At 47.4% G+C, this 72,089-nt stretch overlaps 1 protein-coding gene across 5 annotated transcripts; it reads right to left on the reverse strand.

The window, feature by feature from the left end:
• Window positions 1-30,121: 30,121 nt before the first annotated feature.
• On the reverse strand, window positions 30,122-43,079 carry LOC123159217 (uncharacterized). 5 transcript variants are annotated; one of them, XR_006479571.1, is made up of 7 exons: window positions 42,637-43,079; window positions 41,951-42,421; window positions 41,701-41,872; window positions 40,959-41,014; window positions 32,842-40,148; window positions 30,596-30,647; window positions 30,122-30,493 (listed from the first exon to the last, which is right to left on the reverse strand). XR_006479571.1 is itself a non-coding variant. In XM_044577047.1 (3 exons), exons 1-2 carry the CDS (start codon window positions 32,894-32,896, stop codon window positions 30,638-30,640), a joined length of 534 nt encoding a protein of 177 aa, XP_044432982.1. In that variant the 5' UTR covers window positions 32,897-33,499; the 3' UTR covers window positions 30,122-30,493; window positions 30,596-30,637. The 5 variants fall into 5 exon arrangements, 1 of the variants encoding a protein (XP_044432982.1); XR_006479573.1 differs by lacking the exon at window positions 32,842-40,148 and having other exon boundaries at window positions 40,959-41,009; window positions 42,637-43,065; XR_006479572.1 differs by lacking the exon at window positions 32,842-40,148 and having other exon boundaries at window positions 42,637-43,064.
• Window positions 43,080-72,089: the final 29,010 nt, after the last annotated feature.

Below are 72,089 nucleotides of genomic sequence, written 5' to 3' on the forward strand. Positions count from 1 at the left end.
GTACTTTTGTGCTTCAGTTAACTCAACCATCCGTGGAGCCGTCGACCAGGCAGAACAAGCGGAGGAAGCTAGTCCCTAGCAAGTACTTCCCCACCAAGCTCCCCTGATCCACCGGCGAAGATGTTGTCATGGATGCCGATCCTGCAGCAGGACAGCCGACTCCGGCAGGACCTCAGGTCATGGCCGTGGAGATGGCCGCTCCCGTGGCAGAAGAGATGCCTTTGGTCCTTGTCGTCGAGCCACAGGCTCCGGCATGGGCGCAACACACCGCCCGATTCCTTCAAAAGGGAGAGCTTCCTGAGGAGCAGGAAGAGGCAGAAAGAGTAGCCCGCCGGTCTGCTCTGTACCAATTCGTTGATAACGTATTGTACAAAAAAAGACCGAATGGGGTGAAATTGAAGTGCATCTCCCAGGAGGAAGGACTAAAGCTGTTGGCAGAGATACATGGAGGCATATGTGGCTCCCACATAGGGTCGAGGGCCCTTGACGGCAAGGCCTTCTGGCAAGGTTTCTTTTGGCCCATCGCCCTCCAGGATGCGATGGCACTAGTAACCAAGTGTGAAGCATGCCAGTTCCATTTGAAGAAGCTCCATCAACCAGATCAAGCCCTGCAAACTATTCCTCTCTCCTGGCCCTTCTCGGTCTGGGAGCTCAACATATTGGGCCCCTTCCCTCGTGCTGTCGGGGGCTTTGAGTACTTGTATGTCGCAATCGACAAGTTCACAAAGTGGCCAGAGGTGGAAGCAGTGAGGAAGGTGACGGCGCAGTCAACCATCAAGTTCTTCAAGGGACTAGTGTTCCGTTTTCGGGTGCCCAACAGGATCATCACCGACAATGGCACATAGTTCACAGGCCATGCCTTCATGCAATACATTGAGGATCTCGGCAGCAGGGTCTGTTTTGCTTCCGTGGCACATCCATGGAGCAATGGCCAAGCGGAGAGATCAAATGCTGAAGTCTTGCGAGGCTTAAGAACGAAGACTTTTGACAAGCTGCGCAAAAGTGGAAGACGCTGGATTGATGAGTTGCCGGCAGTTCTTTGGTCGATTAGAACGACGCCAAATCAAGCCACCGGCCAGACACCCTTTGCCCTGGTTTACGGGGCAGAAGCAGTTCTCCCCACGGAACTCATATACGGGTTACCTCGAGTGCTCTCTTATGATGAGCTTGAGCAAGAGCGACTGCGACAAGATGACGCAACGCTCCTTGAGGAAGATCGTCTCCGGGCGGCTGTGAGAGCAGCACGCTACCAGCAAGCCTTGTGCCGCTACCATAGCCGCAAGGTTCATGCCCGGAGCTTTGAGGAAGGCGACCTTGTTCTTCGGCATGTTCAGTCGACCAAGAATTCCAACAAGTTGACACCAAACTGGGAAGGCCCTTATCGGGTAACACGAGTCACCAGGCCCGGCGCAGTCCGGCTGGAGACTGAAGATGCCATTCCAGTGAGCAACTCCTAGAACATCGAGCATCTCTGCAAGTTTTACCCATAAGGCGCGGCTGCCGGGCCTCCTGGCAAGCCACCCTTTTGTACAAGCCTTGCCGGCAAGGCATGTAACCCTTTCTACAAAGCTAGGCGCAGACCCTTGAGTCTCCTCCTTGGTTAGGGTTGATAGTGCTTAGTGGCGGCTAACCCCTAGCTTAGAGGTCGAGTGCGCATCTCTCTGTTCTTCTCTGTCTTCTTTGGTTCACAGGACACATAAATATCCCTACCGAGCTATTTTGGACGAAAGGGGATGGACCGGCGTCCGAGCCCCGGCAAGCCAAGGTTGCCGGGGGCTGCGAAGACAACGATCCATCCGCGGCAAGACGAAGTTGCCAGGGGCTGTAGACCTAGATAAGTTCTCTATCCTCTATCATGCATTTCGTTATGGACTGGGATACATGAAACCCCATTCTATCTCTGAGCTACCGTGCTCCCCTCTTTTCGGCACCCAAGGATTATCCCCTGGGTCCGAATTTGGTCGTAGCCGCGGCAGCGGGGAAGAGGAACGAGGATCCTAAGCCCACCTCATCCCTGCCTCTGCCAAGGGCGTGAGAAAGGTCGAGCGAAGTGGGGAGACGACAAGGCCTGTTGCCGGGCAAAAAAAGTTTATCTTAAAGATAACGAGGATTCACTCCTTGTCGTGGGTTCTGCCTGCGAACGAAAAACCCGGCAAACATCCCTTTTTCATTAAAAAAACATCCCGTACAGGTACAGTTCATACGAAATGAAAAACATGAGCAAGGGGATTACAAGTTATAAAGATTAACAAAGGCCCGAGGGTTTACAAGACTAAAAAGATAAGGTGCCCGTAATCCCTTTCTTGTCCCTCTCCTCAGGAAATGGAACAAGAAAGCAGAAGGGCAAAAGGGGTGCCTAGGCGAGCTACGAGTGGCAGAGGACACCAAGAGAACATCTCGGTGGCTGTCCAAGGGCTGGATGGTGATGGCGGCGCCGGAGGAAGAGCTCGAAGGCGAGGCGGCAGGACGTCAATACGCGACGAAGGCGTCGATGCCCGCATACTCTGACTTGACAGCCTTGCCGCTCGCCCTCTTCCTCTTCCACGCCTCCCCACGCCAGCCGCCAAGGAGGCGACCCCGAGAAGTTCAAGGAGCCGGCGACATAGATGATGGGGTCGCCGGTGCCACCCGGAGTGGCGCCCGACACCTAGTCGGACCCGTCATCCTGCCGCCCGCTACCCTCGTCGTTGCTGCCACTGTCCTCCTCATTACCCTCGCTCGAGGAGGAATCGTCATTGTCAGAGGAGCTCTCCATGCAGCACCTCACGCGAGTCCCGAAGTGCCCGAAGATCTTGACGGAGAGGAGGCCACCCTCCATTAGTTTGAAATGGAGAGTGAGCCCCTCCGTCAAGCTATGGAGGCAAGCGAAGGTCTTCCACGCTCGGTGGAGAAATATGACGTGAGGGGCGGAGAACTCGACGTTGGCCCATGTGCCACTGTTCCCACAACCCCTCATATGCAGCCGCAACGCCTGTGGCGGATCCAGCTCCATCTCCTGAGCAATTGCAATCGGAAGGCGAAGGCGACGGCGCGATGGCTGGCGGAGCCTGACGAAGAATTCGCAAGGGTTGTCCCCGACGTGTCCCTCCATTGGAGGAGGGGCTGCTGACGGAGGCGAGGCTAATCTGCCGCCCCATTCTCCTCTCCCTCGAGCACCACGACGTCCTCGACCTCGCCCCCTCCCCCTTCTTCTAGCGGCCGGTGATATCTACTACACAACCTTCTTCTTGTAGACGTTATTGGGCCTGCAAGTGCACAGGTTTGTAGGACAGTAGCAAATTTCCCTCAAGTGGATGACCTAAGGTTTATCAATCCGTAGGAGGCATAGGATGAAGATGGTCTCTCTCAAACAACCCTACAACCATATAACAAAGAGTCTCTTGTGTCCCCAACACACCCAATACAATGGTAATTTGTATAGGTGCACTAGTTCGGCGAAGAGATGGTGATACAAGTGCAAAATAGATAGTAGATAAAGGTTTTTGTAATCTGAAATTATAAAAACAGCAAGGTAACAAGTGGTAAAAGTGAGCGTAAAAGGTATTGCAATGGTAGGAAACAAGGCCTAGGGTTCATACTTTCACTAGTGCAAGTTCTCTCAACAATAATAACATAGATAGATCATATAACAATCCCTCAACATGCAACAAAGAGTCACTCCAAAGCCACTAATAGCGGAGAACAAACGTAGAGATTATGGTAGGGTACGAAACCACCTCAAAGTTATTCTTTCGGATCGATCTATAAAAGAGTTCGTACTAGAATAACACCTTAAGACACAAATCAACCAAAACCCTAATGTCACCTAGATACTCCATTGTCACCTCAAGTATCCGTGGGCATGATTATACGATATGCATCACACAATCTCAGATTCATCTATTCAACCAACACAAAGTACTTCAAAGAGTGCCCCAAAGTTTCTACCGGAGAGTCAAGAATGTGTGCCAACCCCTATGCATAGGTTCATGGGCGGAACCCGCAAGTTGGTCACCAAAACATACATCAAGAGGCACATGATATCCCATTGTCACCACAGATAAGCACGGCAAGACATACATCAAGTGTTCTCATAAAAGACTCTATCCGATAAGATAACTTCAAAGGGGAAAACTCAATTCATCACAAGAGAGTAGAGGGGGAGAAACATCAAGATCGTGCCATAGAGGGAACACGAGAGAGAACACGAGAGAGAGAGAGAGAGAGAGAGAGAGAGAGAGAGAGAGATCAAACACATAGCTACTGCTACATACCCTCAGCCCCGAGGGTGAACTACTCCCTCCTCGTCATGGATAGCGTCGAGATGATGAAGATGGCCACTGGTGAAGGATCCCCCCCCCCTTCGGCAGGGTGCCGGGAAGGGCTCCCAAGAGGTTTTTGGTGGCTACAGAGGCTTGCGGCGGCGGAGCTCCCGATCTATCTTCTTCGTGGATTTTTTAGGGTACGTGGGACTATATAGGCGAAAGAAGTCGGTCGGGGGGTGCTCGAGGGGTCCACGAGACAAGAGGGCGCGCCCCTGTAAGGGGGGCGCGCCCTCCTATCTCGTGGGCTCCTCGAGGATCTTGTGACTTGATCTCCAAGCCTCCAGGATGATATTCTTCCAAAAAATCACGATGCCGAAGGTTTTATTCCGTTTGGACTCCGTTTGATATTCCTTTTCTTCGAAATACTGAAACAGGCAATAAAACAGCAATATGGGCTGGGCCTCCAGTTAATAGGTTAGTCCTAAAAGTAATATAAAAGTGTATAATAAAGCCCATAATCATTCAAAACAGGTAATATAATAGCATGGAACAAATAAAAATTATAGATACGTTGGAGACGTATCAGCCGGCTCCGCCACTGCGAGCTCTTGGGGAGGAGCGATGCGCTGTCTGGCCAAAACCCTCGCCGCCACCGATGAAGCGTCGCCACGCCCCCTCGCCATGGCAGAAGAAAGGAGGAAGCAGGAATGGGGAGAGGCAGACGGCAGAGGGTTGAGAGGCACCATTCCTCCCGCTCCCCTCTTTATAAAGGGGCGGGGGCGAGGCTCGGCCGCCCCCTCTCAGCCAATCCGGCCCGTTGAAGTGACAGCAAGCGGGGCGGTCGACCGTCCTCCCCGCTCCATTGAAGGCGCGTGGGAATCGACCCACGCACGCGCATGACTTCTCACGTCCCGTGCGCCTATCATTCGCCCTGCGTCGTGCATGCAGCGATCGTGGCACGAGGGATAGGCGCAGTGGGACGCGTGGAGCGACGGTTCCCAAGCGAGGGCAGTAAATGAGCAGCGGTCCTGCGGTCTCGAAGAGGCACGCGAGCCGCCTCATTACTGTCCACCACGGGATGACGCCAGCATGCTTCCGTCATGGCGCGCACGGCCCCCACATCGCACGTTCAATGTTGGTCGTGGAGAAGCGCAGCGGACGGAGCAGTTACCGCGGTAAAAATCCGCCGTAACTGCCCGCGCACGGTTCTAGGCCTGGCCTAACAACGTGTTGCGCTTATGTATGGCCCAGGCCCGGGGGCTCCTGTCGGTGTACAAAAGTAGGGGCTCTGCTTTTCACCCCTTTACTTGTGCACGGGCAGTCAGAGCCACCCGCCATGGCCACGCATAACAGGGCAGGGAAGGGAAGCCGGAGAGAAGCCGAAGGCACAAGACAAACAAAGCAATGACAAGGACCAAGGCCACAGAGATCGGATGGACGAAGCAGGTTTCCCCGCCAAGGACCCTTGCCGGGGCAGCCTCAGAGGCCCCGGCAAGACCCTTACCGGGGAGCTCGTCCCCAACAGCCGAGCGAGACACCTTTGAGCCCACCAACGCTAGACAAACGCATTGGGACAGGGCTCGGGAGGCACCTCCGTGGTGGCATGCAGATCTTTGTGAAGACAAAGAATAGTCAAGATCAAATGAGGATAGGAAGGCAACAATCCTCACCAAGACCCCCGGCCAGATCCTTGCCGGGGACGACAACACGCCGCGGCAAGACCCTTGCCGGGCCACCCGGCAAGACCCTTCCTGGGCCACCCGACAAGACCCTCGCCAAGCGCGCCAGCAGGACCACTGCCAGGCCCACGCTAGCCAAGTCTCCGCCGCTGTTCGCATGCAGCTGCCGACCCAACCAGCTGGGCAGGCACCTGCGTGGCAACATGCAGCCCTTCGTGGAGGCCCCACCACCACGCCACCTCAGTTGCCTGCCTGCCTACATGGCACCGCATGCACCGCTGGCCAGGGCGCGTGTCGAAGCGAAGAGGAGCGGCGACGGATGGGATGGGCCTCGCTCCCGTCCCCGATAAAGTGAGGGACACCTAAGCCTCACAATAAATGCGCTTTGTCCTGTAATACCAGTGATAAGCTCACAATGCTGTAGCACTTTCCACCTCCTGTGTGCCACTGTGGCAGCCCCTTTCGCCTACAAAAGGAGGCCCATGGCACACTGGAGAAGGATTCGGCTCTCTCGAACCTAGCAGCACCTAGAGCTAGTTCAAGAGCTCCAGAACACTAAATATATCCACCAAAGCAGGATCGTAGGGTTTTACGCATCTTTGCGGCCCGAACCTGGGTAAATCCCCTTTGTGCTATCTGCTAGTCCTGCTCTTCTCATGATCCCCACACCCCACAACTGTAGTAGGGATTCGAGTGATCCCATAGGTGTCGTTTCCCACCGACACTCTTGCTGACTGCAGAGGTCTTGTGATCTTGGGGCTCAACTTTCTGAGTTGAACAAGAATCAAATCAGCCTCAATCTTGATCTTGAACTGGCGAAGAAGAACCTCAAGACTGCTCAAGAAGAAACAACCATCATGGGAGGTAACCGAACGACACCTGTCTGCCTCGTGGCTTGCGCTTTTCGGTGTTTTTTCTTTCTGTCTCTTTGAACCGAGTGACTTCACATGAACAGATGTGCGTAGTGAAAACCGTCAGCTTCAAGCTTGTCTGAAGAGTGTTGTTTCTTTAGAGAAAATGAAGGAAGCTCTGGAGAAGAAGGATCTGGATCTTGCTGCTGCTCAGAAGGATGCGCGAGAGAAGACAACGCTTGCGGACAAGAAGCTGGCTTCAGTCGGTAAGTTGGAAGAGGAGAACTCGAAGCTGAAGACTGCCATCTCTGAAGCCAATCGGGAAGTTGAGCAACTGAAGAAGGACAAGGAGAATCTGACCAATGAAGTCGGAAGCCTTAAAGCCAAGACGGGTGAGCTGGAGTTCTATATGGGACAACTTGCTGCAAAACTGGTCCTGAAGCTCGAAGGTATCATCATTCGACTGGTTAGTTGTCGTCGATTGGAATGTCTTGTTATATTGTTGACTCACTATTTTTCCTGATTGTGCAGAACTTTGCCAGGACTTTGAGGCTGAGACTGGGCAGGTCGAGACGGGTCTCGACCCCATCAATTGTCCTGTGAAAGATGACGTTGCGATGAACTTGCTGCAGTTGGAATCACTCATGGACAGTGTTGTCGCTTATCTGGCTCGACTGAAGGCGGCGATCACTCGGGTTGATGCTGAACTCTGGCCCCAGGTGGAACTTTCACAAGATCTCGAGTCGCTGATGACTCGACTGAATCAGATCCCTGGCCAAGTGGAGGGATGGAAGAAGTCATCTACTCGTTGTGGCACTGACGTTGCCCTGTCAATGGTTCGAGTGCACTTCAAAGACGCCAGATAAGACAAGCTAGCGGCCCTCAAGGTTGCGAATACTAAGAAGCACTCCTTCGAGTCCTTCATGGACACCTTTCTTGAGGCTGCCACTCATATTGCAGACAGCATTGATCTAGACAGTTTTTGCGATCCAACCAACCCTTCCCCTAACGAGTGACCGAAAAACATTATGCACCACCTTTATTTGCCCCAGTATGCCGAGTGATAGTGTAATCGTTAAACTCTTTCGGGCCTAATGCCTGAGAAATTTAATCCGTGGTCTGGAACTTTTGGATTTATCTGAACTTGGTTTATCTTTGAATATGTTGTGTTTATCTTCGAGTGGAACCTGTTCTTCACTCGGATTAGTTCTTGTACTTTTGATGCAGTTCTGAGGAAGAGGTCAGAGTCGACCTGTACCTCATCGTCCTTGCGGATCGGGTTGGAGTAGCCGTTGGATGAGCCTTTGGCAGCATTGATCAGCTCATCAGCATGGCACTCAGCAATGTTCTTGACGTTCCTGAAAGCGGTTCGCCTTGGCATCAGCATTGGATGAGCCCTTGGCAGCATTGATCAGCTCATTAGCAAGGCACTCAACAATGGTCTTGACGTTCCTGAAAGCAGTTCGCCTTGGCATCAGCTATTGGATGAGCCCTTGGCAGCATTGATCAGCTCATCAGCGAGGCATTCAGCAATGATCTTGACATTCCCGAAAGTGGTTCTCCTTGGCGACAAGCTCAATCTCATCCTTCTTCTTGATGGCGCAGCTCTGAGGAGGGGGTCATGGTCGACCTGCACCTCGTTGTCCTTGTGGATCGGGATGGAGCGTATGGCTAAGTCCCCGAGTGAGAAGATCGGTTTTCACTCGGAATGTATTTTCAAACTTAGGCGAGTACTGGATTGCAGCTAAGCCCCCGAGTGGGAGGATTGCTCACCACTCGGTAGGATTTTTCAAACTTAGGCGAGTACTGGACTACAGCTAAGCCCCAGAGTGGGAGGATTGCTCACCACTCGGTAGGATTTTTCAAACTTAGGCGAGTACTAGACTGCAGCTAAGCCCCCGAGTGGGAGGATTGCTCACCACTCTGTAGGATTTTTCAAACTTAGGCGAGTACTGGATTGCAGCTAAGCCCCTCGAGTGGGAGGATTGCTCAACACTCGGTAGGATTTTTCAAACTTAGGCGAGTACTGGACTGCAGCTAAGCCCCCGAGTGGGATGATTGCTCACCACTTGGTAGGATTTTTCAAACTTAGGCGAGTACTGGACTGCAGCTAAGCCCCCGAGTGGGAGGATTGCTCACCACTCAGTAGGATTTTTCAAACTTAGGCGAGTACTGGAGTGCAGCTAAACCCGCGAGTGGGAGGATTGCTCACCACTCGGTAGGATTTTTCAAACTTAGGCGAGTACTGGACTGCAGCTAAGCCCCCGAGTGGGAGGATTGCTCACCACTCGGTAGGATTTTTCAAACTTAGGCGAGTACTGGACTGCAGCTAAGCCCCCGAGCGGGAGGATTGCTCACCACTCGGTAGGATTTTTCAAACTTAGGCGAGTACTGGACTGCAGCTAAGCCCCTGAGTGGGAGGATTGCTCACCACTCAGTAGGATTTTTCAAACTTAGGCGAAACGGATTCACAGCTAAGCCTCCGAGTGAGAGGCTTGCTCACCACTCGGTATGATTTTTTAACTTGGGCGAAATGGATTCGCAGCTAAGCCTCCGAGTGAGAGGCTTTCTCACCACTCGGTAGGATTTTTTCAACTTAGGCAAAACGGATTCACAGCTAAGGCACCCACTGGGGGATTTACAACATGTAAAAAAGGAACAACAATCATTCGAGAGACTGTAAAATCATGTCTTTGATAATCAAACTAGAAGGTATTTCTTATTGCATCTCAATAGTCTGAATGCTTAAGAGTAAAAGGGGCGGAGCAGCTCCGCTTTCCAAGCGCGTGGCTCGTCTTTATTGTGCTCGACGTTGAAAAGATGGTATGCTCCATTGTGGAGCAGTTTGGTGACGACGAAGGGGCCTTCCCAAGCAGGAGCGAGCTTGTGTGGTTTATGCTGGTCCACCCGAAGAACCAAGTCTCCCTCTTGAAATGCCCGACCCCTCACGTTTCTAGAGTGGAATCAACGCAGGTCTTGCTGATAAATGGTCGACCGGATCAAGGCCATCTCTCTTTCTTCTTCCAGGAGATCAACTGCATCTTGCCTAGCCTATTCTGCTTCATCTTCTGAGAAAAGTTCGACTCGGGGTGCATTGTGAAGCAAATCACTCGGGAGTACAGCTTCAGCTCCGTAGACTAAGAAGAATGGAGTTCAGCCAGTCGATCGATTAGGAGTTGTCCTCAATCCCCAAAGTACTGATGGAAATTCATCGACCCAGTCGCCTGCTGCATGCTTGAGGTCACACATCAATCGGGGTTTCAGTCCTTTGAGAATCAATCCATTTGCTCTTTCAGCCCGTCCATTCGACTGAGGATGGGCGACTGAAGCGTAGTCGACCCTAGTGCCTTGGGAAGCACAAAAGGATCTGAACTCATCAGAATCGAACTTTGACCCATTATTGCTGATGATGCTGTGTGGAACACCATATCTAAATGTTAATTCTCTGATGAAACTAACAGTTGTACTCGCTTCAAGGTTTTTAATGGGCTTGGCTTCAATCCATTTGGTAAACTTGTTGACTGCTATGAGCACATGGGTAAATCCACTCCTGCCAGTCCTCAAAGGTTCAACCATATCTAATCCCCAGACAGCAAAAGGCCAGACGAGTGGAATAGTCTTCAGAGCTGACGCGGGTTTATGGGACATGTTGGAGTAAAACTGACAACCTTCACATTTGTCTACTATTTCTTTCGCCATCTCGTTGGCATGTGGCCAGTAAAATCCGGCTCGGTATGCTTTGGCCATGATGGTCCAAGAGGACGCATGGTGACCACAGGTCCCCGAGTGAATATCATTGAGGATCATTCGGCCTTCTTCTGGCGTGATGCATTTCTGGCAGACTCCAGTTACACTTTCTCTGAACAACTGTCCTTTTATCACAGTAAAGGCTTTGGATCGTCGGACGATCTGTCGAGCCTCTTCTTCATCCTCTGGAAGTTCTTTCCTAAGAATGTATGCAATGTATGGCACTGTCCAGTCGGGAGTGACGACCAAAACCTCCATGATCAAGTCGACCACGGCTGGGACTTCGACTTCAGTCGGATCCGTGTCACTCTTAGGTTGTGGGGGCTCTTCAGTGAAAGGATGTTCCTGAACTAATGGTGAGTGAATATGTTCCAGAAACACATTGCTGGGAATGGTCTCTCTCTTGGATCCTATCTTTGCCAATTCATCTGCAGCTTGAATTTTTCAGTCGGGGTATATGGTGAAGCTCCAACCCCTCAAACTTCTTTTCTAACTTCCTTACTCCGTTGCAATAACCAGTCATAGCCGGGCTCCTGACATCCCACTCTTTCATCACTTGATTAACCACCAAATCTGAGTCACCGTAGACCATGAGGTGATAGACGCCAAGTGAAATGGCCATACGCAACCCGTATAAAAGTGCTTCATATTCAGCTTCATTGTTGGAGGAACCAAAATGAATCTGGAGAACATAGATGAGCTTGTCTCCATGGGGGGATACCAATACTACCCCAGCATCAGAACCATTCAGCATCTTGGAGCCATCGAAGAACATGGTCCAATGCTCCGAGTGAACTTGAGTCGGCAGTTGCTGCTCAATCCACTCGGCAAGGAAATCTGCAATTGCTTGGGACTTGATTGCTTTCTTTGCTTCAAACTGGATATCCAATGGAAGGAGTTCAATCACCCATTTTGCCACTCGACCAGTTGCATCTCTGTTGTTCAAAATTTTAGATAATGTTGCATCGCTGACGACTGTAATGGAGTGATCAAAGAAATAGTGTGCAACCTTCTTCATGGTCATGTAGATTCCATAAACAAACTTATTATAATGCGGATATCACTGCTTGGATGGAGTTAAAACTTCAGAAAGATAATACACTGGGCGCTGAACTTTATAGGATTTTCCTTCTTCTTCCCACTCGACCGTGAGTACTGTACTGATAACTTGTCCAGTGGCTGCAATGTAAAGCTGTAAAGGCTCTTTGCTGATTGGTGCAGCAAGCACCGGCTGGGTGGAAAGCAGGGCGTTAAGCACTGCAAACGCTGCGTTAGCTTCATCAGTCCACTCGAATTTATCAGATTTCTTCATCAATTGGTAAAGAGGTAATGCCTTTTCACTAAGACGAGAAATGAATCGACTCAAGGCGTCCAAACAACTAGTAAGCTTCTGAACGTCATGCACACGCATAGGGCGTTTCATTCGGAGGATGGCACCAACTTTCTCTGGGTTTGCGTCGATCCCCCATTCAGAAACAAGGAAACCGAGTAGCTTTCCACCTGGGACCCTGAATGTGCACTTCGACGGATTAAGCTTGATATCATACCTTCTTAAGTTGGCAAAGGTTTCTGCGAGGTCGGTCAGCAGGTCGGAACCCTTACGCGACTTGACCACAATGTCATCCATATATGCTTCCACATTCCGACTGATTTGAGTGAGCAGGCACTTTTGAATCATCCTCATAAATGTGGCGCCAGCATTTTTGAGACCGAATGGCATGGTGACGTAGCAAAAGCACCCGAATGGAGTGATGAAAGCCATTTTTATTTCATCGGGACCATACAGTCGGATCTGATGATACCCGGAATATGCATCTAGAAAAGACAAGCGCTCACACCCCGCAGTCGAGTCGACAATTTGATCGATGCGGGGGAGAGGGAAATGATCTTTTGGGCAGGCCCGATTGATATGCTTGAAATCGATGCACACACGAAGTGAATCATCCTTCTTAGGGACCATGACTACATTGTAAGCCACTCAGAGTGGTAGATTTCACGGATGAACTCCGCTGCTAGGAGCCGAGCCACTTCCTCGCCAATTGCTTTTCTCTTCTGCACGGCGGACCGTCGAAGATGCTTTTTCATGGGTTTTGCCTTCGGATCAACACGCAAACGGTGCTCAGCCAGTCCCCTGGGTACACCCGGCATGTCATAAGGTTTCCATGCAAAGATGTCCTAGTTCTCACGGAGGAACTGGATGAGCGCTTCTTCCTATTTGCTATCGAGTGTTGTTGAGATATGAGTCGGTGCAGCATTGGGATCGGTCGGGTGAATATGAATCGGCTTTGTTTCTCCAGATGACTGAAATGCAGAATCTGTAGCAGGCTTCTTGGCTCGTAACAAATCACTCGGATCTGCATTTTTCTGATACTCTTGTAATTGAACTGCTGCCATTTGTGCATCGGCGATTTTAGAACCCTTCTGGAAGCATTCCTCTGCCTTCTGCCAATTGCCAGTGATTGTGATCACTCCCCTGGGGCCAGGCATCTTCAGCTTGAGGTACACGTAACATGGCTGAGCCATAAAACATGCATACGCAGGGCTACCCAGAATAGCATGATAAGCACTCTGGAAATCCACTACTTCAAATGTCAACTTTTCCTTACGGTAATTCTTGGAATCACCGAAAACCACGTCAAGGGTGATCTTGCTAAGTGATTCGGCTTTCTTTCCAAGGATAACGCCATGAAAACTCATATTGCTTTCGCTAAGCTTGGACATCGGAATGCCCATCCCTTTTAAGGTTTCAGCATAAATGATATTCAAGCCACTACCAACATCCATTAGCACTTTGGTCAGTCGGGTGCATTCGACAACTGGGTTGACCACCAACACTTGCCTCCCACGAGTGGCTATACACGTCGGGTGATCAGACTAGACGAATGTGATGGTTGTTTGTGACCATTTCAGGTATGTGGTCGTCGTTGCTGGGGCAATCATATTTACCTCTCTGTTGATAACTTTCAATTGACTTTTGCTCTCAACATCAGCAAAAATCACCAAGGTGGAATTGACCTTAGGATAACCATCATCTTCATCTTCGTCCTCGTCCTTGTCTGACTCCTTTTCCTTCTCACTGGGTTGTTTCTCTCGGAATTGCTGGATGAGGAGTGGACATTGTCGAGTGGTGTGCTTAGGATAAATCAGATTACCCTCTTCATCCTTCTTCGTATGAATGTGACATGGTAAATCCAACACATGATTCCCCGCTTGATCTTTTACCTTCTTAGGGGTCCAGGGCCCCTTAGGTTTCCCTTTAAACTTTCCTTGAACTACTGCCGCAATTTCACCAGGCGCTGCAGGTTCAGCCTTACGTTTCTGTTTCCGATTGGAATTTCCTCCACCGGCGTCCTGGCCGACTAGTTTACTATTTCCACTGTGGAGTTGATCCTCTTCTTCCCCGTTAGCATACTGGGTGGCTATTTACATCATCCGAGTCAGGGACATATCTCTAGTCCGACTGAACTTCAGGACCAGCTCTCGGTATTTAACGCCTTCCTTGAAGGCACACACTGCTTGGTGCTCAGATACATTTCCACTGTGTGATGCAAAGTGGTCCACCTCTGAATGTAATCCCTTAGAGTCTCATTCGGTTTCTGCACACAATGCTGCAATTCTGTTAATCCTATTGGCTGCTTGCAAGTACCCTCAAAAGTTCTGACAAATACTCGGGCAAGCTCCTCCCAACTGAATATACTTCTCGGGGCTAACTGAGTCAACCACAGTCTGGCTGACCCTTCCAACATCAGAGGAAGATGCTTCGTGGCCACTTCATCATTTCTGCCACCAATCTGCACATCCACTCGGTAATCCTCAAGCCAAGTTTCAGGCTTGGACTCTCTAGTGAACTTGCTGACTCTAGTCGCCAACCTGAAGTTGGGAGGAATCACTGCAACCGTGATGGCTCTGCTGAAACATTCTGCGCCCGAAACATGAACTCTGCTTCCAGTCAGATGATCTCTATCAAGGTCCTCCCTCTGCGCTCTGTTCCGGTCGACTAGACTTTGAACAAGAATAGATCTCGCATCAAAGCCTGGCTCTCTTGGGTCGACCGGTACTCTGCGCTTGCCACTGTGAAGGCGTCTGTCATCGTATTGCCGAGGCACATATGACCCACTCCTCGGAGGAGGTGTGGGAAGTCGACGACGGTCGTCATGGTCGAGTCGGTGATCATACTGTCCATGGTTCCTATACTGATCCTGTTGATGCCCACGACCTTCACGCCACAGGGGCGATCTTGGGCTGTGGGCCGACTGAACTGTATCCGCCACCACAGACCTACTATGAATCCTATTCCGCGACTGAGACACCACTGTGTTCCGTTCTCCTACTGCCCAGAGTAAGGCCTGGATCTGCATCAAACCTCTGCCAGCCTCTGACTAGGAAGGCTGAATTGACTCTGCTATACGGGCCGCAGTTGTGAGATTTTGAATCGGAGTGCGGTATACCTCAAGTTGAGGCGGAAAAAGCTGTCATCGACTAGACTTGGGGATCCGCTCCCGAGCACGCTCATCGAGTGTGTGCTGAAGGTTCTCCAGTCGAGTGCGATCAGCCAAATTGGCCAGGCGCACCTCTTTCAAGGCCCGAGCCTCGGGGGTTTCCCCAACGATGGGCGTGTGGAGTGCATCCATGTTGCGGTGACGAAGTTCTTCTCTCTGCTGTGAACAGAGAGGTTCGGGACAGTACTCCTCGTGAACGCGTGACGGATCGCCCCCACCATCACCGCCGTCATCACGGCGGAAGCCAAGCGGACTACACGATCCGTCGACCATCAAAACTTTAGCTACAGGGTCGCTGCTATCGCACTCGGATGCGGTCCCAATGGAGCCAGTCGATAGGTCGAACAGGCCGTAGAGAGTTTTGTCGGGCTCGATTGCCGTGACTTGATGGGTGGCCAAATGATGAGCCACCGCATGTTTCACCCATCGCAGAAGCCGCAACCGACCAGATCACTTGCCACGACGAACAGCAGGGAGAGAAGACACCACGGGAGCCGACCGATACTGGGTCGACGGCTGCCGGAGAAGGACGCCGCGTGCGCACGCGCGAAAGTGCGTCGCCCCTCAGATGGGTGATACGTCCATTTTGCGTCATGCTTTTATATCAATATTTATTGCATTATGGGCTGTTATTACATATTATATATCAATACTTATGGCTATTCTCTCTTATTTTACAAGGTTTACCATGAAGAGGGGGAATGCCGGCAGCTGGAATTCTGGCTGGAAAAGGAGCAAACGTTGGAAACCTATTCTGCACAACTCCAAATATCCTGAAACTCCATGAAACAACCTTTTGGAATTAATAAGAATTTCTGAGTGAAAGAAATAGGCCAGGGGGCCCACACCTTGTCCAGGAGATAGGGGGCGCACCCCCCTATAGGGCGCCCCTATCTCCTGGGCCCCTGGTGGGCCTCCGGCATCCATCCTCTGCTATATCATCACATTTACGCTGGAAAAAATTGTGGGCAAGTTTACGGGACGAAACTCTGCCGCCACGAGGCGGAACCTTGGCGGAATCAATCTAGGGCTCTGGCGGAGCTGTTCTGCCAGGGACACTTCCCTCCGAGAGGGGGAAATCATCACCAACGTCATCACCAACGATCCTCTCATCGGGAGGGGGTCAATCTCCATCAACATCTTCACCAGCACCATCTCCTCTCAAAACCCTAGTTCATCTCTTGTATCCAATCTTGTATCAAAACCACAAATTGGTATATGTGGGTTGCTAGTACTGTTGATTACTCCTTGTAGTTGATACTAATTGGTTTACTTGGTGGAAGATCATATGTTCAGATCCTTTATGCATATTATTACTCCCCTGATTATGAACATGAATATGCTTTGTGAGTAGTTACGTTTGTTCCTGAGGACATGGGAGAAGTCTTGCTATTAGTAGTCATGTGAATTTGGTATTGGTTCGATATTTTGATGAGATGTATGTTGTCTTTTCCTCTAGTGGTGTTATGTGAACGTTGACTACATGACACTTCACCATTATTTGGGCCTAGAGGAAGGCATGGGGAAGTAATAAGTAGATGATGGGATGCTAGAGTGACAGAAGCTTAAACCCTAGTTTATGCGTTGCTTCGTTAGGGGCTGATATGGATCCATATGTTTAATGATGTGGTTAGGTTTACCTTAATACTTCTTTTGTAGTTGCGGATGCTTGCAATAGGGGTTAATCATAAGTGGGATGCTTGTCCAAGTTAGGGTAGACCCAAGTTCCGGTCCACCCACATATCAAATTATCAAAGTACCGAACGCGAATCATTTGAGCGTGATGAAAACTAGCTTGACGATAATTCCCAATGTGTCCTCGGGAGCTCCTTTCTCATTATTAGAAATTGTACAGGCTTATCCTTTTCTACATAAAGGATTGGGCCATGTTGCTGCACTTTATTTACTTGTTGCTCGTTACTATTTATGTTATCACAAAACTATCTATTACCTACAATTTCAGTGCTTGCAGAGAAAACCTTACTGAAAACCGTTTATCATTTCCTTCTGCTCCTCATTGGGTTCGACACTCTTACTTATCGAAAGGACTATGATAGATCCCCTACACTTGTGGGTCATCAAGACTCTTTTCTGGCGCCATTGCCGGGGAGTAGCGCTTTTGGTGAGTGGAACTTGGTAAGGAAACATTTATATAGTGTGCTGAAATTTTCTGTTACTTCTCACTATGGAAACTAATCCTTTGAGAGGCTTGTTTGGGGTATCTTCACCCCAACCAGAAGAGCAAAGAGTTGCTCCTCAACCTACTAAACTTGATGAAAGTATTTACTTTGAGATTCCTTCGGGTATGATAGAGAAACTTCTAGCTAATCCATTTGGAGGAGATGGAACATTGCATCCCGATTTACACCTTATCTTTGTGGATGAAGTTTGTGGATTATTTAAGCTTGCAAGTATTCCCGATGATGTTGTCAAAAGGAAGGTCTTCCCTTTATATTTGAAGGGAGATACAATGACATGGAATAGGCTATGTGATGATACAAGATCTTGGAATTATAAGCGATTGAAGTAGGAATTTCACCAGAAGTTCTATCCTATGCATCTTGTTCATCGTGATCGTAATTACATATATAATTTCTGGCCTCGCGATGGAGAAAGCATCGCTCAAGCTTGGGGGAGGCTTAAGTCAATGTTATATTCATGCCCCAATCATGAGCTCTCTCGGGAAATGATTATTCAGAATTTCTATGCTCGGCTTTCTCTTGATAATCGCAACCTGCTCGATACTTCCTGTGCTGGTCCTTATATGCTGAAGACTATTGATTTCAAATGGGACTTATTGGAAAGAATTAAACGCAACTCTGAAGATTGGGGTTCCAATGATGGTAAGGAGTCAGGTATGACACCTAAGTTTGATTGTGTTAAATTATTTATGGATACCGATGTTTTTCGTGGATTTAGCGCTAAGTATGGACTTGACTCTAAGATAGTAGCTACTTTTGTGAATCTTTTGCTACTCACGTTGATCTCCCTAAGGAGAAGTGGTTTAAATATAATTCTCCTGTTGAAGTGAAAGTAGTTGCACCTATTACATTCGAAGAAAAGACTATTACCTATAGTGATCATATTGTTCCTACTGCTTATGTTGAGAAACCTCCTTTCCTTGTTAGGATAAAGGATCATGCTAAAGCTTCGACTGTTGTTCGTAAGAGTAATACTAGGACTTATACACCTCCTGAGCAAATTAATGTTGAACCTAGTATTGCTATGGTTAAAGATCTCTTGGATGAGGACTTAGATGGCATGTTATTTCTTTCTTGGGTGAGACTGCTAATATTGCAAAACCTGATACTAAGACACATAGACCTGTCGTAGGCACGCCTGTTATTTCTGTTAAAATAGGAGATCATTGTTACCATGGCTTATGTGATATGGGTGCCAGCGCTAGTGCGATACCTTATGATCTTTATAAAGAAATTATGCACAACATTGCACCCGTTGAACTAGAAGACATTGATGTTACTATTAAGCTTGCTAATAGGGATACCATTAAACCTATTGGGATTGTTAGAGATGTTGAAGTTTTGTTTGGGAAGGTTAAATACCCTGCTGATTTTCTTGTTCTTGCTACCCCACAAGATGCCTTTTGTCCCATTATTTTTGGCAGGCCCTTCTTGAATACTGCTAGTGCCAAGATTAATTGTGAAAGGAATTTTGTTACTGTTGGCATAGATGGTATGTCTCATGAGTTTAATTTTGCTAAGTTTAGTAGACAACCTTGTGAAAGGGAACCACCTAGTAAGGATGAGATTATTGGTCTTGCTTCCATTGTTGTTCCTCCAACTGATCCTTTAGAACAATATTTGCTAGACCATGAAAACGATATGTTTATGAAGGAAAGGGAAGAAATAGATGAAGTGTCCTTAAATAGGAACCTATGCTGAAACATAACCTTCCCGTTGAAATTCTTGGGGATCCCCCTCCACCCAAGGGTGATCCCATGTTTGAACTTAAACCATTACCTGATAATCTTAAGTATGCTTATCTTGATGAAAAAGAAATATATCCTGTTATTATTAGTGCTAACCTTTCAGAGAAAGAAGAAGAAATATTATTGAAAACTCTGAAGAAGCACCGTGCAGCTATTGGATATACTCTGGATGATCTTAAGGGCATTAGTCCCACATTATGTCAACACAAGATTTCAGTGGAGAAAGATGCCAAACCAGTTAGAGATCCTCAAAGACGATTAAATCCCAAGATGAAGGAAGTGGTAAGAAAGGAGATACTAAAGCTCCTTGAGGCAGGTATTATTTATCCCGTTGCTGATAGTGAATGGGTAAGCCCTGTCCATTGTGTCCCTAAAAAGGGAGGTATTACCGTCGTTCCTAATGATAAGGATGAATTGATCCCGCAAAGAATTATTACAGGTTATAGGATGGTAATTGATTTCCGTAAGTTGAATAAAGCTACTAAGAAAGATCATTACCCTTTACCTTTTATTGATCAAATGCTAGAAAGGCTATCCAAACACACACATTTTTGCTCTCTAGATGGTTATTCTGGTTTCTCTCAAATACCTGTGTCAGCGAAGGATCAATCTAAAACTACATTTACTTGCCCTTTTGGTACTTTTGCTTATAGACATATGCCTTTTGGTTTATGTAATGCACCTGCTACCTTTAAAAGATGCATGATGGCTATATTCTTTGATTTTTGTGAAAAGATTTGTGATGTATTCATGGATGACTTCTTCGTCTATGGATCCTCCTTTGATGATTGTTTGAGCAACCTTGATCGAGTTTTGCAGAGATGCGAAGACACTTGTCTCGTCCTAAATTGGGAAAAGTATCACTTTATGGTTAATGAAGGCATTGTCTTGGGGCACAAGATCTCCGAGAGAGGTATTGAAGTTGATAAAGCCAAAGTTGATGCTATTGAAAAGATGCCATGTCCCAAGGACATAAAAGGTATAAGAAGTTTCCTTGGTCATGCCGGTTTTTATAGGAGGTTCATTAAGGACTTTTCTAAAATCTCTAGGCCTCTGACTAATTTATTGCATAAAGATATCCCTTTTGTCTTTGATGATGATTGTGTAGAAGCTTTTGAAACAGTTAAGAAAGCTTTGATCACTGCACCTATTGTTCAGCCACCTGATTGGAATTTACCTTTTGAAATTATGTGTGATGCTAGTGATTATGATGTAGGTGATGTTCTTGGGCAAAGAGTTGATAAGAAATTGAATGTTATCCAGTATGCCAGTAAGACTCTTGATACTGCTCAGAAAAATTACGCTACTACTGAAAAAGAGTTCTTATCAGTTGTGTTTGCATGTGATAAGTTTAGACCTTATATTGTTGATTCCAAAGTTACTATTCACACTGATCATGTTGCTATTAAATATCTTATGGAAAAGAAAGATGCTAAGCCTCGACTTATTAGATGGGTTCTCTTGCTCCAAGAATTTTACTTGCATATTATTGATAGAAAAGGAGCTGAGAATCCCGCTGCAGATAATTTGTCTAGGTTAGAGAATGTTCTTGATAACCCACTGCCTATTAATGATAGCTTCCCTGATGAACAATTAGCGGTCGTCAATGCTTCTCGTACTGCTCCTTGGTATGCTGATTATGCTAATTACATTGTTGCTAAATTTATACCGCCTAGTTTCACATACCAGCAAAAGAAAAAGTTCTTTTATGATTTAAGACATTACTTCTGGGATGATCCACACCTTTATAAAGAAGGAGTAGATGGTGCTATTAGACGTTGTGTGCCTGAGCATGAACAGGAACAAATTCTACGTAAGTGTCACTCTGAATCTTATGGAGGACACCACGCTGGAGATAGAACTGCACACAAGGTACTAAAATCTGGTTTTTATTGGCCTACTCTTTTCAAACATGCTCGTAAGTTTGTCTTATCCTATGATGAATGTCATAGAATAGGTAACATTAGTAGACGACAAGAAATGCCTATGAATTACTCTTTTGTTATTGAACCGTTTGATGTTTGGGGCTTTGATTACATGGGAACTTTTCCTGCCTCTAATGGTTATACACATATCTTAGTTGCTGTTGATTACGTTACTAAGTGGATAGAAGCTATTCCAACTAGTAGTGCTGATCATAACACTTCTATTAAAATGCTTAAAGAAGTTATTTTTCTGAGGTTTGGAGTCCCTAGATATCTTATGACTGATGGTGGTTCACATTTTATTCATGGTGCTTTCCGTAAGATGCTTGCTAAGTACGATGTCAATCATATAATAGCATCTCCTTATCATCCGCAGTCTAGTGGTCAAGTAGAGTTGAGCAATAGAGAGCTCAAATTAATTTTGCAAAAGACTATGAATAGATCTAGAAAGAATTGGTCCAAAAAACTTGATGATGCATTATGGGCCTATAGAACTGCATTCAAAAATCCTATGGGTATGTCTCCTTATAAGATGGTTTATGGAAAAGCGTGTCATTTACCTCTTGAACTTGAACATAAGGCATATTGGGCTATTAAAGAGCTCAATTATGACTTCAAACTTGCCAGTGAGAAGAGGTTATTTGATATTAGCTCACTTGATGAATGGAGAACCCAAGCACATGAGAATGCCAAGCTTTTCAAAGAAAAAGTCAAATGCTGGCATAATAAGAGGATACAAAAGCGTGAGTTTAACGTAGGAGATTATGTGTTATTATTTAACTCTCGCTTAAGATTTTTTGCAGGAAAACTTCTCTCAAAATGGGAAGGTCCCTACGTTATCGAGGAGGTCTACTGTTCTGGTGCTATAAAAATCAACAACTTCGAAGGCACGAATCCGAGGGTGGTAAACGGTCAAAGAATTAAACACTATATTTCAGGTAATCCTATCAATGTTGAAACTAATATTATTGAAACTGTAACCCCTGAGGAATACATAAGGGACACTTTCCAGAACGTTCCAGACACCGAAAAGGCATAGGTATGTGGTACGGTAAGTAAACCGACTCCAAAACAACTCCAATAGCAATTTTTATTAGTTTTGGATTATTTAAGAATTTTAGTAAGAAAGAAGTAGTCCAAGAGGGACACGAGGCTCCCACGAGAGTGGAGGGCGCGCCCCCTGTCTTGTGGGCACCTCGTGTGCCTCCCGGACCCTGTTTTCTTTCACGTTATGTATTTTGGTCGGTTAAAATTCATTATATATACTCCCGAAGGTTTTGACCACCGTATCATGCAAATATCCTATGTTTCGTTTCGAGCTGTTTCGGTTTCAGGTTTAGAGCACCATGACTTCACCCTCCTCCAACAATGAAGACAAGTATGCTTGTCTTTTGAAGATAGAGCTGAAAAGAGAAGAACCAGAAGATATCAACAAGGATGAAGGGATCAAGGAAGCCATGGAGGTTCAAGCTCCGGCGGTGAAAGAAGAAGATATCCCTCAAACTTTACCTAACCTCTTTACTCCAACAGAGATTGAAACTTTCAAGATGATTGAGTTAGCCCGCATACAGGACAAGTATCTCACACAGGAGAATATTCTGTTGAAGGATCATATTGCTGGGCTTAAGGGCATTATCCGCAAGTTGGAGGAACTTTTACGCTCAATGGGCGATTATCCACCATCATCATCACCACCTCCATCACCTTCGAGGACATAATCACATGGGTATGGGCACTCCCCTTGGCAACTGCCAAGCTTGGGGGAGGTGCCCCAGTATCGTATCACCATCACACTCCTATCTTTACCGCTTTATTTAGTTTGATCCTTTTAGTACTATCTTGATCTAGTAGTTTGAAGTCTTGATATCAAGTAGTTTGAGTTTTGCTTTGTGATCTCTTTATGTAATCAAGTCCGTGTGCTATCTATAATAAAGTTTAGTGTTGAGTCAAGGGCTTTTCTATGTGATATGATCTTGAGAAAGTAGAAAGAATAAAAGAGTTCATATTGATCTTATGGATAGTAATAACTTCACATATAGAAAGTATGAGGCATAAAAATTGTTGAGAGTCGATGAACGTAGCCTTGGTCATCATTGCAATTAATAGAAAGTGAAAAGGAAAGAGGGGCTCACATATAGATATATTATCTTAGACATCTTTTATGATTGTGAAGCACCCACTAAGTATGACATGCTAAAAGAGTTGATGTTGGACAAGGAAGACAGCGTAATGGTTTATGTTTTCTGACATCTCAGTTAGAGTATATTGTCATTGACCTTCCAAATATGTTGAGCTTGCCTTTCCCCCCTCATGCTAGCCAAATTCCTAGCACCAAGTAGAAATACTACTTGTGCTTCCAAATATCCTTAAACCCAGTTTTGCCATAAGAGTCCACTATACCTACCTATGGATTGAGTAAGATCCTTCAAGTAAGTTGTCATCGGTACAAGCAATAAAAATTGCTCTCTAAATATGTATGACTTATTAGTGCAGAGAAAATAATCTTTGTACGAACTTGTTGTGGAAGTAATAAAAGCGACAGACTGCATAATAAAGGTCCACATACAAGGGCCAATATAAAGTGATGTTCGTTTGCATTAAGATTTTATGCATCAACCCTAAACGAGCATGACAACCTCTACTTCCCTCTGCGAAGGTCCTATCTTTTACTTTATGTTTTTACTTTATGCTTGAGTCAAGGTGATCCTCACCTTTCCCTTTTTATTTTATCCTTTGGAAAGCTCCTCGTGTTTGAAAGATCATGATATATATATCCAATTGGATGTAAGTTAGAATGGGCTATTATTGTTGACATAACCTAAAGGTGAATGCGTGGGGAGGCAACACAATAAGCCCCTATCTTTCTCAGTATCCGGCTGAAACTCTATAACCACAAGTACTGCATGAGTGTTAGCAATTATAGGAGACTACAAGATGGTTGAGTATGTGAGCTTGTTGAAAAGCTCTATTATTGACTCTTTCTGAGGTTACGATAAATTGCAATTGCTTCAATGACTCAGATTATAGTTTATTAGTCCCCAATGAAGTTTTTGAACCATACTTGATATTGTGAATTCCTTGTTACTTGAGCATAGGAAATCATATGACAAAATTTATATATGTTGCTGTTATTAGATTAATCATGATGCCCTCATGTCTGTATTTTATTTTTATCGACACCTCTATCTGTAAACATGCAGACATCTTTTTCGATTTTGGCTTCTGATGTTAGGGGATGATATGGATCCAGATGTTTAATGTTGTGGTTAGGTTTACCGTAATACTTATTTTGTAGTTGCGGATGCTTGCAATAGGGGTTAATCATAAGTGGGATGCTTGTCCAAGTTAGGGCAGTACCCAAGTTCCGGTCCACCCACATATCAAATTATCAAAGTACCGAACGCGAATCATTTGAGCGTGATGAAAACTAGCTTGACGATAATTCCCAATGTGTCCTCGGGAGCTCATTTCTCATTATTAGAAATTGTCCAGGCTTATCCTTTGCTACATAGAGGATTGGGCCACCTTGCTGCACTTTATTTACTTTATTTACTTGTTGCTTGTTACTATTTATCTTATCATAAAACTATCTATTACCTACAATTTCAGTGCTTGCAGAGAAAACCTTACTGAAAACCGCTTATCATTTCCTTCTGCTCCTCATTAGGTTCGACACTCTTACTTATCGAAAGGACTACGCTAGATCCCCTACACTTGTGGGTCATCAACGGGGAGCGCCTCGATGTCTAGGGGAGATTCCTGAAGCTAGGCGGAGTCGTCGGGCGACGAAGACGAGCGTACTGAGACGGATCTCGTGGCCCTCAGCCAATCCACCGCCGGAAACCATGATGATGGGGATCAGAAAAATCGCAACTTCACCAACAAGTCGCTAAGACACCTGCCCCAAGGTGGGCGCCAACTGTCGTGGTCCTAAGACTGGTAGTAGAATAGGGGGTAGGTATGGAGAGGCAAGATCTCAGCTATGGTGGAGTTGTACACACAAGATTTACGAGTTCAGGCCCTTCATAGTGGAAGTAAATGCCCTACGTCTCGGTGCCCGGAGGCGGTCGATTGTATTATATGCGTGTGGTGTTACAGGGGGTGCAAACCCTTGTGCCAGAGGAGGGGGGTGGCTTATATAGAGTGCGCCAGGACCCCAACCATCCTCCATTACAAGGGGTTCAATGTACATAAATATGGGGCGTTACTGATAACGCCATCCATAAGTGCTATTAATGACCTTAAAGACTACGGGGTGAACATCTGACCGTTGCAGTGCTGAGTGACTCCTGGTCTTCAGTAGGTCGAGTGGTTTCTTGTATGGTCGAGTGACATCAGGAAGGAGGGGTACCCGAGTGATATGATTTGTCGAGTGGATTGCACTCGACACCTTTGACTGGGGATTCTTTGTTGTCTCTTGGACTTCTTTGCTTCTAGGGTAGTGACCTTGGGTAGGGTGTATAGGTCAGGTCTATGACCCTACCCTGGGTCTGTATCCTCATCAAGTACCGCCTCTGGTGCAACGCCGTGTATGCATCTGATGAGAATTTGATGGTGATGCGGTAGCGATGGCCGTCAGCGACATGGAAGCAGATCTAGGAGGGTAGACGGTGGAGGCGGGGAAACATCCCGCCGCGATGGACAAGAGGGTCGTAGGAGCAGTGTTGGCAAGGTGGACGACGACCAAGATGAAGTGAGAGGTCGGGATGCAAGGATCCTGGTCCGAAGCAGTGGGGGAGAGAGGTCGATCTCTTGTAATGGACGACGACGTCGGGGTATCAGCTTCGGCATGGTGGTGGAGGACGGCGGTGGATGGGGTGGCGGACGGAGGAGGCTGGGGTGGAGAGGATGTTATGGTGCCCGCAAAGCACGAATGGGGAAATGGAGGGAGAGAGGAAGGAGGAACCATGCCTTCAGGGTGCGCTTGTCTCAAATTCGAGGAAATTTACAAACTTAGCCCCCGTCTAAAATTTCCTACATCACAGCAATAATAGTCGGTTGGGGATAGGACGGTAATCTCGCATACACCAAATACTTGCCGCTGGAGATTTTGGCCGAGGAGAGTTGTTTTGGCGCCCACCGTGTATGAATCCGGGTGAGAGGGACCTATTGCACAGCTACCCCTATCAAGACCTATTGAAATCGAGCTGACATATGTTGCGTGTCAGGGACAGGCGGTAATTTCCATCTCCCATATTTTGGTTTCGGGCGGTTACTGCGAGCTTGGCCGCTTCATTCAATTTTTTGAGAAAAAGCTTGCACGTTTACCGTGCCAACTCAATTCCAGTCTATTTTGTATTCTATTTTTGTTCGGGCATGATCCATTTTTGATTGAAATAAAATTCTATATACATCATTGTTTATATATACTTTCGAAAACACAACAAAGATTTCTGCTCCTTTATATATATATATATATATATATATATATATATATATATATATATATATAGGAAAATGGGTTGGTACACCTAGGAGTACATACTCCTAGGCCACGTGTAGCCTTTTATTCCCACCGATGTGTTTTGACTCTCACTAACAAAACCTGTTTAGCGCTTAATATGTTAGTTAGTTATTTAAATATATATGGTACTGTCGTAGGAAGAGAAGAGATCACATAGCGTTTGAAAAGTTGTTCCATATTAATAGGGATAAGCCACGTGCAATTGTTGGCTGCATATTACGATATTTGTTTCTTCTTCTTCCATTAAAGCATTCACGTTACAAACAAGACTTGATGAGCACATTGATCTGGACTAGGAGACAAGAAGTGACCGGCGGCGGCTCGATAGGGGAGACAGGATGCAGCTGGCGATGACTCGACGCGTGGCAGTTAGAAGATGGAGGCGGATGCATCTGGCGGCCATTCGCCGATGGAGACGAGAAGCCGCCGAGGTATGGACCTGGATCATGATGCACGATGGAGCGCCTCGCATGCATGTTATTCATATCGGCATGTATCATGGCAAGGCATGGCATGTCTGACGATTAATTCCTACACAAGAATGCATAATGTGATTACTTGCATCCCTTGTACTACCTCCCTCTCAGTTTGCAAGTCCTACGCGTATACCTCGGTTGCCAATTTGATCACCCTAATATAAACTATGTAACATAAAAATTATATCTTTTGAAAATAGAACATCTGAAGTTTATATTGATATATTTTTTGTAATATATGACTTGTATTAAGTTGGTCAAATTGACGATCTAGGGGTACGCGCACGCCCTGTAAACCGAAAAAGAGGGAGTAGTACTAATTAATTTATACTATTCGTGATGGATCTAGATGACGTCCGCTCCAATGCTCCACATGACTACGTTGAAGCTTCACCTCATCTGAACCAGATTGGCGAGTCATCTTCACAGGCCAACGTGAAACTCTAATCAAGATCGACGGATGCTACCCAAAATACTTATGATTCAAAACACTCCGCGGTCTACGCCACCGTGGAACTCCGGCCAAGATTGATCGATGTCGCATGTGATACACATACATAGCTTTAAGTGTTGTATTTGAGTGGGAAAATGGCAGCATTCATAATGAATTATACTTTTTTATTTTGTTCTACTTCTTTTAGAATTAAATTATACTTGTTTTTAGGTTACTATGTACACTCCATCGCTAAAATAGTGTATATACCTCATTTAAAAGATATGGTATATACTCCATTGTAATGAATATACTCATCATAAATTTGTATGTACTCATCAGAGAAAATAAGGCATACACTGCATTGAAAAGATGTGGTATATATTCCAACAAAAAAAATTGTATGTACTCCATGCCAAAAAATATACCCATGACCAAAAAATGATATATACTCCATCACAAAATATATGGTACATACTCCAACCCATAATATATGGTATATCCATCACAAGTTCACAAGGAAGTGGTATATACTTCATCCCAAAAATGTGGTATATGTGTGCTCCCTCAAGAAATAGTATATACTTCATAAAAATTAGTATATATGTATGACATACTATATGAAATAAACAATGCATGCAAGCTCAGCAAATTCGTATACTTCGAACGTACTTATACTACTTCCTTTCAAGTCGAAGATATATTCTTCTATGGACTATATGAATGGCTTCTGAAGAAAACTTGGAGTATATGAATGGAACACACGTGTAGACAAAGGTAGCTGGGTTTTTTTTCGTGAAAAAGGATATCTGGTTTTTGATCCCTTAATTCTAGGATGAAGCACATGCATGCACGCTCGAAGAAAGTAGTTCCGTGGACCCTAAAAAATTGGCTACAGTTAATTTCTACCAATCGGCCGGTGTGCTACTTATCCACGGGAATATCCAATTAAAAAAACTGTTAATAGGTGGGAGTATGTACACCCGGGAGTATAAAAGAGGTGTCCTATATATATATATATATATATATATATATATATATATATATATATATATATATATATACTCCCTCCGTTCCTAAATATAAGGTGTATTAGTTTTTTAAAAAGTCAACTGTTATCTATGTTTGACCAAGTTTACAGCAAAATATATGAAGATTTATAATACTAAATATATAAAATGTAAAAATATAGTTCATGATGAATCTAGTGATAATGATTTGGTATTCTAGATATTGATATTTTTGTCTATAAACTTGGTCAAACTTAGAGAAGTTTGACTTTTTGAAAAAATAATACACCTTATATTGAGGAACGGAGGGAGTATATATATATATATACGGTCTATTCTGCTAATATTAGCAGAATAACTACTCTGCACACCACTTCCGCACTGCACGCTGAACGCACGTGCACTGCATCTTCTGGACGACGAGCAATGCAATAGAGACTAGTGAACTTCTCGTCGGAAAAAACTAAACGCGTTATTTTTTCGGTACTGTTTTCGCTCTAATTTTTTAACCGTTTATCGGAATGAGGCGTGTAATATACCATTGAAAAGCTATGGATTAGGCGCAACTTCGACATGTTGAACACTTTTCGAGATTCCACACGGTTTAAGAGCAGTTTTGAAAATGGTGCGGCGGATGACGAGTGGCAGCGAGCGTTTTTTCGTGTTGTTTTCTAAACCTCTTGTCGGAATGAAGCAAATGATACGCCGTTGGATAGATATCATCGAGGCGCATCTTTTTCATATATAAATCTTTCTCTAATTCATTACGGTTTAAGAGCAGTTTCAAATTTACTAAATCGTGGAACTCTGTTTTTCAAATTTTTTGAAATTTTCGGTACTGTTTTTGCTCCACTTTTCTAACCGTTTGTCGGAACGAGACGTATGATACGCCGTTGGAAAGCTACGGACAAGGCGCAACTTTGATATGTTGAAATGGTTTTGAGATTCCTTACAGTTTTTAGTTAATTTTGAAAATCATGCGACTGACTTCGAGAGACAGTGGCTGTTTTTTCGTGAAATTTTTACAAACGGCTGGTCAGAATGATTCAAATCATACGCCGTTGGAAAGATATCGACGAGACGCAACTTTTTCATGTAGAACACTCTCTCTAATTCCTTACGGTTTAAGAGCAGTTTCGATTTTACCGAAAAGCGAACACTGTTCTTCGCGAGACCAAAATCGTCGTATGTACTGCATCGGACAGAAGAACGCATTGCTTTAGACAAAATACCGCACTGCATCAGATGGGCAAGTGCACTGCATGGTTTCTTTTTGTTTAAACATATTTTTCGTCGGACGAGGAAAGAAGAACACACTGCTTCAGACGAAATACCGCACTTCATTAGATGGGTAAGTGCACTGCATGATTTCTTTTTGTTTAGACGTGTTTTTTCTCGGACGGGAAAGAAGCACGCACTGATTTAGACAAGTATTTTTATCTCGGAAGGGGAAAGAAGAACGCACTGCTTCAGACGAAATACCGCACTTCATTAGATGGGCAAGTGCACTGAATGATTTTTTTTGTGGGACGTAAATTTTCGCAAACAAGGTGTAGTGCACTTCATGTCGAACGTTGGTGAACCGCAATACTATGAAAAGTGAACCTCGAGACTACCGTAAACGGGTCGTGTCACTACCGAAAGTGAACCGCTTGAGTTTTTACTAAACTCATTTTACGTGCGTAGACCGAGCGAATGGACCGCAGGGACTGAACAAGTGAAGTACATATAATGAAAAGCGATCTTCTTTGAGATATATATTTTTCCTATTTACCAAGCAAACCACGGAGGAGTATTATAACAAACTGCATGAGACAACAAAGTGAGCTTCAAAGCCACATCTATCTGATAAAGACACTCTGTTTCTTCCTTATTGAATGCGGTGAACCACAAGACTCCTCGAAGTGGGCTGCATCAACCTTTTATTTTTTTCATGAAAATGAACATATCCAACATGACAAACGAACTGCACTAGACCGGATTTAAACAAAAACAAAAGAGTGTTAAAACAATTCAGGAAGTGAACTACCTAAAAAGATGACCCCCATGGAGGAGCGAACCTCTCCAACATACACAGTGAACCCCTCATAAAAACGACCACGTGTGCATAGTCCAAGGGAACTGCCCGTGCACACGCGAGTTCACCGGAAAACCGTCGACGCCATGGGCCAAATTGCACGTCCCGTTGGTCAAGCTGCACTCCTACGTGCGCAAAACTGCATGGTGGGCAGGGCAACCTGAAGTCAGGTGGTTTCATGGAGGAATTACCATAGCCATAGGTAGGAAACGGTGAAAAATTTATAGGGGAGTGAGATCACCTAGTCACCCAAGACTGATGAGCACTAGCCCAGGAATCCTTTTCATCGGTTTCTGCAAAACAAACAGAAATCAAAGACAAAGAAGCACAAATCTAGCGGTCAGCTCGGATTGGAACAAAAGGTATATCATACATAAATTCTTCGGCTGGCGCACACAAGGAAGCCAAATTCTGAATCGACAAGGCAAGTTGACCAAGTAAACTACACTTTGTCTCGAAATAATAAACTGAACTTCACGAGCACCTTACTTTTTTAACAAGTTTCTCTAACAGCTTTTTTGGGAACTTCAATCATATTTGTTTGTGAACTTCAGTCCACTTTCAGGCTGCAGGTGGGACAATACATGGGAGTCCCACCTCCAACCCACCTGATCCCACTATGTTTAGTGGGAGTAACTCGACACCCCATCAAAACATGCATAAATTATATGGGCTCAAGTGGGATCCCATTTAGCAAATGGAAGATTGAAACATAATACTCCAGTACGCACTAGTTTAGCATCCATCTGCCGAGTCCACATTACAGTGTCACCCTTACTCCTCTGTTCTCTGTAATTTTGCTTCTTTCGTTTTAGTTAGCACTGCACGAGCCCACTATAGTGTGTGTGCGCGCTGTGCAACGGTGCAAGTCAGCATCGACGACCGCAGTGCAAGCATATGTAGTCCGGTGACTAGCTCTCCCTTTCCATTGGTGTTGAAAATAGAAGTAGAGAAGAAAATATTGCAGCATGTTTAGAGCTGCCAGAAACACACGACTCCTCTGTTCTTCATGTGTGTGAGAGTTGAGACCTGACATTGCCCAGCACTTCGGACCTGCAGTCGCCTCCACGGCCAGGCGACCGACCATGGAGCACCACATGACGTTCCTCTTGGCGGCCATAACCAATCAGCAGACCTGCCTGCAGCCCGACATCCGCCAGATCTTGCTTCCATGGCCAAGAAGCTGCCCACTAATCCTTGCGGCCTGGTGCCAGGAAGAAGAAACAGGGGTGCAGCAGCGGCGACGGCCATCAATCGGCGGCAGCGGCGGGAGCATGCTGTGGCACCGTGCTCTACTGTGCAGTTGGCTAGCTTAATAGGGCAAGATGGGATCCCAACGGGCTAAGTGGGATAGCCCGATTAACTTTTTCCCTATCCAATGGGATTCCACTAAAGCAAATTAAGTGGGATGGACTAGTTAGTCCCACTTGAATCCACTTCCATCTGCAGTCTGAGTCCACTTGGTCTAGATAGTGAGGTGCTTGCGCACGTCGCTTGTGTGAAGTGAGCAGGTCGTGTGGGAGGCGAAATTGGTGAACACCACCGGCAGTCTAACTGCATTGGAGCACCAAGCGGTGAGCTACATCACCATACGAACCGCACTGCACGCATGCGATGGGGGAAGCAAACGACACGCAGATGAGCTCCGCACCACAGGGGTGCATCGCGTGAACTGCACAGGGGGTCTACTGTTGACATTGTCGCTGCCATCGGGGCCAGGGAGGACCCGCTGCTGTATACCAGGGGGGCTGCTGCGCCCGTTGGTGGCGAGGTAAGGTCCGAGGCTGGCAGGGAGGCACGTGTGGAGGGTTGGGAAGCGTCGGCGTGTGGCCGAGCTAGGTGCCGGCCCGAGCTCGAGTAAGAGGAGATGAGGAGGCTATCGGTGACACCCTGCTGCTCCTTGGAAGTTGGATCAGGGAATGAAGAGGGTCACGGCGGTGCCTGCAAAGCGCCGGTGGAGGAAGATTGCAATTTGCAAGAATGGCAATCGGAGACTGCGGGGCGGAGGAGCGGCTCACCTGTTTGACTCGTGTGGCGGCTCGGTCGTCAGATCCAGGGGTCGACGTGGAGGAGGGCGGATTGCAGCGAGGCGTAAGGCTGGAGTGGCGGCAACGGCGCTGGTCAGGGAGGTGCAGCGCTGGGGCGGCGGCGGCGGCGCGACCGAGCTGCACGGGGGCCGCGACCAAGCTGCACGTGGTGGGGTGGCACCCGAGTACCTACGGGTGGCGCAGATGAGGGTCTCGCCGGAGACCGCCACGAGGAGAGGGCTCGTCGTCGACTTGATCCAGATCGAGGACGAATGGCGGATCCGGGCGTGGGGAATGGGTGATGCCGGGCAGGGGCGGCGGGAGACCAGCCCGAGGGGCACTAGGAGGTGCGGCCAGCTGCGGCGCCGGCGGGGGAAGAAGCCGGATGAGGTCCGCCCTGACTCGTTGGATGTCACCGTCGGCGCACGATCTAGGGAGGAGAGGTCCATGAGGGGCTCACCGGATCTGGGGAGGAGAGGGCCACGGTGACCTCGACGCCCCACGGCCGCAGCCATCTGGGAGGCCGGATCCGGTGGGTTCTCGTCGTGAACCCACGGCCGGATGCGGTGCTCGGCTACCCTTGTTGCACGAAGGAAGTGCTGGTGGCCAGGGGGGGCAGAGCGGGGAGACGGTGGTTGGAGCCACGGTGGCCGGGGCGCGAGAGATCTGGCGGCGTCGGTGCCAGGAAGAAGGTGGGGAGCGGGGTTTCTGGTGGCGCGGGGGCCCCGGCAGAGAAGAAGGTGGGGGAGCGGTGGTTCTGGTGGCACGATGGCCCCGACGGGGAAGAAGGTGGAGGAGCGCGTGGGGTTGCGCGGCGATGGAGGCTCAGGGGTGGTGGATCTAGTTCCGGTCGGGGGGACGGAAGAGTGTTATCAGAATAAGGCGATTTGACGTGCAGAATAAGCTCTTAAGGTGTTATCATATATATACTAGCAAAAGGGCCCGTGCGTTGCAACGGGAAAAAAATTCATAATCTTCAATGGCCATGATCACATTTTGCTGCATCACTGAGATACACTATCACTCTCAATTTCGTAAAATCATGAATACATTTTTAAACTCATGAGCATATTTGAAATCGTGATCTTTTTCAAATTCGTGAACACTTTTACAAATTATCAAATATTTCTAAAATCAACAAAGTTTATTGAACTCATGAACATTTTATACTGTTTGCATACATTTTATAAAAAATTGTGAACATTTTTTTAACGATTATCTTGAATCAGTGAACATTTCTTGAATGGATGAACATTGTTTTTGATATTTTTTCCATTCATTTTTGAATTGGCAAAATTTTGTTCAATTTCATTAACATTTTTAATACACAAACTTTTTAAAAAATCATGAACATTCTCTGATTTCCCAAAAAATTGTTTTCAAAATTTCGAACATTTTTTGAATAAGCAAACATTTTTCATCATGATACTTAAGATAACACCAATACCTCGTGCAAACAATATTTAAGAGAGTACCAATATTTAAGGTCGAGCAGAAATGCATGGATAGCATGAGGTGATACTAAGACAAATCAAATTATATTCAACCATAGATAGGATAGGCACATCCATCAGTATTGTTTTAGTTTGATATATTGCTGTCCAAGAGAATTTTAGTTTAGAGACTGTTCGGATCTCCTCAAATCTGTGCTTCGCCGATTATGCGAAGCGGAGGCTTCTTGCGGTGCAATTTGGTGAAGCTGCCAAAGCTTAGCTTCCCAAATCCGAAATCATTGGAATGCCACCACCAAGTCATGTGACGCTTCGTTGTGAATTCCCCTTCTCACGAACCCTATTGAAGCGCCTTCCCATGACGTCGCCAGTGTCCCCTTCTAACGAGCCCGACACCGCCCACTCGCCAGCCCTCCCCTTCCTCTATTCGTCGTGCCATCCATCATTGTCTCCCTCTCCTCCCGCTGACCTCCCCAGCAACGCCCTCTTCCACACCGATTGCCTTATTTCTAGGGTCACCCTCTACCCCGACGTAGACCACCTCCCCGTCGTCTGCCTCCGTTTTGTTTGTGGCAACCCCTCAGCCCATGGAAGCTGATCAACGCGTCGTAAATGGTGTAGCTACTCCAAGGAAGCTGGAGCTTGAACGCTTCTGAATAGGCTTACATCCATGTTTGTTGCCTTGGAGTTGCCGAGGCCAGAAATTTTTTGGCTGTGTTAACTTCAGCCAAAAAAAGTATATCTACTCTAGTAATAGCTCATCTAAATGAATTATGTTTTTCACTTGTATACTTTGCATGTAATCTTTCGCCAAGATCCAACACAGATATAACATCACTAACATTCAATTGCAAAAAAGAAACAGAAATTACTGACATTCAATCCACAATTCTAACAATTCTCTAATTGACCTTTTTATTCTATTTTCCCGATCTAAGGTCAGGACAACATTTTTAGATAACACAATGTATCAGTATTATCACCACTGCTAAAATAAAGAAATTTAGGACATGGTACAAAATTCAGAATCACTACATCTACAGTTCATATGATAAACAACAGTGGCCTGTAGCTCGTACATGTACAGTATCCATGTTAGAAAGACCCCAAGTATTTCAAATAGACACACACACACACACACATATATATATATATAGAGAGAGAGAGAGAGAGAGAATATTACATTACTCGACTCTCCAAGCATGCACACACTTGTGTTTTGCAAGACTGTGCTCTGCCCCTACAAGCAGACCGTGCTCTGCCCCTACAAGCATGCATGTTAAAGTAAATATCCTGTATATTTGGCATGTAATCAGCCCTTGCCGTATTATCGGATTGTATTCTGTCTATGATTGATACGGCTGGGTCAAGTCCTTGTTTCCCAAGGCATCTGTACATGATGGATATATATACTAATATGAGCTGATCGCCCAAGCGTGGCGTTTCCCTCAATTCTCCCTGTCTCTCTTGTTTACATGGTATCAGACTACATCTGCATCGCATCTGCATAGTTCGATCCTTCGGCCTGCAACTAGACGCCATGACTTCCTCCGGCCAAACCTCCGGTGCTCTTGGCGCCATGACCTCTCCATCTCAGCTCTCTGCCACAAACAGCGCCCTCACCACCGTCACGGCTCCTGCATCCCCGGCCTCCAACGCAGTGCATGTGGCCAGCGTCAAGACCCATGTCCCCGTCGTCCTCGACCTCAAGGCGTCGAACTTTACCAAGTGGCGCATGCTGATCACCGTTCTCTTGGGCAAGTACGACCTCATCGGCCATATAGCTGCCGCTACTCCGGCTGCTGATCGCACGCCAGAGTGGAGCCGCGAGGACTTCGTCGTCCGCTCGTGGTTGTACGGCTCCATTAGCGACGACATCCTGGATATTATCATGGCGGAAGACCAGACGGCGCACGAGGCGTACACGCTCATCCAGAACTTGTTCCTCGACAACCAGATGACGCGCGCTGTTTATCTCGAGGCGGAGTTCCGTGCCATCGTCCAAGGCGATCTCACCATCACCGCCTATTGTCACCGGCTCAAATCCCTCTCTGATGCACTCCGCGACGTCGGCCAGCCGGTGTCGGATCAGACCTTGGTCTTGACGTGCCTACGTGGCCTCAATTCTCGCTTCGCCGACATCACCACTCTGGTCACCATGCAGGTTCCGTTCCCTACGTTCCTGCAGACAAGGTCTCTCCTTCTTCTTCGTGAGACGCAGCTCTCGCACACCATGCCTACGCCACCGCCGCAGACCGCCATGTACGGCCACGGCGCCGGTGCCTCCTCTGGCGGTGCCTACAATGGAGACCGCTCCTCAGGTGACCGCAACTCCGGCGGCAACGGCGGCCGCTTCCAGAAAAAGAAGAAGAACGGGGGCGTCGGTCACTACCGTGGCAACGGTGGCGAGCGTAACCACAACGGCGGTGGCTCTTCCGGTACCCACGCTGCAGCTGGTCCGTGGATCTGCTTCAACCCCTACACGGGCCAGGCCCAGCCGCTGCCGGTCTCCTGGCGCCCCGCTGGTGGAGCAGGCCTTCTTGGACCGCGGCCTGCTGCACCCCAGCGCCCGTACGTACCTGCCCAACAGCAGTTTGCGTACGCGCCGCCCCAGCAGCAAGCGTATACTACGCTGCTCGCTCCACTCCATGGGCAGGCGTACGGCACTGACCCACCGCCACCGGGTACACCCTCCAGCCACGGCGCTCCAGCTTGGGACTGCTCGGCGCTCATGGCTGCCCTAAATAATGCTGCTGCATCATCTTCATCCGCTGGTGAATGGATCATGGACTCGGGAGCCACCTCCCATATGGTTTCCAACCCTGGTATAATCTCTCTTCCTTCCAAACCGCCTCCGTTTTCTCATATCACCGTCGGCAATGGGGTCACTTTACCCGTTGTCTCCACCGGCCACATGACTTTGCCTACTTCGGCACGTACCTTTGCTCTCAATAATGTCCTTGTCGTTCCTGATATTATTAAAAATCTTCTTTCTACTCGCAAATTTAGTACCGATAATTCTTGTTCTGTGGAGTTTGACCCTCTTGGTTTTTCCATCAAGGATCTTCGAACCAGGCGCGAGATCACACGCTGCAATAGTCCCGGTCCTCTCTACACCGTCTCCGCCGCCGCCAACCCGTCATCTACTTTTGGACTCCTCGCATCATCCGACTCCACCGAGCTATGGCATCGTCGATTAGGTCATCCAGGTCGTGACGCTATGTCACATTTATCAAAACAGTTTGCTATTCCTTGTAATAATGCAGCCGTTTCAGTCTGCCATGCGTGTCAACTTGGCAAGCATGTTCATTTGCCGTTTTCTAGGTCTAAAACTTTTAGTGTGGTGCCTTTTCAGTTAATTCACTGTGATTTGTGGACATCTCCTATTCCGAGTAATTCTGGTTTAAAATACTATCTTGTTATTGTCGATGATTACTCCCACTACATGTGGACATTTCCTCTCCGCCATAAGTCAGATGCAACCACTGTGATTACTAACTTTGTGGCATTTGCACGCACACAGTTTGACCTTCCCGTTGTTGCCATGCAAGCCGACAATGGCACTGAGTTTGTCAACTCCACATTGTCCACCTTCTTTACTGGTCACGGCATCCATCTTCGCCTTTCATGTCCCTACACATCTCCACAAAATGGAAAAGCCGAGCGTGCTCTTCGCACCCTCAATGATATTACTCGTACACTTCTCTTCCAAGCCCACATGCCCTCCTCTTATTGGGCTGAAGCTCTTGCTGCTGCTACCTATCTTCTAAACCGACGACCTTCTCAGCCTATTGGGTTTTCCATCCCATACGAGCTTCTTTATCGCATGCCCGCTTCCTATGCCGAGCTACGTGTTTTCGGATGCCTTTGCTACCCAAACCAATCTGCCACAGCAAAACACAAATTATGCCCTCGCTCCACTGCATGTGTTTTTCTTGGATACCCCTCCTCACATCGTGGCTATCGTTGTCTTGATCTTTCAAGTCGGCGTATAATCACTTCTCGTCATGTCATTTTCGACGAACATACATTTCCGTTTGCTAGTATTAACCCTGCTCCTTCCGCTACATCTCTCGACTTTCTTCTGGATTTAGTAGCCACCGAGCCACCTCCATTCACTCCTTCCCTCACGCATGCTCCTGTTGCACCACATGCACGTACTACTGATCCACGTACTACTGCATGTCCTAGCTCAGGTGCTAGTTCCTGTCCTAGCTCGCCCATGCATCAGCCACACTCACCAGCACCTGATTCTCCTCCTATGCATGCCTCGCCTACCTCGGCCAACTCTCCCGCACCTGTCGCTTCGCCGGCGCAAGCTGCTGCACCAGAAACCCAGCCAAAAACCCAACGTGGACGTACTGTCTCTCGCACCGAACCAGCCACCAACACACACCATATGCTGACACGCCTCAAGCACGGCATTGTCCAACCGGTTGATCGTCTTAATCTTTCGGCTGTTCACACCTCCATTTCTCCTATTCCTAAAACATACCGGGGTGCCCTCCATGATCCTAACTGGCGTAGTGCAATGGCTGATGAATATAATGCACTAATTCATAATCGCACATGGACCCTGGTTCCTTGTCCGGTTGGTGCTAATGTTGTTTCAGGTAAATGGATCTTCAAGCATAAGTTCGCATCTGATGGTGGCCTTGCTCGCTACAAGGCTCGATGGGTGGTTCGTGGCTTTTCTCAGCAGCCGGGCGTCGACTTTGACGAGACATTTAGCCCCGTCGTCAAGCCTGCCACCATCCGCGTCGTCCTCACCATCGCGGCTTCTCGTGGCTGGCCGGTTCACCAACTCGATGTCAAAAATGCCTTTCTCCATGGCACAATTGACGAGGTGGTGTACTGTGAGCAGCCCCCTGGCTTTATCGACTCGGCTCGTCCTCATCACGTGTGTCGCCTTCACAAGTCGCTCTACGGTCTCAAGCAGGCTCCGAGGGCATGGTACCAACGCTTCGCCCACTATGCTCATCGCCTCGGCTTCGTCGCATCTCTTTGTGATGCTTCTCTCTTCATACTTCGACAAGGCGATGAGCTTGCGTACCTACTGTTGTACGTTGATGATATCATCCTCACAGCTTCGAGTTCGGATCTACTACAGCACATCACCGACATGCTTCACCGCGAGTTCTCTATGACGGATCTCGGGGATCTATCCTATTTCCTCGGGATTTCGGTCTCTCGCTCGTCATCGGGGATGCTTTTATCCCAACGCCAGTACGCCATCGACCTTCTTCACCGTGCCGGCATGCTTGATTGCAACCCGTGTGCCACCCCCATCGACACTCGTTGCAAGCTCTCCGCCGATGAGGGTCCTCTCGTTGACGATCCCACGGAGTACCGCAGTTTTGCCGGTGCACTTCAGTACTTGACACTGACACGTCCTGACATAGCTCACGCTGTACAACAGGCATGTTTGTACATGCATGCACCACGGGAGCCGCATCTAAACCTTGTAAAGAGGATTCTTCGCTATGTCAAGGGCACATTGGATCTTGGTCTTCGCCTCCACTCGACACCGGCTACGTCTCTCACGGCCTACTCCGACGCTGACTGGGCAGGTTGTCCCAACACTCGTCGCTCCACTTCTGGCTACTGTGTTTACCTTGGGGACAACCTTGTGTCATGGTCTTCCAAGCGCCAGGCTATAGTCTCCCGCTCTAGTGCCGAGGCGGAGTATCGCGCAGTGGCCCATGCTGTAGCTGAGTGTTGTTGGCTCCGTCAGCTTCTTCATGAGCTTCATCGACCCCTCCACTCCGCGACCATCGTCTTTTGCGACAATGTCAGTGCTGTCTACATGGCCTCCAACCCTGTGCAACATCGCCGCACGAAGCATATTGAGATTGACATCCATTTTGTTCGTGAAAAGGTGTCTCTCGGGCAGATTCGGGTTCTTCATGTGCCATCGTCTCAACAGTTCGCTGACATCATGACGAAGGGTCTACCGTCTCAGCTCTTTTTGGACTTTCGGTACAGCCTGTGCGTTCGTCCTCCCGACGCACTGCCTGAGGGGGGATGTTAAAGTAAATATCCTGTATATTTGGCATGTAATCAGCCCTTGCCGTATTATCGGATTGTATTCTGTCTATGATTGATACGGCTGGGTCAAGTCCTTGTTTCCCAAGGCATCTGTACATGATGGATATATATACTAATATGAGCTGATCGCCCAAGCGTGGCGTTTCCCTCAATTCTCCCTGTCTCTCTTGTTTACAATGCACACACTTGTGTTTTGCAAGATACACAACCAGATTATGGACAGATAATATACAACATCTGGTTTGATGATGCCCTTGTTCTTGGTAACCTACAACAAAAACAACTAATCATTTTCATCTTCTGTTAGAGATAGGGGTTTGTTGTACTGCGGGTACTACTATAGGACAAGGGTTTAGATTCTCTATTGTTCTTTCTTGTCTAAAAATGAATAAGAAAAATTATATCTTCATCAATGATGTTGGCAAAATTCTATGAAGTCCTTCTAGCTGGTAAATCATTCAAACTAATGGCGATGTTTCCCTACCACCATACAGGAAAACTTTGTAGCCTGACTGGATCTCCTATGATTGCAGCAAGGAATTTGCGTCATTGCCACACTCTAAAACTGGAATTTGTCTTTCAGGGAGACTGTGTCGAGTGACAATGGACCTTAGCTTCTGTCATATAAGAAGATCCTATATGACAAACTCTACTTCACGAATTGGAGTAAGACAACTATTGTCATTATTCTTCTGAACAACTAATAAAATGAAATCATCGACATCCAACTCACATTTAGCATGCATACGTCACGAAGCACGTCCTTCTTCCAGAATAAATAATAGTATAATTCTCAGAAAACATATTCTGTTTTGACTGACTTATGGAAAACAGAAGTTTTAGAATGTTTTCTTCCCTGACAGAAACTTGCTTTGCTTCCCTCACACTATTAGTTCCAATACAACATATCAGATACAGGTTTTTTTTATTGATTTTCTTTTTATGAAAGAAACATGCATGTGTAGAACGTAATGATATCATGTTTAGAGTTAACTACCGAACATTAAATGTTTGGCACGTAGCATTTTTGCAGCTTGATAGACAATCATAGAGTTATTGCAAAAGCAGGAGCATGTACCAGATAATTTGCAGAATCACAACATCTGGAGGTGTCTTCAAAGTTACAGGACTGTTCTATGTCACATAAAAAAGTTAAATCGCTATTAGATTAAGGGACTGCATTCCTTCTCCAAATTACTACTCGTAAAATTTTGCAAACAGGCCCAAATGCAGATTTGTATGAACAACCTAAACTATGCGATTGCAGTTTCAGACTTTTAATACCACTTGACACCAATATTATCAGAAGTATAGATGGAAGTGCATACTACGCGTTTATCACATCGACTTGTGATAACCGAAAGGATAACTAAGCACAATGTGCACATGAACCACAATGCTAATTCAAGTCCAATAAACCATGTGAATTTTCAGGAAAAGAATGTTATGTGATCCAAATGAAATTGTTATTTAGATATACATAGTGTCGATCGAAACTACTGTGGCCTTAAGAGAAGCAGTAGACATCGAGCTAGAAACATACTACAGGTAGATAACATAAGTGCCAGGATCCAATATTCAGTAAGAACAATTAAAGCACCAAGTAGCCAAATCAAAATATGTCCATTTGCGCCTTTGTACAGAGATTGAACATGCTGAAACGCAGTGGAAGTAAATCACATGGGTAGCTGGTTATATTGTCTTAAAGTGATCTTCTCATACTGGAACCATACAGAAAGTAAATAGCAGATTATATCGTCCTAAGTGATCTTGCTAGAGAGGATTATCTAGAGAAATGATAAAGGAGAAATATAACCAACCTTGACCTGTTTGCAGCATTTGGCCCCCAAGGCAACCTGGGTCATTTACAAATCCAGATTTTATACACCTCATAGTCACCGGCATCTTGCCACAATAGGCCAATACCTAGCCACTCATAGTACCATCATCGTCCATTGTTCTGGCCTGTTGCATTCCTGGATTGCAGTACACCTGAAATTGTAGGAGTTCATAACCTGGACACCACAGAGAAAGCTTCATTGGTTGAGAAAATTCGTTGCTTTTCACCACCTGCTGTAAGGGAAAGTACCAATCACCCCATTGATCCTCCCTCTAATATCAACAAGCTGACAAAGTGGCAATGGAGACCAAGGCTTAGCATATTATTTCAATCGATTTGTCTACAACTTGTGTATGTCCTGCAGATTGAAATTGAAGCGGTGAAGACCCTCTGGAAGGCAAGCCAAAGGAAGAGCACAAGTTTGTTAGGGAGGAGCGGCTGGGACTGCCCAGGCACAACAGATCGGGAGTAGCAGCTACGATCGTCGGGGCGGGAGCGCCGCTACCATGGCATAGAGATGCTGCTGGAGAGAAGTGACAGGCGGGGATACATGAGAGGTTTCCATGCCCGGCAGCGCAGAGCTGTGGCAGCTGATTTTGCAACAGAGTTAAGAAATGTCTGAATGACTACCTACAAGAACATGAGTTGCATCCTTGAGTTGATTTATCCCATGACCCAAATCCAATTTCTTCACTCCATCCCTACAGATAACAAACATATTGTAATGCATATGTTGAGACCTGAGAGCTAAGATCGAAGAACAACCAAAGCAAAGAAACAATTGAGGTTCTTCCAGCAAAGAACTGAAGAAACGACAACATAGCTGATGCCAAAATTCAACACATGAGCAATGGCCTTTCTGAGTAAAATAACACATCTGCCATGAGGGAGAGGGCGAGCATTGGAGGTACTTTACTGGATCCGGTCATGGCGACGAGCGACTGGGTGCAGTGGCAGGAGTACTCAAGGCCGGAGATGCTGGTGATGTGCGACCGAGGCTTTGGCTACACAGCACATGTCGTTAAGGCGGAAGAGGTGAGAGAGGTGAGAGGAGGAATACCAGGGAGGCAGCAGCAGTGGCGCCCGTCCGCCGTTGTCCGGCACCGGTGAGCTCTGGCCTAGGTCGCCGCACTGCCCCTCCTTGCTCCCTTCTTCTCTCCCTCACCTCTGTGTCTCCTTTCTGTCCAGGAGCCGCCGATGCTATGGATCCTCCCCGGAAGCCGCGCTCCGGCCTTCCTCCTCATCACCAGCGAACCCCGTCTCGCCAAACACCTCCGGATCCTCCTCCCCAGTGTGACGCCCTCGATTCAATCGTACACTAATCATACACGCAAATGTGTACGATCAAGATCAAGGACTCACGGGAAGATATCACAACACAACTCTAGACACAAATTAAAATAATACAAGCTTTATATTACAAGCCAGGGGCCTCGAGGGCTCGAATACATCAGCTTGAATACAAACGAGTCAGCGGAAGCAACAATATCTGAGCACAAACATGAGTTAAACAATTTGCCTTAAGAAGGCTAGCACAAAAGCATCTATGATCGAAGAGGCAAGGCCTCCTGCCTGGGAGCCTCCTAACTACTCTTGGTCGTCGGCGTCCGTCACGTGGTAGTAGGCACCCTCGGGGTAGCAGCAGTCGTCAAAGGTGGCATCTGGCTCCTGGACTCCACCATCTGGTTGGAACAACCAGAAAGAAGAAAGAAGGGGGAAAAGGGGAAGCAAAGCAACCGTGAGTACTCATCCAAATGTACTCGCAAGCAAGGATCTACACTACATATGCAACATTATCAACGGAAGGCTGTATATGTGGACTGGGCTGCAGAAATGCCAGAATAGAGAGAAGGCCTAGTCCTATCGAAGACTAGCATCTTCTGGAACCCACCATCTTGCAGCAACAGGAGGGAGTAGAGTAGCATAAAGTAAAGCGGTAGTAGTGTTATCAACCTCGGCCAGAGATCCTTTCTCGACTCCCTGCGAGAAAGCAATCCCAGAGCCATACTATCCAGTCATCATCACAATCAAATCCTCATCACCATCCAGTTCTCAACACAAGTATCCAGTTCTAGTTGTATCGATCGGGATACAACTCCAAGTGTCCGTTACCGTAGGACAGGCTATCGATAGATGTTTTCTTCCCTGCAGGGGTGCACCAACTTACCCACCACGCTCGATTGACTCCGGCCGGACACACTTTCCAGGGTCATGCCCGGCCTCGGCCAAACAATACGCCGCAACCCGACCTAGGCTTAATAGAGAGGCCAGCACGCCGGACTAAACCTATGCCCCCAGGGGTCATGGGCCATCTCCCCGGGAACTCCTGCACGTTGCGTGGGCGGCCGGTGAGCAGACCTAGCTACCTCCCTAAAAAGGCAGGAGCTTACCAGTCCAACCCGGCGCGCGCCGCTCCGTCGCTGACGTCTATTAAGCTTCGGCTGATGTACACGACGCAGAACGCCCATACTATGCCCACGTGATGGTTAGTGCTATCAGGCCAGAGGCCCCTCGGATCAAATATCCAAATCGTAGTGGATTAGGAACGCGCGGTAACAAGCAGAGACTCACGAAAGAGGTGACCCCGTTGCCCCGTCTCGAGGACTTGCGGCAAGGGCTAAGAATGCCCGGCCACGCCTCGTAATTATCTCACGGGCACCTTCCAGGTCAACCCGTCTCCACATCACTTTCCAAGTAACAGTTGTAAAGTCCAAGTATCCGTGTGTCCAAACATCAAGAGGAAAACCCAAGGAATCACCCTCGGTGGGTTCCACTCAATGTAATCATCAAGGTGAACGTAGAGGAATCACCCTCGAGGTTCACACTTGAGGGGTTGCACGACAGAGTCGTATCGGAAGTGATTAAAGAGGAAATCACCCTCGATGACCACGACCGAATAGCTACACTACAGGTTAACATCAGAAGTGCTGTAGAGGTCTCACCCTTGGCACTCGATAGTAACCCAGTAGTGTCGAGCAACTAAGGGGAAAGTGATGTGCGGTGCCGGGGCCTGGTCTTCAATCCCGTTGAACGGGTCTTCAATGATGAAGCAGGGGCAACAAGGACAAGGTGGGGGTCACTGATGGATCACTAACCAACCTATACTAAGCAGTTTAGGATAAGCCGGTAAGGTAACAATAAGCAGGTTACAAAAAGAGGCTATGCATCAGAATAGGTGCAAACAATAACAGTAGCAAAATCTAATGCAAGCATGAGAGAATGGAATGGGCGATATCGGGATGATCAAAGGGGGGCTTGCCTGGTTGCTCTGGCAAGGAGGGGTCGTTGTCAACGACGTAGTCGATCACCGGGGCATCAGCGGCCTCGGGGCCTACCGGAGAGAAGAGGGGGAAGAAACAGTAAATACATAGCAAACAGAGGTAACACCAAGCATGACATGACGATACGTAGCGCTAAGCGTGCTCTAACGCGGTCCTAGACGTTATAGGTGAAGGGGGAAAACAACCGGGAAGGTGTTCCCGGTTCCGGACCTGTGTCAGACAGATGACCGGAGGGGGAAAGTTCCATGTTCAGCATGCTAGGGGCATGTGACAGATGAACAGACCGCGTATTCGGATTCGTTGGATTTTTCTGAGCAACTTTCATATAGAAAACATTTTCATCCGAGCTACGGTTTATTTTCTATGATTTTCTAAAGTTTTACAATATTCTGAAATTGTTTTAATTACTAAATTCATCAGAAAAGAATTATGACGTCATGCTGGCGTCAGCCCTGCGTCAGCGGTCAACAGACCAGTTGACTAGTCAATGGGGCCCATGCGGGGCCCATAGGCAGTGACAGGGCGTTGCCCAGTCAGCATTTGACCGGGTCAACGGGACCCATGGGGCCCAGTGGCAGTGGCTGTGGGGAGGTCCACGTGGACAGCCACGTCAGCGACGCCGGAAACGGCGCCGGAGTTGCTCCGGTGGCCTCCTGCGGTGGCGAGCTCGCCGGACTTCGCCGGGAATCGCGCACAGGGGGTCATTTGGCCCGGGACTTGGCGCGTTCGAACGAGGAGACGAAGCCGCGCCGCATGGTGTGGTCGGTTGGACGCGGGGGTGACCGGAACTGCGTCGGCGACGAGTGGAGGCGGCGGTGGGGTTCGGGACCTCGTCGGGATCGGCGTTGCAGTGCGTGTTTTGGCGAACGAAGGAGCTGGGCGAGGTCTACGGCGCTCCAGGAGCTCGTCGGAGCTACTAGCTCGAGCGGAGGAGCTCGGTGGCGAGCCCTACGACGGCAATGGCGGACGGCGGAGCTCGGCTTGCGAGCGAGCTAGCTACGGTGGAGGCGGAGACGCGCGAGGAGAGGGAAAGGGGGGGCGGCGGAGCTCACCTTGGGGGCACACGGTGGCCCGTTGGGTGACTAGGAGCAGCAGAGACGGCGCCGGAGACGAAGAAGGGCGGCGACGACCGGAGACGTGGACGAAAGGGATCCGGCGCTTCGGTGCTCCCCAACTCCAGCTGAGGCCACCGGTCGATGGAGAGGGCGATGGCGGAGGTCACCGACAAGGTCAGCGGGCGCGGGGTCGCCGGTGGCCGCGACAACGATGGAGGACGGCGGCGAGGGCGCTCGGGCCACGGATCTGGAGGAGAGGAGGGCGGAGCGAGCGAGGGAGAGGGAGCGAGAGTGGCAAGTGGGCGAGTGGGAGGCGAGGGGGCCGAGGCGTCGGGGAGGCGCAAACCTTATCCCCTCGCCCAGACGTCGCCGGCGAGGCGGGTCCGGCGGGGACGGTGCCCCTGTAGCGGCGCGCACCAGGGGAACAGGAAGGGGGCGCAGTGCGGGGAGCTGGGCCGGCTGGTTGAGGTGGGCCGAGGCCCATGGGGGGGGGCACGGTGGCCAGCTGGGCCAGTCGGCCCAGTTGAGGGGGGGGGCCCTTTTCCTTTTTCTTTTGTTTTTTTTTATTCCAGCAGCATTTTGCCTTTTCTTTTAGCCATTAAAGACTTTGCAAAAATTATGCCATTGGCCAAAATAATTTCAAAGAAGTATATTGCACTACCAAAAAAAGGGGGGAGGCTTTTGGAAAAGTTGCCAATTTTATAAATTAAAAAGGGCATTTAATTTATTGCTTAGGCCACTGTTTGAAGTAGCTTAGGCCACTCAAACCTTTTTGCAAAAAAGTTGGTTCACCACCAATATTAGTTGTGGAATATTCTGCACATGATGAACATTTTTGTTTTCATGTCTGAGCCTTTTGAATTTCAGACAAAATTTGAATTTGAATTCAACTGGAATTTAAAAGAGAAAGGAGACAATTATGATCAGGAACATGTTTAGCAAAAAGATTAACTTAACCCCAGGGGTTACTGTAGCATCATTACACCGGGGTGTTACAACTCTCCTCCTCTAAAAGAAATTCTCGTCCCGAGAATTAAGAGGTAGAAGGGAAAAGATCGGGGTATTCAGCCCGGAGGTTATCTTCGCGTTCCCAAGTGGCTTCCTCTTTAGTATGATTCGACCATTGCACCTTGAGGAACTTAGTAACCTTCTGGCGGGTTCGACGTTCAGCTTCTTCAAGAATGCAGATCGGATGCTCCTTGTATGTGAGATCATCTTGAATTTCAATCAATTCCGGATCCACTTCACGTTCCGGATCCTTGAAGCATCGACGAAGTTGCGACACATGGAAGACGTCATGAACGTGAGAGAACTGAGGTGGCAACTCCAGTTGATAAGCCACCAGTCCACGACGGGCGAGAATACGGAAGGGACCAATGTAGCGAGGAGCTAACTTTCCCTTGACTCCGAACCGATGAGTGCCTCTCAAAGGAGTGACACGCAGATAAGCTTGTTCACCAGGTTGATAAGTTGAACCCCAGTGTTTCCGGTCATAGTTGCTCTTCTGGCGGGATTGGGCCGCCTTGAGATTATCCCGGACAATGCGAACCTGCTCTTCAGCTTGTTGAATAATGTCTGGACCAATGAGCGTCCGTCCCCCAGTTTCTGACCAATTCAGAGGGGTTCGGCACTTACGTCCATATAGCACTTCGAAGGGTGCCATCTTCAAGCTGGCTTGATAGCTGTTGTTATAAGAGAACTCCGCATAAGGGAGAGATTCTTCCCACTTCTTGCCGAAAGAAATAACACAAGCTCGAAGCATGTCTTCAAGAATTTGATTGACTCGCTCGACTTGGCCTTGGGATTGGGGATGATAAGCAGTGCTCCAGGTAATATGAGTTCCCATTGCCTCTTGGAAACTATCCCAGAACTTAGAAGTGAAAATACTGCCGCGGTCTGAACTGATCTCCTTTGGAATGCCGTGGAGTGACACAATTCTGGAGATATACAAGCTTGCTAATTGACTAGCAGTGATAGTCTCCTTGACTGGCAGAAAGTGAGCAACCTTCGAGAATTGGTCGATGACGACAAATATAGCATCGTTACCTTTCTGAGACTTGGGAAGGCCAGTGACGAAGTCCATTTGGATCTTATCCCACTTCCATTCAGGAATCGGAAGCGGTTGTAGAAGTCCAGCCGGTTTTTGATGTTCTGCTTTGACGCGACGGCAAACGTCACATTCTTCGATATATCGAGCAATGTCTTGCTTCATCTTAGACCACCAGTACTTCTGACGGATGTCTAGATACATCTTGGTACTTCCCGGATGAATAGAGAGAGGGGTGTCATGCGCTTCTTTCATCACCTTCTCTGTCATAAGCTCGAACCGGGGTACGACAATGCGATCTCTGAAGTATAAGGTTCCATCTTCACCAAGTGAGAAATCTCTGGATTTCTCTAAGGCAAGATCCTTTTTCATCAGATCAACATGAGCATCTTTGGCTTGAGCAGACTTGATTGCTTTCAGAAGAGTTGGTTCCAAAACAAGGTTATTCAGAGAACCCTGTGGAATTAGTTGAAGGTTCAGCTTGCATAGCTCTTCATAAAGGCGGGGTTGAGCTTTGTAGACCTGGTGATTATTGCAATAAGACTTTCGGCTTAGGGCATCGGCCATTACATTAGCCTTGCCAGGTGTATAAGATATACCGCAGTTGTAGTCAGCAATAGCTTCCATCCATCGCTGCTGACGGAGGTTCAGATCTGGCTGAGTAAACAGGTACTTCAGACTCTGATGATCAGTGAAGATCTCACAACGATTACCGAGAAGGTATTGTCGCCATAGCTTCAATGCAAAGATAACCGCTGCAAGCTCAAGGTCATGAACCGGGTAGTTTTCTTCGTGAGGACGCACTTGACGGGAGGCATAGGCAATCACCCTGCGCTCTTGCATTAGAACACAGCCTAATCCTTGACGTGAAGCGTCACAATAGATGACAAAGTCCTTGCGAGAATCAGGGGGAGCAAGCACTGGGGCAGAAGTCAGTTTATCCTTGAGTGCCTGGAAACTTTCCTGACATTTGTCTGTCCAATCAAACTTAACGCCTTTGTGAAGCAGATTAGTCAGTGGCTTGGCGATCTTGGAGAAGTTCTCGACAAAGCGGCGACAATAGCTGGCCAGTCCGAGAAAGCTTCTGACTTGCTTGACAGTCTTCGGAGGGGTCCAGTCAAGAATAGCCTGAACGCGCTCTGGGTTGACGGCAATACCATCCTTGGAGATAACATGACCAAGGTAGGTGACTTCGGGTAACCAGAATTCACATTTGGAATACTTGGCATAAAGTTGATGCTCTCGAAGCTTCTCCAGAACAAGACGAAGATGTTCAGCATGTTCTTCTTTATTCTTCGAATATACCAGTATATCATCCAGATAGACTACGACGAACTTGTCGAGGTAATCCATGAATATATAGTTCATCAGACGAGAGAATGTAGCTGGAGCATTGGTTAAACCGAATGACATGACGGTGTACTCGTAAGAACCATAACGAGTCACAAATGCGGTCTTTGGAATATCCTCTTCACGAACACGGATCTGGTGGTAACCCAACCTCAAGTCGAGTTTAGAGAATATCGATGAACCAGCCAGTTGATCATACAGATCATTGATCCGAGGAAGGGGATATTTGTTTTGAATTGTAGCTTGGTTGATAGGACGATAGTCTTGGACCAAACGGTTCGTACCGTCCTTCTTCTTGACGAAGAGAGAAGGTGCTCCCCAAGCAGAGGAACTTGGACGAATGAAACCCTTGTGAAGAGATTTGTCGATTTCCTCCTTAAGCTCAAGGAGTTCATGAGGTGGCATCTTGTAGGGTCGTTTTGCAATAGGAATGGTGCCTGGTTTCAAGTCGATGACGAACTCGACAGCCCGGGCAGGGGGTATTCCTGGAAGTTCTTCTGGAAATACGTCTTGGAAGTTGCGAACGACTGGAATCTTTTCAATTCCCTCAAGAGGTGCCGCGTTCAACGCATTCAAAGCATAAAGTCGTGCTTCAGCGTTTTGAACAAGCTGAGCATGGTAGCTTACTATCTCATCGGAAGGATGTAGGAGGTGAACGACCTTGGTGGCGCAAACGATAGAGGCAGTATGCGCTTTCAACCATTCCATTCCCAGAATGAGGTCAATATTGGAAGAATCAAGAATAATGGGAGAAACACGAAATTCCAACCCTTCAATTTCAACGGGGACGTCGCGACCAATCATGGTAGTTCGACACTGACCCGCAGGGGTGCGTACCACTATCGGAGTGTTCATGGGCTCGCAACGAATGTCATGTGCGTAAGCAAAATTTTCTGACATGAATGAATGTGATGCTCCTGAATCAAACAAAACAGAAGCTGGTACTGAATTAACAAGGAGAGTACCCATCACAGTGGCAGGCTGGTCTTGAGCTTCATTCAGATCAATATGATTAGCCTGACCATGACCATAAGGTCTGGCATTGTTGTTATGGGGCTGATTGTTACGGCCAGTTGAAGGTAGAGCCAGCTGGCTCTTTTTCTGAGTGCACTCTTTAGCAAGGTGGCCGGGGCGGCCACATCTGAAGCACAGACCATCATTGGGATCGGGAGCAGGAGCTTGGGATGGTACATCTCGAAGAGGCTGCCTCTCTGGTGGAGGAGGCAGACGAGGTGCAGCATAGGACTGTCTTGGTGTAGGTGCAGTTGGACGATACATGCTGTGGGGAATCCATATACGACGCTTCTGCGCTGACGGGCCCGAAGATGGGCCAGCGTCACGGCTACGCCTGAGGGATCCCTGGTGTTCCTGAAGACCAGTCTCAACCTGAATAGCCTTGTTCACCAAGGTGGCGAAGTCGGCAAAGTCATGAACGAGCAATGCTAGCTTAATATCAGGGTGAAGTCCATCACGAAACTTCTCTTGCTTACGAGCATCAGTTGCAATGTCTTCTTCAGCATAACGTGACAAGTCCAGAAATTCCCGTTGATAAGCATCTACAGTCTTGTTGCCTTGGGTGAGGTTGCGGAACTCTCGCTTCTTCCTGTCCATGGTTCCCTGAGGAATGAAACGGGCACGGAAGGCAGCTTGGAAATCCGGCCAAGTAATGACCGTTCCAGCAGGTAGGGTACGCCTGTGGCTGTCCCACCATTGAGCAGCAGGACCCTTCAGAAAGAAAGATGCGAAGGTGACATAGCTGGCAGGGGCAACACTAGCAGACTCCATTTCATATGTGATGTCGCGGAGCCAGTCATCAGCATCAAGGGGTTGAGTTGAGCTGCGGTAGATAGATGGGTTGAGGCGCATGAAGTCCTGCAGAGTTACTCGGGTTGGATGTTGATTCATGTTCGGACGAGGAAACTGAGCCATCATTCCTTCCATGAACTGGCGAGTCAACTCAAACTGTTGCATCATTCCAGTAAAGAATTCAGGCGGTGGTGGATCGTTGGCACCACGGCCACGTCCAGCGGGTCTAACCATCCTGCTAACATGTAACAGGGGTAGTTCAGCATTTAGCATTTGCAAAGGCAAGGATCATTCATGATGAAAACATGCATAATGAAGGAGGTACGATGGATTCCACTCCGTAGTCAACACGACAGGGTGTGCACTACTCAAAAAGCTATTCTAAGGAATAACTATGGCTTCATCCAACTTCGGGGTGAATGTGGTCACGGGATCCTAATGTTAGTAAATTCATTTAACCCGAGTAGAAGAGAGTTCAGAGTCCCAGAGTATAGACGAGGAGTAAAAGATGCTAATACCACCCATATGGCGACGTGGGCCCGTAAGCCACACAGCCAAGTTAGTAAAACAGTTTTGGACGACTAGACTCAACTTCGGCCAAGGAGTTGGAAAGGGGGCTACCTACAGGCAGTCGGCTCTGATACCAACTTGTGACGCCCTCGATTCAATCGTACACTAATCATACACGCAAATGTGTACGATCAAGATCAAGGACTCACGGGAAGATATCACAACACAACTCTAGACACAAATTAAAATAATACAAGCTTTATATTACAAGCCAGGGGCCTCGAGGGCTCGAATACATCAGCTTGAATACAAACGAGTCAGCGGAAGCAACAATATCTGAGCACAGACATGAGTTAAACAATTTGCCTTAAGAAGGCTAGCACAAAAGCATCTATGATCGAAGAGGCAAGGCCTCCTGCCTGGGAGCCTCCTAACTACTCTTGGTCGTCGGCGTCCGTCACGTGGTAGTAGGCACCCTCGGGGTAGCAGCAGTCGTCAAAGGTGGCATCTGGCTCCTGGACTCCACCATCTGGTTGGAACAACCAGAAAGAAGAAAGAAGGGGGAAAAGGGGAAGCAAAGCAACCGTGAGTACTCATCCAAATGTACTCGCAAGCAAGGATCTACACTACATATGCAACATTATCAACGGAAGGCTGTATATGTGGACTGGGCTGCAGAAATGCCAGAATAGGGAGAAGGCCTAGTCCTATCGAAGACTAGCATCTTCTCGAACCCACCATCTTGCAGCAACAGGAGGGAGTAGAGTAGCATAAAGTAAAGCGGTAGTAGTGTTATCAACCTCGGCCAGAGATCCTTTCTCGACTCCCTGCGAGAAAGCAATCCCAGAGCCATACTATCCAGTCATCATCACAATCAAATCCTCATCACCATCCAGTTCTCAACACAAGTATCCAGTTCTAGTTGTATCGATCGGGATACAACTCCAAGTGTCCGTTACCGTAGGACAGGCTATCGATAGATGTTTTCTTCCCTGCAGGGGTGCACCAACTTACCCACCACGCTCGATTGACTCCGGCCGGACACACTTTCCAGGGTCATGCCCGGCCTCGGCCAAACAATACGCCGCAACCCGACCTAGACTTAACAGAGAGGTCAGCACGCCGGACTAAACCTATGCCCCCAGGGGTCATGGGCCATCTCCCCGGGAACTCCTGCACGTTGCGTGGGCGGCCGGTGAGCAGACCTAGCTACCTCCCTAAAAAGGCAGGAGCTTACCAGTCCAACCCGGCGCGCGCCGCTCCGTCGCTGACGTCTATTAAGCTTCGGCTGATGTACACGACGCAGAACGCCCATACTATGCCCACGTGATGGTTAGTGCTATCAGGCCAGAGGCCCCTCGGATCAAATATCCAAATCGTAGTGGATTAGGAACGCGCGGTAACAAGCAGAGACTCACGAAAGAGGTGACCCCGTTGCCCCGTCTCGAGGACTTGCGGCAAGGGCTAAGAATGCCCGACCACGCCTCGTAATTATCTCACGGGCACCTTCCAGGTCAACCCGTCTCCACATCACTTTCCAAGTAACAGTTGTAAAGTCCAAGTATCCGTGTGTCCAAACATCAAGAGGAAAACCCAAGGAATCACCCTCGGTGGGTTCCACTCAATGTAATCATCAAGGTGAACGTAGAGGAATCACCCTCGAGGTTCACACTTGAGGGGTTGCACGACAGAGTCGTATCGGAAGTGATTAAAGAGGAAATCACCCTCGATGACCACGACCGAATAGCTACACTACAGGTTAACATCAGAAGTGCTGTAGAGGTCTCACCCTTGGCACTCGATAGTAACCCAGTAGTGTCGAGCAACTAAGGGGAAAGTGATGTGCGGTGCCGGGGCCTGGTCTTCAATCCCGTTGAACGGGTCTTCAATGATGAAGCAGGGGCAACAAGGACAAGGTGGGGGTCACTGATGGATCACTAATCAACCTATACTAAGCAGTTTAGGATAAGCCGGTAAGGTAACAATAAGCAGGTTACAAAAAGAGGCTATGCATCAGAATAGGTGCAAACAATAACAGTAGCAAAATCTAATGCAAGCATGAGAGAATGGAATGGGCGATATCGGGATGATCAAAGGGGGGGCTTGCCTGGTTGCTCTGGCAAGGAGGGGTCGTTGTCAACGACGTAGTCGATCACCGGGGCATCAGCGGCCTCGGGGCCTACCGGAGAGAAGAGGGGGAAGAAACAGTAAATACATAGCAAACAGAGGTAACACCAAGCATGACATGACGATACGTAGCGCTAAGCGTGCTCTAACGCGGTCCTAGACGTTATAGGTGAAGGGGGAAAACAACCGGGAAGGTGTTCCCGGTTCCGGACCTGTGTCAGACAGATGACCGGAGGGGGAAAGTTCCATGTTCAGCATGCTAGGGGCATGTGACAGATGAACAGACCGCGTATTCGGATTCGTTGGATTTTTCTGAGCAACTTTCATATAGAAAACATTTTCATCCGAGCTACGGTTTATTTTCTATGATTTTCTAAAGTTTTACAATATTCTGAAATTGTTTTAATTACTAAATTCATCAGAAAAGAATTATGACGTCATGCTGGCGTCAGCCCTGCGTCAGCGGTCAACAGACCAGTTGACTAGTCAATGGGGCCCATGCGGGGCCCATAGGCAGTGACAGGGCGTTGCCCAGTCAGCATTTGACCGGGTCAACGGGACCCATGGGGCCCAGTGGCAGTGGCTGTGGGGAGGTCCACGTGGACAGCCACGTCAGCGACGCCGGAAACGGCGCCGGAGTTGCTCCGGTGGCCTCCTGCGGTGGCGAGCTCGCCGGACTTCGCCGGGAATCGCGCACAGGGGGTCATTTGGCCCGGGACTTGGCGCGTTCGAACGAGGAGACGAAGCCGCGCCGCATGGTGTGGTCGGTTGGACGCGGGGGTGACCGGAACTGCGTCGGCGACGAGTGGAGGCGGCGGTGGGGTTCGGGACCTCGTCGGGATCGGTGTTGCAGTGCGTGTTTTGGCGAACGAAGGAGCTGGGCGAGGTCTACGGCGCTCCAGGAGCTCGTCGGAGCTACTAGCTCGAGCGGAGGAGCTCGGTGGCGAGCCCTACGACGGCAATGGCGGACGGCGGAGCTCGGCTTGCGAGCGAGCTAGCTACGGTGGAGGCGGAGACGCGCGAGGAGAGGGAAAGGGGGGGCGGCGGAGCTCACCTTGGGGGCACACGGTGGCCCGTTGGGTGACTAGGAGCAGCAGAGACGGCGCCGGAGACGAAGAAGGGCGGCGACGACCGGAGACGTGGACGAAAGGGATCCGGCGCTTCGGTGCTCCCCAACTCCAGCTGAGGCCACCGGTCGATGGAGAGGGCGATGGCGGAGGTCACCGACAAGGTCAGCGGGCGCGGGGTCGCCGGTGGCCGCGACAACGATGGAGGACGGCGGCGAGGGCGCTCGGGCCACGGATCTGGAGGAGAGGAGGGCGGAGCGAGCGAGGGAGAGGGAGCGAGAGTGGCAAGTGGGCGAGTGGGAGGCGAGGGGGCCGAGGCGTCGGGGAGGCGCAAACCTTATCCCCTCGCCCAGACGTCGCCGGCGAGGCGGGTCCGGCGGGGACGGTGCCCCTGTAGCGGCGCGCACCAGGGGAACAGGAAGGGGGCGCAGTGCGGGGAGCTGGGCCGGCTGGTTGAGGTGGGCCGAGGCCCATGGGGGGGGGCACGGTGGCCAGCTGGGCCAGTCGGCCCAGTTGAGGGGGGGGCCCTTTTCCTTTTTCTTTTTTTTATTCCAGCAGCATTTTGCCTTTTCTTTTAGCCATTAAAGACTTTGCAAAAATTATGCCATTGGCCAAAATAATTTCAAAGAAGTATATTGCACTACCAAAAAAAAGGGGGGAGGCTTTTGGAAAAGTTGCCAATTTTATAAATTAAAAAGGGCATTTAATTTATTGCTTAGGCCACTGTTTGAAGTAGCTTAGGCCACTCAAACCTTTTTGCAAAAAAGTTGGTTCACCACCAATATTAGTTGTGGAATATTCTGCACATGATGAACATTTTTGTTTTCATGTCTGAGCCTTTTGAATTTCAGACAAAATTTGAATTTGAATTTGAATTCAACTGGAATTTAAAAGAGAAAGGAGACAATTATGATCAGGAACATGTTTAGCAAAAAGATTAACTTAACCCCAGGGGTTACTGTAGCATCATTACACCGGGGTGTTACACCCAGCCCCTGCCGCACACGAATCCGTCCCCTGCAAGCTCCGGCCGCCGCCTTCGTTCTGCATCATGCAGCCATGCCGCCTCCAGCCGCTCGAGGAGCGGGCAGCCCGCCGACGCGAGACTCGCGGTGCGGCACTCCGCTCCCCCGTCAGGCACCACGTCCACGCGCGGCAGTCCTGTGCGCGGCGGCAGGGCAGGGGGTGGCGGCGTACCGGAGGTGGAGACGGGATTGGGAGGCTGTGTTTTTTTCCTATCGCTCGTACCGTTTCGGTTGACTTTTACATGGACTGCGGGTTGAATAGCCTAAAGCATATGGATTTTTCTGCAAAAATGCCAATGACGTATGACCAGAAGCAATAGCCGCTTTATTAGTAGGGAAAGATATATATATATATATATAATATGCTTTACAAATACAATGATCTCAAAATCATAAGGTTGAATTCAAAAAATTTAAACCAAATTACGTTCTACTAAAATGTATGGATCGATAATATCCACATTTTAAATAACATAGATGCGCGTGAATTCATATGAGTATGCATGTTTGATAGATCTATTTTGGTTCGAGTACGAATTACATGTATCATCATCTCGAAGTCAAATATTTGAATCCCTTTCATGTTGACATTTTCTATACACGCAACTAAATATTTGAATCTCCTTTCACGCCCATCTCTCTTGCTTGCTCCTTCATGTAGCTATCACTCTCTTTTCTCCAGCTCACCCGCACGCCCACTTCATGTTTCTCCTATATTTTCGCAAACATGGTCTCTCAACGTCTCCCTTGAGAAGTATCACACTCTCCCTATCATTATACATTACACGGTTTTCATTATCTCTCGCGTCTCTATCATTCTCTGGTATCACTAGGTACCTATGCTTTCTTTTCACCTCCACACACACACTCTCACTCGTCTTTCACTTTGTCTTTCTCTCCAGGGTTCTCTCACGCACCCCATATCTCTCTAGATATGACTCCTACCACTAAAATTACCTCTCCCGCACACACAACATTTGTTGCGGTCTACTTACCGTATTCATCTCAGTTATAAAACTGACATTATTCATTTGTTTACTGATCTGACAAACTCCCCCCTTTCTCTCACACACACACACACACACAACTCCTGCTTCCACTCCCCTTCCCGACTACCGTCTCTCTCACAGACACACAAAACTCTCGCTTTCGCACCCCGGCTCGTATTTCTCTCATAAACATTGATCGACTAGCCTCCAGATAGGTTTATACATCCGCACACTCTTGCTTCCACTATATCGTACATGTCTCTCTCGCGCTCCTTGTATCTTGGTTTTCGTCCCTTCCTGAGACACGCCCTCTCGATCGTGCACACACACACTATCACCTCATTTTATGGTGATACCTCTCACACACACACTCTTTGTGTCTTTGTCACACACGCACTCCGTCCTCCTCCTTTCTCCCTCCCTCTCTCACACATACACACACACACCACACACACACATGGGCTTTTTGCAACAATTAGCAAGATGCCCATGCCTTGCACGGAACATTAAGATGCATTTGTATGAGTAGTTTATCTTGTGGGAGAAAAGGATGAACGAGGGAAAGCCTTATTTGAAAAAGTGGAGAGGGGTGTGGGTATCTTTTTGCAAAATTGCCATAGTTTCATTCCTATCCATCAGATATAAATCGGACGAACTATATTGCAGGATGGCAGGCACACCATCATCACTAACTTTGTTTTTTTATAAGAGTAGAGATATGCCACTTCTTGAATCTTGAAACCAACCACATTCCTCCCTTATCTCATCAAAACCGCCAAAGGAATATATTTTGAGTGAAGCATAACATTTTTTTACTGATATACGTATTTCAAAACTAGACTCTTTTCTATCAAATCGGTGAATATGTATTAATCTACTTTGATCATGTGGCAACACATTGGCACATTGCTAGTTATTACTACTGTATAATTTTTTGGACACCAGACAAATGGTGGAGTACATATACGAAGAGAAGAGTTGCACACACGCAGTTGGTCTCTCGCTGTCTTGCACACATGAGAGTTACGTAAAGGCACCGTAAACAAATAAACCCTAAAACCCTATGTGCATGATTGCTGCATGCGCGGGTACCAGGTAGTACGTGGTGGAGCGCACATTTGTAGGAATAGTCAGCTCCATGATAATTTGATCCGTAGGAGTTGATGGTCGGGAGTCGGGACCACATGTGAACGACCTGGAGGCGGTGGCTCGCCAGTCGCCACTGATCGAGTAGCCACATTTAAAATATCATTTTTTAGCGGGGTAAGAGTTCCGATTTTAAATGGTGTGTTATAAGTACTAGTTTTTAGAACGATTGGTATGAAGCGAAAATGGAATTCATAACTACTACCTCCGTGCTGGTTTACTAGTCCCCATCGTTTTTTGCATCAAAGTTTGTCCACAAATTTTACTTGTAAAAATGTGAATGGAAAACGATATTTTGTTATACCCAAACAAAAAAGAACTCGAGGGAGTGATTGCTCTGACACAGACATGACCTCTCATAGCACAGGCATTGAACCGACATGGTGGCCAAGAGGGCCCCATTCGTTGCAGGCCAGGCTGAACACGCCTCCTCGCCACATGCAACCGGCTTCAGACTGCCCCTCCTGCCTCCATCCGTGCGTGTGCCGGCAACACGTCCTTCCGTGAGCTGGGCGGAATTTTAGAAGACAACGCAGCGGCTCCTCTTGCCCGCCCGCTATTTAAACGAGGCCAGATGGCTGGCAAGAACAGCACCACACCGCCGCTCCCCATATCCTCCTTGCACCATTTTCAACACACTCTCCATAGCATCTGGTGAGCAGGATGACGAGTTCTCCGGCATAAAAGCCGGATGGGTGGCCACCGCCGACACCGAGGTCGAGAGCCACTGCCGCTTGGAACCCATGAATGCTACGACCACTGCGTCGTCGGCAGACACCCGGTATGTTGCTCGGTTTGGCTCAAAACATCATGGACCCCAGCTGCGGCCGGCATTAGAAATATTATACCTGCCTCCATAAGTTATTTGCTTTTAGTCAAAAAATGTCCAAAGTATAATTAATTATGTATGGTCTTGACTTGTTGTGCTTGCACTAGTAGTAGGAACTAGAGATTTTTCTTTATTTATAACTCTCCTCACATTTTTTTGGCTTTGCAATGAACCATGGTTGTGGACATCATCTATGAATGTGCAGATATCTGTGAACATGAGTTTGATGTGGAAGTTGAACTTAGAATGTTGGGCTTGCGTGTGAACTATACCATGTCCAATGCTTCGTCTGTTATTGTTTGGAAAGTAACTGTTGTTTTTCCATGACCCCAAATTTTTTTATTTTGTGCCACATCAGTAGATGCACGGACATCACAACAGGCATGTTGACTGGATAAACATTTGAACCTAGCTATAATGAAGGAAAATTTGTATTGACAACAGTTTTAGATAGCAGGAGACGCCTAGCCTGCTCTGGCTCTGCTAGCCTCTTTCTGGCTTCTTCCATCTCTTATTTGGCTTGGGTGAAGAGAGCATCTGATTGCTCTTTTCGCTCCTTTAGGAACTCAGCTACATTTTGAAGCGTTGCTGCATGCTTTCTCTTAGCCTTTACTAGAGCCATGAGGACACGAACAGTTGACGACTCCACCTGGCTTGTGTGTAATCCAGCATCATCTGGGAATTTGCACCTTGTGTCTAATCCATCATCATTAGGGAACGGGCACCTTGTGTGTAATCCAGCCTCATTCTGGAAACATGATCTCGAGGTTGACCATACTTCCCTCCTCGCAGGAACTGCATGCTAACATGAAGTAACTTCTTTTTTAGATCAATACACAGAGCAACCAGATCCATTTAGTAGAAGCCAGATAAACAAGACTCGGAGAAGTGAATTCAGAAGGAGAAATATAAAAATAGACTCCAAGGTAAGAACATCCACTTCCTACATCAAGCTAAAAATGAAAGCATTATGATGATTAAGACTCTTCTTATTACACACCGAAGAACATGAGGCTAAGAGAAACAGAAACTACAACATATACACATCGAAGAACACGAGGATAAACGAAAGTTATTGAAAGGGTGTTACTTACCAAAGCTCATTTTACAGGTTCGGTGCAGCTCCTCTTTAACTTGCCACGTTCCTTAAAGATGTCCCCAATATCCCGTGTTTGGTCTTCATTGCTTCTTTGCACGTTCGCACTCGTGGTTTTAAAATCTCAACATGGGAAGAAAAATATAGTAATACTCACGCGTCTTGTGGGCAACATTAAAGAACTCATCTGCCATGTTAGAGCATCTCCAACAGAAGCGCATCATGTGACGCATTAAAAAAGCATTTACAATGCTAGAATAGCCAGTTTTTGTGGGCCGCGGAGTGCTGGGTCCAGCGAGCGCTGCAAAAAATTGCGCGCGCGCCGCTCTAGCAGACGTGCTATATTTTTTCTCCTTTCTACTCTGACTTGATACACATTCGACTCCGAGTTGATACTGGCATAGATAGATACATAGATAGTTCTCAGCATATATAGCATAGATAGATAGAAAATAGATAGTTCAACTACTCCTCGTTGTCCGGCTCGGTGATGTCCTCCTCCGATGTCTCAATGTAAGCGGCAAGATACCGACCATCGCCGGAGTCCCAGAGCAACGCTTCTCCTAGCTTGATGTTGAATTGAGCGGCCGCCTTCCGCATACGCTTGTCCTCGCGATAGGCGGCTCGCTCCGCCCTCCTCTTCTCCCTCTCCGTCCTCCTTTGCACGTAGAACTCATGCTCATTGATGATGTCCTGCGGGAAACATTGGCGCCACAGCGCCATGGCTTCCTCGTCCATCTTGGCGATGCCAAGACGGTGCTCCCGCCTCCGGTTGTTGTGAAAATTCTCGTCGGTGATAAGCCGTTGGGGAGGTGCGAGCTCCTGCGCCCGCTTCCGCGTCGGCACATTGGGGAAGTTCAATGTTCTACGAGGCCATCGGAGGCGCCACGCCGCCGCATCATACGAGCGGCGATCTCGTGTGCGGTGTCGAAAGTGCCAAGGGAGAGGCGCGTTTTGAGGAACCGGATCTCGGCGGAGAAGCCGCCGGAAGGGCGCGCGCGGATGCCGCGTGATACGTCTCCAACGTATCTATAATTTTTGGTTGTTCCATGCTATTATATTACCCGTTTTGGATGTTTATGGGCTTTACTTTACACTTTTATATCATTTTTGGGACTAACCTACTAACCGGAGGCCCAACCCGAATTGTTTTTTTCCTATTTCAGTGTTTCGAAGAAAAGGAATATCAAACGGAGTCCAAATGGAATGAAACCTTCGGGAGCGATCTTTTTGGAACAAACGCAATCCAGGAGAGTTGGAGTGGACGTCAAGCAGTGAACGAGGCGGCCACGAGGGTGCCCGGCGCACCCTAAGGGGATGAGCGCGCCCCCACCCTCATGGGCCCCTCAAGCGTCAACCGACATACTTCTTCCTCCTATATATATCCACGTACCCCGAAAACATATAGGAGCACCATGAAAAACTATTTCCACCGCCGCAACCTTTTGTATCCACGAGATCCCATCTTGGAGCCTTCGCCGGTGCTCTGCCAGAGGGGGAATCGACCATGGAGGGCCTCTACATCATCTCCAAGGCCTCTCTGATGAGTTGTGAGTAGTTTACCACAGACCTTCGGGTCCATAGTTATTAGCTAGATGGCTTCTTCTCTTTCTTTGAATCTCAATACAAAGTTCTGCTCGATCTTCTTGGAGATCTATTCATTGTAACTCTTTTTGCGGTGTGTTTGTCAAGATCCGATGAATTGTGGGTTTATGATCAAGTTTATCTATGAGAAATATTTGAATCTCCTCTGAATTCATTTATGTGTGATTAAGTTATCTTTGCAAGTCTCTTCGAGTTATCAGTTCGGTTTGGCCTACTAGATTGATCTTTCTTGCAATGGGAGAAGTGCTTAGCTTTGGGTTCAATCTTGCGGTGTCCTTTCCTAGTGACAGCAGAGGAAGCAAGGGACGTATTGTATTGTTGCCATCGAGGATAAAAAGATGGGGTTTATATCATATTGCATGAGTTTATCCCTCTACATCATGTCATCTTTCTTAATGCGTTACTCTGTTCTTCATGAACTTAATACTCTAGATGCAGGCATGACTCGGTCGATGTGTGGAGTAATAGTAGTAGATGTAGAATCGTTTTGATCTACTTGTCATGGATGTGATGCCTATATACATGATCATGCCTAGATAATCTCATAACTATGCACTTTTCTATCAATTGCTCGACAGTAATTTGTTCACCCACCGTAATACTTATGCTATCTTGAGAGAAGTCACTAGTGAAACCTATGGCCCCCGGGTCTATCTTTTATCATATAAGTTTTCCATCTACTTTTATTTGCATCTTTACTTTTCCATCTATATCATAAAAATACCAAAACTATTTATCTTATCTTATTATCTCTATCAGATCTCACTTTCACAGGTTACCGTGAAGGGATTGACAACCCCTTTATCGTGTTGGTTGCGAGGTTCTTATTTGTTTGTGTAGGTGCGTGGGACTTTTGAGGAGCCTCCTACTGGATTGATACCTTGGTTCTAAAAAACTGAGGGAAATACTTACGCTACTTTGCTGCATCACCCTTTCCTCTTTGAGGGAAAAACCAACGCAAGCTCAAGACGTAGCACCGCGGTATCCCCAAGTTTCCCGGCGACGTGGCGGCATGGTGGCGCGGTGGTGATGAGGCGAGAAAGAGCGGGGAGAGAGCGGTGGTGAGGCACAGAGCAGGGAGAGAGCAGTGGCAAGGTACAGAGCGGTGGGAGGTCATTGGATTTTATAAAGCGCGTCGAACGCCGTGCGCCAAAACTAGCACGTGCCTGACCACTTTTTCCCCCGCGTGCGCGATCCTTTCCCGACGTCCCTGCTATCTCTACTGGCTTCTGTACTAAAAATATCAATATCTACAATACCAAATATATATTTTATGAAACTTTATTTCATAATGTGTATAAAAATATTGATTTTACATTGTGAATGTTGATACATTTTTTTATAAGTTTGGTCAAAGTAGAGGTACATTGACTTCAGACAAAACTTATATGCACAATGCAGACTAGTTCCTCTGTCGAGGTGCGTGTCATGTCCTATCTAGTCATCACAACAAGGTTAGCTATTAGAGTACTACTACCTCCCTTCTAGTTTAAAGGGCTCGATTCAAAAATTTCACCTACTCTTACCAAGATAGAGGCGGTGGAATAGTTTTTGTAGTCTGCAAAAGTACTCAATTAGTGCTCTCGTTCTTCACAAAAAAATGTGTTTACCAATGCATTATCGCATTGCATGCATGCATGCATGAACACTAGTAAATGACGAAGGATTTTACATGCATTAGTTAATATTCTCTTTAGGCTACTCATAGTGGAAAGTACTATCATATACTAGTATCATGTGCATGATACTAGTGTATGATACGGGACTACCTTTATAGTGCCATGCATGACACAAAGTAGCATAGTATTTAACATGATATAGTTTCCCTCAATTTTTTAAACATGATACAGTATCTGCCTATGTTACTCTAACCCCCTTCTCTTCTTTAATTCTTTGCCACATCAGCATGTTTGCTATTCCGGTGTGCATGATACCAGCACAATGGCCAGCCTTAATCATCGCATGCAATAATTTAGTGCACCTTGAAATCTAAACATGTGTGGGGCGTGTATGTTTTTAATGACTTGAGACTATACCTAGCCTGGCATGCATGCAAGATGACTTAATATGCACTGTTCCCCAAACCTGCTGGAAGCCCGTTCGTCTCCAAATATTTTCCTCTCCATGTGTGAAAACAATCTACCTGCTTGACTCTCCTTCTCCCTCTGGCAGTCCCACCACTCCATCTCATGTGAAAAAATCTGCATGCATGAGACTCTCCTCCCCCGCACTCGTCCAATACATTGTGACCAGCAATATTTCCACCCCTTCCCTCCCCCGTAATTTACTCCAACAAATATGCCCACGTAGCTATTACGTTAATCACGCAACATATATTATGTAGGTGTGCCATTTCTCGCTATAAATACTACACCTCTCACGACATTTGGAAGAACGCTCACGTTCATCGCTATCTCCTTCCCCTCCCTCTCACATCGACCACAATGGCCTCGTCCCTCCCAAGCCCTAGGTAGCCCTCGCTGCACTGCCCGAAGGGTCACGCGTCGTCATTCCGTTCCTCGCCACCACTAGTCGAGGAGGACGTGTCAGTGTTCCGCTCCTCGCCGTGACGCGTGTTCCCAGTCTCACCAACACGCGTGTCGAAGGATGCGTCGGCTCCCCGCTACGAGGAGAACGTCGCGCCGCCTGCTGAGCCCCCCAGCCTTGAGGAGCTTTGGAAAGAAATGGAGGTCGCCTTGTGGGAGGCTTTGCTTCCGGCAGAGCGTGCAAAATAGAGGTGGAGAAGAAGTCCAAGGAAGAGAAGCGCGCCAAGAGGCATGCTGCCTGGCAGGCCTATGTCACGTCCGAGAGAGACAGGCAATTGGCTCTTTGGAAGAAGGCTCGTGCGATGGTCGTGAGCGTGGCAGAAGACGCCCATGCCAAAGCTCTGTGTGCAGTCGGGCCCAAGCGCCTCATCTACGCTTGGTGGTACGTGGACCGGGTGCACGCTTCCAGCGAGGAGGAGTACTTGTTGGCTATGGATCACCACACCGATGAGATCGCGCTCGCCTGCCGGCAAGCCGCCAATCAGCACCTCGCGAGTTGCGAGGCTGAGGAAGAGGCATTATGTCGGCGCGCTGGGAAATGGCCGCGGACCAGGGCACTCATGACGCGTCGCAAGTGCTCCTGGGAGCGTTGTGGCTTTTATTTGGAATAATTTAGTTTCATAAGGCGATCTCATTAGTTTTGGGACTCAAATGATAAATCCCGAATGTTTAGGAATTATTAGCGTCCTTAATTAAGTATGTAAAAGGAAAAGTTTGGAAACCTTGTGTATTTGTACACATTTTGTAAGTACGTGCATATAGCACAAACTTAACTATATATCGCACTAAACGTCTCTCTCTATATATGCTTGAAGACTGTGCAACTACTATTACTTATGTACGTGCAAATGCACGTTTTAACATTACGATGCGCGGTTTTTGTAAAAGTAGAAAAACAACACTAGTCAAGCTTGTGAAACGATTCAATGCAAAAGAAATGCAACAATGCTCGTTTGATTGTTTACTTTTAGCTTCCTTCTTTGTGGTTATTTCTCTATCGTACTTTGTACGGACTATCTCACTGGTCGGGAAGGCATGCAAATTCCCAAACCGCTTCGTACACCCTGTATCAATTTTTTTTGCCTAAAACATTGTGCCGTTCAATTGGAATTCCAACTTGAGTAGAGTAGTACTACTAGTAGTACCAGGGGACAGTTCTTTTAGGCTTCTAAATTAGTAATCCCATAACTACTACCTCCATCCCCATTGTAATATGTGTCAAATTTTGACCATAAACTAGCAAGATGCCTGTGTGTTGCACGGTAAATCAAGATGCATTTGTATTAGTAAATTATCTTGTGAGAGAAAAGGGTGAACGAGGGAAGGCCAAATTTGCAAATGGTGAGAGGGGTGTGGGTATCTTTTTGCAGAAATTGCTATAGTTTCCTTCCTATCCGTCAAATATTAAATCGGACGACCTATATTGCAGGATGGTAGGCACACCATCATCACCAATTGTTATAGTTTTTATATCAGTTAAATCTTTGGTCAAAATTTAGCACAAATTACAATGGTGACTAATAAACCAGGACGGATGTAGTAGTTTGTAAGCCCAAATGAATGAGTGAGGCGCCTTATGTTACTCTCCACTGTGACTAGTCTTATGGGAAAAGCTGGGAAAGAGACGACTTATTTTTTAAGACGCCAAAAGAACTGGCCCTAGGAGTAGTATCTAGGGATACTGGAGTAGTAGCTAGGGATTGAGTGTGCAAGATGAACCGGAAAAAGTAAATGGAGAGATGAAATGCAAAAAAAAACAGAGGGATGTGATGGTTGCTTGTCCGTTTATTTTACTAGGCCACTTATTCCTGGGAGTGGTGGGGTTTTGTGAGATGACGGCTTTACTGCCGCGCCATGAGCGGGGTGAGACTCCCGTCCAGCGCCGCCCTCTACACTAGTACTACCTCGGTCGTGGTTTATTAGTCCCCCATGTAATTTGACTGAAGATTTAAGTGACAAAATGTTAGTGCATGTCAACAAAAACTATATTGTTGGATTCGTATTTAAACATAGTTTTCAATGATACAATTTTTGGTGGCATGCATGAGCCTTTATCGTACTATATATAATGTTAGTTAAATTTATGGCCGTACTATATATAGTAAGGTGCCCATGCATTGCACGGAACAGTGAAATGCACTGATCGGGGAGTTGTTGGCAAAGTATGTGGGGGTCATCTCATGTGTAACAAGTATCAATAGGTTTCTTCGGATATTATTTCTTCTCTAGAGCTCACAAGCATCCGGGTGAAATAGATAAAAAAGTATCTTTTGCAAACAAAAGCGTTCAACTGTTCAACCTGCATCCAAAACTTGTGAAGAAATAACACTTATTGTGCTTTGCAAGAAATGATCTTTAAGAATTAGTTTTTGAGTATCGATTTTGTTTATTTTTTCTAGACCACCATGATTGTACTTCCTCCGTCTAGGTGAATAAGTCATCTTAAGTTGTGCAGCGTGACCAAGGAGGGGAAAATGAGAGAACTTAATGTTTATTTGCTAATTAATAGCATTGCATGCAATGAACTAACCACTACATGTTGTGTTTGGTAGTCTCGAGTCATTGAAAACATGCACGCCGCATAGCTCTTATGGATTGATATGTCAAGAAACAAGAAGCAAGGTGGGAGTTAATGCACCGCGCCTAAGTGTTTTAGGATTATTTGGTTTTTGTAAGGTGACTTGGAAGGGGGCAGAGGAGATGTAAGAAATGGATCATCATAAATTTTTCACCATTACTGTAGTAAAAATTATCAATTAATCTCATAAATGGCAAGCGAGAACTCTAATGGAGCAAAAGCATACATGGAATATTGTAGACTAAACCATAAATGGATACACTTTTATTCAAGCGCGATACTCTAATAGAGCAAGATCATACATGGAAGGTTCTATACTATATAAATAAGAAGTCTCCACATGCGAAGACAACATATTACATTGAGCGAAGACTAATGATGAACAACTGACTTGCTAATGCATATGACCAGGTGAACGTCCTTGGAGTCCTCGTGCATCATCTTGGGGTGAAAATCATACCAGGCGTCTTCCATGTCCACACTGTCAGGAACGGAGCAGCTCGGCACAGTCCCAGTCAGCATGATGGAGGCGGCATGGGCACCCTCATACTTCAGAGCAGTAGTAATAGTGAGTACGCACCCGTACACTGGCCTCGTGTCAGCGTCAGCGGCGTCGCCCCTGACACACACTATAGAGACGGGGCGGCAGCCTGCGCAGGCCTTGCCGGTGCCCACATCCAAGAGGAAGATGCTTCCGTCCTCCTCCGTGACTAGAAGGCGGCGGTGATCCTCCAGCGACTCTGGCACGGCAAACGGGTAGCACGTCTCATACTTGATGTTCACCGCCGCGGGCCAGTAGTGATTGACGGACGGTGTCGTGAGGTGATGCACGAGGCTCGCCAGCGAGCCCTCAAATGGCTATGTGCACTCATAGCAGTAGCAGGGTGCGTGTGCGCATCTGGAACTATGCTCCGCCAGCGAGTGGCTGTAGGGGATGTTGTGCCCGCCGAATGGAGCGCAGGAGTAGCACACAAAGCAGTAGAGGGTGATAATGGTGTGCTTGCCATCCTGTAATATAGGATGTCCGATCTATATCTGACGGATAGGAAGGAAACCATGGCAATGTTGCAAAAATATACCCACATCCCGCTCCACATTTGCAAATAAGGCCTTTCCTCGTTCATCATTATCTCCCACAACCTCATTGCTGATCAATTAAAAAAGGAATTATGTCGAACAATCTGGCATGGTGGCCGCTGCCGATGCCGTCCATCCTCAGGCCTCCGCCCAGTCCGACCACCAGCCACCACCACGCCCCACTCCTCCTCACCTTATCTCTCATCTTTCTCGAGATATCATTTTTACGATGAAATTCTCGAGATACCATTTTTCCGATGAAATTCTCGAGATATCATTAGTTTTTACACATGGGATTACTCCTGCATGGGTCAATCACAACAGGTGTTTTGCAAAAAAAAAATGCATCTTGATGTTTTGTCCAATGCACAGGCATCTTGCTAGTTTGCATATAATTCCAAACACCACGTAGACACGTTCTTTGACCATTTTACAACTATGTTAGTACTGTAACTGCGTCGTGGGCGTTAGTGGTTAGCCCGTGCAAGTTATAGCCCCAGGTGTTTTAACCCTTTTTTTAGTAATGATATCTGGCGATTGTTCGCCACGAGTCCAATCCTGGAAAATCCCACATAACCATTAGATTTCCATCCGAGGGTGGCCTATTTTTAAGCCATAGTATTTGACAAAACCGCCACCCTTACACATGTACTATAACTGCGTTACGGGCTTTTGCAACTGCCATCCGTCCTAGTGAACGTTTACTGGGGATTGGACTTAGCACCAATGGCGGTTCGTAGTCGTTCCCCACTCGGGCATTGAAGTTTGTAACTATTTTACAATATACTACTCCTCTGGTGCTAGTAGTAGAGGAGAGTCCTACTCCACTATATGCAAAAAAACTAGGGCATAGTAGTAGGTACTGTGATCACTCAAGCAAGTTGTCTGGCATCAATATGACCCTACGCTGTTGGGATGCGTCTCGAAAGTCAAGCGGCATGCTGCTGCTACATTTTCATCATCACATGTCCACTTCCCGCAACACATATTTGCTTCTCCATCCTCGTCCGCACATAATCGTCCAATCTTCCATCCCCGCTAGGTGCCTCCCCCCTCTTCCGAAACCCAAGCACAAAGAATGGCAGAACCGAGCAGCGTTTGCCAAAAGAGTGGCTAGAATTCGCTCCCCACAAAGGTAATCAAGCTCATTGTTTTGCGTGTGGACAATCTCAGTACCATGCCGCTCACCGCCTGCTCTTCAGGGCTGTACCGTTTACTCAAAGCCCTCAGGCCGGAGCTTTTTAAGCCAGCTCCTTGCTTGCTGATGTTGCCTGATCATCAGAAATGGCATGTCACGCAGCATAACGATCGTAGGACGGCGAGCATCAACCCCCTTGATTGCGATCCGATCCCCGTGACCCTCAACTACATTAACGGTATGTACTGGGTCGGCATGAACAAGTCTTGGATGGTGCTCGTCGATGGTTGCGACAGGTGGGTGCTCATGGAGGTCTACACCCGGCAATTGACCCCCCTTCCTTCGATTAACACTGCACTGCTTTGGCACCGCAGCCCAGAATACTCAGAATCTTACAGTAGACAACATGATACCAAGTTTGATTTGCTCAAGGTTGTAATCTGCCAAGTGCCCACAAGATCTCCGAATTATAAAGACTTCAGGCTAATTGCGTTCATCAACCGCGGCTAGCCTATCTGACAGGTCACTGCGGTAAGTGGATAAATCTACATGTCCACCGCAGGATCATACATCCTCCATGGTTTTCTAATGCCATTGAACACAAGGGCTTCATTTACGCTATGGGCTCCTTCTATGACTGGACGTATTGCTGGCCTACTCCAGTCATCCCTACAAATGGCTGTTACAACAGTATGTTACTTTCCTATGATATCATGATGGCTTGCTTGTGACACCCGGATAATTAAGCTACAGTAAACCTCCACTAATGCTGCCACGTCACCACAATTACTCTTGTTAATCTCGCGATGATTAAATCCCGTTCGAATTCAAAATTTAAAATCAAGTCAAAAATAAAAGTTTTCATATGTCAAAACTAAAATGTACAAACTGTGGAAAATATTCCATAAGTAATATGGTGGTGAACCAACTTTTTTGTAAAGTGTTTTAGTGCACTAACATTAAATAAAACTGTATAATAGTAAATAATAATAATAAAAACCTCCCTCCTCACCCTAGGCCGCTTGGCCACCAGACCCACCCGGTCGGCCCAGCCGGCCCACTAAGCCCCCCGGTCGCTTCCCCCCCGCCGCTCCTTCCTGTTCCTCGGTCCCTGACCGCTACAGGGCGCGGGTTCCGCCCGACCACCTCGTCGGCGTCGATTGAGAGGATAAGGCCGACGCCTCGGCCTCTCCTGTGCCACCTCTCCCACTTGCTCCTCCCCACTCACTCCCCCTCACCCTCTCTCTCCCTCACGCTCGCCTCCCTCCTACAGATCCCTCATCATCGCCGCACCACCATCGCGGCCATCGGCCTCCCTGTGTTGCGTGGCCGTGCCCCCGGGGACCGCCGTGATTCGCTTCATCGACCCCACCCCGAGATCGACGCTGGGGAGCTTCACCTGCGCCGCCCACGACCGTCTCGTCCTCGGCATCAAGACAACACCACCGTCGACCCGCCTCTCCGACTCGTCTCTGGCTGCTCCGACGCCTCTGATGACCCACAAGTATAGGGGATCTATCATAGTCCTTTCAATAAGTAAGTGTGTCAAACCCAACGAGGAGCAGAAGGAAATGACAAGCAGTTTTCAGTAAGGTTTTTTCTGCAAGCACTGAAATTGTAGGTAACAGATAGTTTTGTGATAAGATAATTTGTAACGGGTAACAAGCAATGAAAGTAAATAAAGTGCAGCAAGGTGGCCCAATCCTTTTTGTAGCAAAGGACAAGCCTGGCAAATTTCTTATAATGAGAAAAGATCTCCCGAGGACACATGGGAATTATCGTCAAGCTAGTTTTCATCACGCTCATATGATTCACGTTCGGTACTTTGATAGTTTGATATGTGGGTGGACCGGTGCTTGGGTACTGCCCTTACTTAGACAAGCATCCCACTTATGATTAACCCCTATTGAAAGCATCTGCAACTACAAAAGAAGTATTAAGGTAAACCTAACCATATCATTAGACATATGGATCCAAATTAGCCCCTTACGAAGCAACGCATAAACTAGGGTTTAAGCTTCTGTAACTCTAGCAACCCATCATCTACTTATTACTTCCCAATGCCTTCCTCTAGTCACAAATAATGGTGAAGTGTCATGTAGTCGACATTCACATAACACCACTAGAGGAGAGACAACATACATCTCATCAAAATATCGAACGAATACCAAATTCACATGACTACTAATAGCAAGACTTCACCTATGTCCTCAGGAACAAAAGTAACTACTCACAAAGCATATTCATGTTCATGATCAGAGGAGTATTAATATACATTAAGGATTTGAACATACGATCTTCCACCAAGTAAACCAATTAGCATCAACTACAAGGAGTAATCAACACAACTAGCAACCCACATGTACCAATTTGTGGTTTTGATACACGATTGGATACAAGAGATGAACTAGGGTTTTGAGAGGAGATGGTGCTGGTGAAGATGTTGATGGAGATTGACCCCCTCCCAATGAGAGGATCATTGGTGATGACGATGGTGATGATTTCCCCCTCCCGGAGCAAAGTTTCCCCGGCAGAACAGCTCCACCGGAGCCCTAGATTGGTTCCGCCAAGGTTTCGCCTCGTGGCGGCGGAGTTTTGCCCCGTAAGCTTGCTTGCGATTTTTTCCAGGGTAAAAGCCTTCATATAGCAGAAGATGGGCATCGAAGGGCCACCGGGGGCCCCGGTAGACAGGGGGCGCGCCTAGTAGGGGTGGGCGCGCCCTCGCCCTCCTGTCCAGGGTGTGGGCCCCCTCTGGTGTTTTCTTCGCTCAGTATCTCTTATTAGTTCCAAAAATGACTTCCGTGGAGTTTCATGATTTTTGAAGTTGTGCAGAATAGGTTTCCAATATTTGCTCCTTTTCCAGCCAGAATTCCAGCTGCCGACATTCCCCCTCTTCATGGTAAACCTTGTAAAATAAGAGAGAATAGCCATAAGTATTGAGATATAATGTGTAATAACAGCCCATAATGCAATAAATATTGATATAAAAGCATGATGCAAAATGGACGTATCAACTCCCCCAAGCTTAGACCTTGTTTGTCCTCAAGCGGAAGCCGAAATCGAAAAATATGTCCACATGTTTAGAGATAGAGGTGTT

This window comes from Triticum aestivum, chromosome 7B (genome assembly GCF_018294505.1).
Source record: "Triticum aestivum cultivar Chinese Spring chromosome 7B, IWGSC CS RefSeq v2.1, whole genome shotgun sequence".
NCBI lineage: Eukaryota > Viridiplantae > Streptophyta > Magnoliopsida > Poales > Poaceae > Triticum > Triticum aestivum.

Bases quoted from the DNA above. Each gene is read 5' to 3' on its own strand.
- LOC123159217 (XM_044577047.1), bottom strand. From the start codon at position 32,896: ATGGCTGCGGCCGTGGGGCGTCGAGGTCACCGTGGCCCTCTCCTCCCC.